Source organism: Enhydra lutris, unplaced genomic scaffold (genome assembly GCF_002288905.1).
Source record: "Enhydra lutris kenyoni isolate GAN:26980312 unplaced genomic scaffold, ASM228890v2 scaffoldscaffold16, whole genome shotgun sequence".
NCBI lineage: Eukaryota > Metazoa > Chordata > Mammalia > Carnivora > Mustelidae > Enhydra > Enhydra lutris.
This window is the reverse complement of record NW_019154100.1, coordinates 12144485-12209242: the sequence shown is the minus strand read 5'-3', so window position 1 is coordinate 12209242 and position 64758 is coordinate 12144485. Positions and strand designations below refer to the sequence as shown.

General features: G+C 36.2%; 1 pseudogene; it reads right to left on the bottom strand.

Moving 5' to 3' along the window:
* Positions 1-48981: 48981 nt before the first annotated feature.
* On the bottom strand, positions 48982-54438 carry LOC111147211 (annotated as a pseudogene).
* Positions 54439-64758: the final 10320 nt, after the last annotated feature.

The following is a 64758-nucleotide window of genomic DNA, read 5'->3' as shown; positions in this document are numbered from 1 at the left end:
CGACCCCAGAAAAATATACACTCACCAAATCAGAAGAGACCCAAAACCGGGGCGGGTGGTTGGGAAGAGAAGAAAGGGGAAGAAAAAAGAAAAAATACACATTAGACTGGTGAATAGAACAGAGCTACACACTTGATTTTGGGTGCATTTTGGTTGTTAGAAGAAACTACCTTCCAATATTTTGAAGAAAGAAATATATATATATATATACCAAAAAAAAATAAGGGTAAACGTGATGAAGGGATGGAGTAAGTCTGTAAAGATAAAAATTTTAAAAAGGAATTGATAAGGGAAGAATTTAGTTGAAAAAAGAAAAAAAATTAGAGGAAAGAATGTGATCAGGCTAGAGACTGGAACAAAGCTATATACTAGATTTAGGGTATATTTTGATCTATTAAAAAAAATTGTATCCCAAATTTTTAAGGAACGAAAAACCTGTATGTATACAAAAAATAAGGTTAAAGACAATGAAGGAGTATAATAGGACTATAACAATGAAAATTAAAAAAGATTTTTCAAAAGAATGTATAAGATAAAATAGTTTAAAAATGTTAAATATGAAAGAGGAAAAATTTTTAAAATAGAATAAGAAAAAAATAAAATTAAAAAAAATTAACTTTGAAAGACTAAGGAATCCTGGGAAGAAAGCCATGAATTCTATGTGCTGTATTCCCATAGTTCTGAAGTTTTGCAATTCTCATTGATCGGTAAACTTGCTCTTGGCCGGATGTTCTTGCTGATCTTCTGGGGAAGGCGCCTGTTGCAATGATTCTCAAATGTCTTTTGAGATATTTGCAGAAATGCAATGCCCTTGCCAGGGCCCAGCCTACGTAATCTGCTCAGTTTTGCTCTTGGGCACTTTTGTTCCTTGAATGCTCTCTGTACAGCTTTGGAGGAGGAGAATGAAGATGGCTGCCTCCCAATCTCCAACCCTGTAGGAGCCAAGAGCTCAGGCCTCACTTCTCTATGCACCCTCAGAGTAAAGCAGTCAATCTCTCCCGTCTCCTTGGTCACTGGCCACACTCCATGCTCATTCAGCCTGTTAATGTGCTTTTATATTTCAGATGCATGGCCCCATTTGGAGTCTCCAAAGCACCAGATTCCTTTAGTGTGCTCCCACACTCTTCCTCCCAGAGGAGGAAGGAGAGGTTCTCCCTGGATCTACCACTTTTCGGGTCCGTGCTCTGCCACTTTTGTGGTTCCTGCTTGAAGAGCAGTGGACCAATTGTTGCTTGGATCACGGTTTATGGTAACAGCAAACTGAGAGCCCAGTCCTCAGCTCTGTCTCTGCAGATGGCTTCCCTGCTCTGATACCTGGGAGCTCTGCCACTCTCAGATGTCCCTTGTCTTTTTGACACTACCCTGTGAGTCCTGAGACCACACTGTCTGCGCGAGGGCTCCACCCCCTGCTTAGCCTCTGGAGTGATGTCCCTCAGTGGAGCAGACTTCTGAAAGTTCCAATTTTGTGCTCTGCTGCTCTACCACTTGCCAGGAGCCAGCTCCCCCAACCCCCATGGTCTATCTTCCCATATGTTGTCTCAGATTCACTTCTCCTCATGTCTTATCTTCCAGAAATTGGTCAATTTTCTATTCCTAGAATTGCTGCTCTCCTTCTCTTTGATCTCCTGTTGAGTCTGTAGGTGTTCAGAATGATTTGAGAATTATTAGGCTAAACTCCTGGGACCCAGTGATATTTAGGTCTCCTACTCTTTCACCATCTTGCTCCTTTCCCAAGGTGGATATTTTTAATGATCACTGATTTTAAGCTTTTCCTCTTTGCTAATAATAAATATTAGAAACTACATTTCCATGTAAGCATTACTTTACTTGCATACCTTGAATTTACTTGCATACTTGTATATGTGGTGGTATTACTATTATTTAGTTTAAACTGTTTTTCATTCTGCTTGTGAGCACTTCTTTGACTTATGGATAACTTATAAGTATACTGTTAAATTAAAAAAAAATAGAGATTTCCCAAATATCACTTTGTTAATCATTTCTCATTTATTCCTACTGGAGAATATATTCTTTATGATTTCAAATTCCTTGAATTTTATTGAGACTTTTTTATGGTTTGACATCTAGTTTGTTTTGGCAAACATTTCCCTTATATTTGAAAAAATGTTTGTCTTGACAAAATTCCCTATGCTTTTGAAAATAATTCCATATGCACTTTAGGTCTTGATGATAATGTTCAATATCTATCCATTTGATTATATTGGCTGATAGTATTCAAATTTTATATATTCTTACTGATTTCAATTTTTAATCAATTATTATTGAGAGAATTATTGAAAGGAAAGTGTTTAAATTTTCTGCAATACTTGTGAATTTTTACTCCCTTAAAATCAATTGGTTTCTGTTTTATACATTTTGAAACACTGTCATTTATTGCATGCATATTTGTCTTCTTAATGAATTGACCTCTTAATTGCTATGAAATTGTCCCTCTTTATCTCTGGTAATATTCCTTGTGCCTTATCTTAAAATCTACTTTTTTACACAGCCACTCCAGCCTTATGTATGTGTATATTTATGTTCATTCTTTTATCTGTGTTTTCATATTTAAATATATTTCCTGAAAACATTATGCAATTAGAGGTAAACATCCTGCATTTTCTGTTGTATGAAGACTGCAAATAGTTGCTTCATGTATTTTGTCCAATTATTTATTTATTTATGATGGAAGGGCCATGAGTCAGTTACTGTGTCATGTCTAATATTGAAAGTCAAGCCAAAAACTTAAAAAAAAAAAAAATCAGCTTCTAATACCACAAAGTCTTGCAATGCAACATTTATTCTCTTGATTTTTTGATAAAACTTTTCAGATGATCTCAATTCATACAAGCAGAGTTGAAAGCTTTTGTGTTGCTCCAATACTTACTGTGTAGATATATCTTATTTAGCATAAGTTATGCATTTTTAGAAATGGGGGGCTGTACACGAATAATACAACATAGTCCTTAAGAAGATGTAGTTTCTAGTATTTTTTTGGTGGCCCTCGGTTCACTTCAAATCATTTTTTTAAAAGATTTTATTTATTTGAGAGAGAGAGAGCATGAGAAGAGGGAGGGTCAGAGGGAGAAGCAGACTCCCTGCTGATCAGGGAGCCTGGTGATGTGGGACTCGATCCCAGGACTCCAGGATCACAACCTGAGCTGAAGGCAGTCGCCCAACCAACTGAGCCACCTAGGATGCCACTTCAAATCTTCTAAAGTTATAATATGATTTTGCCTGAAATTTCATCCAGATATCATTTAAATGACTGTTGGTTGGGTTGTTATTCCACCCAGATTGCAATGATTTTCATTATATCCTTCAAAATGTCAAAGTACTTCAAACATTTCCTAATTTCTCATGTTCTACCTTTTACTTCTTGTACTCTTTCCTTAATCTGCTATAAAACTTCACACTAGTCTAATAATTCTTCTACTGTTTTCTTTGTGAGAGGTTCAGCACTATCCATTATACTCTTTGCCAATCATCATGGCAAAAATATTCAATTGAGCACAAAATAAATAACAGAAAGAATGCAAGTGAAGTAAACAACACAGGTTTCAGAATATCCAAAACTCAGAGTAGACTGCCCATTTATTGAAAGTGATCAATATGATACCCTTTCACTTGCTTCATTCAGAGTATGGTGAAAATATGTGTTAATAATATTCTGTAATTGCTGTAATATATGTAAATGCACAATGTGTATATATATATATATATATATATATATATATACATACACACACACACACACACACACATACATGTGTGATTCTTCACTTTTTAGGAAAATATTTCAGAGAAAAATAGTACTATAATGATTCATTGACATTAACCATAGCATTTAATTTTTTTTTAAGATTTTATTTATTTATTTGACAGATAGAGATCACAGGTAGGCAGAGAGGCAGGCAGAGAGAGAGAAGAGGAAGCAGGTTCCCTGCTGAGCAGAAAGCCTGATGTGGAGCTTGATCCCAGGACCCTGGGATCATGACCTGAGCTGAAGGCAGAGGCTTTAACCCACTGAACCACCCAGGCGCCCCAGCATTTAATTTTTTAAAAAGATTTTATTTATTTATTTGAGAGAGAGAGAGTGAGAGAATGAGAGGGGAGAAGGTCAGAGGGAGAAGCAGACTCCCCATAGAGCTGGGAGCCCAATGTGGGACTCAATCCTGAGACTCTGGGATCATGACCTGAGTCAAAGGCAGTTGCTTAACCAAGTGAGCCACCCAGGCGGCCCCCATTTATGTAATTTTTATAGGTATAATAGATTTGGGGGGCATTTTTCTGTCTTTATCCTTACCTAATATTCTTTATATGCTAAATAAAGCCCTCTGTGCTTTAGTCATGAGTTTTCCAACTGAGGAACAGTTTATTTGGGAAAATGGCATAATTCAGAGAATAGTGAAGCAGACCTTATCTGTAAAGCTTAAAGGTGTTTGAACTGTTACTTTGGCATCCTATTTGAAGTATCTGCTTGATTAAGTTATGGAATTTATCACCGGGCTTTTAGGTAAATATGGAAAGCTAACTTCTCTCTGACTGAAAATGAGAGGTGAAATATCAATAGGAGTGTTTTGGCCTTCAGTCTCTCTGACTAGTTGGGTTTGTTGGCTATAGCATGGTGCTAATGAGGGCAAGTGCAGGGGTTGGAGCCCATGTGTGGCTTAGTTAGCTCCATAGTGAGGAAAGCCTCTGGTCTAAAGCCTGAGATAGCTGCATCTTGCCAGCTGTATCACCAAAGCATGCAAGTTATAGGGGTCTCATCATTATCAGCAAAAATCCATCACTATTTATGAATAACCTGCCAATTGTGACTGGGTATCACTTGATCTTGAAATTGCTATTCTTCAGAAGACACATCTCTATAAAGAATGTTTTTCTGTAGTTAAAATGACAAAGATATATAGTACCTCAAAAAGACTTCACTGGAACTCTTCGTTAACTTCCAATGCCTGTGGAAGATTCCAATAAAAATATCCTGAATAGTCAACAGTACATTGGAAGAGAAATACTTAGGATGTGTTCTGCTCAGTCTTAAGATTATTTACCCATTGAAATTCTATCTTTCTTTAAGTTTTTATTTTTATTTATTTTTTTATTTTATTTATTTATTTTTTATTTATTATTTAGTTTTTAAATTTTTATTTATTTATTTAATAATAAATAAATAAATTTTATTTATTATTTATTTATTTATTTATTTTTATAAGCATGAAAATTTTTATGTGAAAGTTTTAACATATTTTACCCACATCTTTACCAATTAGTCATTAATATTTCCTGAATATCTTTGCTAAACATTGGAAATACTTTGGAAAATTTATTAATAAATGGACCCTTTCATTTAAGGAGGTTACAGCCAAGGTGGGAGAGAAGCTGATCCATAAGCAGTATACAATCAGATCAAAGAATTATGGACGGTGATAGATGATTGATCTAAACAACTGATACTGAGATGGAGCATAGGAAGGCAGCATGCATTGAGTGGGTTAGATGAGAACCTAAGTAAAGAGAACCTACTTTAGATAGAGATGAGAGGGAAGATCTTTCTGAGAAAGAGAAATTTCAACTGAGATATGTATGACCAGTGAGAAGGAACTTGCCATGCAGAGAAAAAAAGGAACATTCTTGGCAGAAGAAATGGTGTGTGCAAATATGTCCAAAAGGGGGAAATGCACTTCACAAGGGTAAGGAAGACATCAATAAGGTTGCAGGGTTCTGTAATTACAGATAAGGTAGGGCCATGATAATTTTTTGTAATCCCCCCCACAAATGCAGTAGAAAAACTTTGAGGGTTTTTAGTTACATGCATGCACTATTCAAATAACATTTGAAAGAATCTCACTTGCCACTGTGTGGAAACAGACTTCAGAAGCGTGAGAACAAAAGCAGGAACTGTATTTTGAAGCTGTTCTTAAAACTATGGGGATGCAGATTACGGTTTAATGTCTATTTCAGACAACTGATAACATGTGCTGGTGGATTATAGGAAGGTAGAGGGAATCCAGGTGGATCCTAATTGTGAAAAACTGGATGTATTGTGATTAAATTTAGGGAATTAGAGGATACTGGAGACAGGGAAGATTGGAAGAACAGTGTAGAAAAGCAGGGGTTCTGTTCTGTGTCAATGTTTTTTGAATCAAAATCTTTATTCCATATGAAAATTGAGCATTTTTTGATATACCAAAGTTAATGATTATTGAATAAGATTGTTATTTTTAAGATTACTTAATAAGTGTGGTAATATTTTAATGTTTTTATTGACTTTAAAATGACTTTGAAAAAAATAAAGTGATTTTGAGTAACCTTAAATTAACCTTACATTGAGAACTCTTGCTTTCTTTTAAAAAAAAAAGCACCAACTCTGCTAGTAACAAAAATTTCTTTTATAAATGTAAACTTATTCTGCAGACTAATGATATGCATTTTTGAGGTAAATAATTTTTCATAATGAGTAACATGGGGACATGAGAGTGGAAAGTTGCCAGACCACTGCAGTTAGAGGTAAGGATGAATTATTCAAATAAGAACACAAACTTTATTGAGTATCTGAATGTCTTAAGTTATTCTCCTGAGTAAATCTCATATAATCAAATTAAGAAATCAGCATCATTTTCATACACAGAGTATTTTAACTTAAAATATATTGCAGATCACACTTTTAAAAGAGAAGTTTAATATTCTCACACACTGTATTATATTAACAAAATTTTTTACATGTCATACCGTATTTAGCTTAGATCCGTTATGGGAGAAAAATTAATGGTAAAATGTCAATAACTAAATTAGTAATCATTTTAATTGGTGATGAGTCAAACGTGGTCTATTTATTTCATTTTTTATTAAAACCATTTGTAATAGGTTTTCTCAACATTTTCTAAAACAGAGGGAGGAGCAAGATGGCAGAGGAGTAGGAGACCTAAATTTCATCCGGTCCCAGGAATTCAGCTTGATAATTATTAGACCATTCTGAACACCTAAAAACTCAACAGGAAATAGAAGAAAAGAATTGCAATAATTCTATAAACAGAAAAGCAGCCAGTTCCTGGAAGGTAGGAGGTGTGGAAATGTGAATCTGAGGTGATATACAGGAAGATAGACTGTGCGGGGAGGGATAGCCAGCTCCCAGCAAGTGATTGAGCTGAGGAGCACAAAACCAGAACTTTTAGAAGTCTACTCTGCTGATGGATGTTGCTCCAGTGGCTAAGTGGGGGGGGTGGGGTGGGGGGGTGGAGCCCTTGTTGGGACAGTGGGGTCTCAGGACCCTCAAGGTCACAAGAAGACCTGGGGTATCTGAGAGTGGCAGAGGTCCCAGGTATTGGAGTGGGGAAGCTGGGTGCAAAGACAGAGATGAGAAGTGGGGCTCTCAGCTCATGGTTGCCATAACCTATGATCTGTGCACATTCAGGCCACTGCTGCTTGAGCAGGACCCCACAAGTGGCAGATCCAGGGAGACCCCCCCCCTTCCTCTACAGTGAAGTGCAGCACAGGAGTGTACTACAGGAATCTGCTGGGTTTGGAAACTCTGAATGGGGTTGTGTGCCAGAGATAGAAGCATTCAGTCACAGGCTGGGAGAGCACGGAGCTAGAGACCAGGGAGACAGAAGTTATTGACTGCTTTTCCCTGAGGGCACAATGAAAAGGGGGGCCCCAAGCTCTTGGGTCCTCTGGGTCCAGAGATTAGGAGTTCACCATTTTCCTTCTTGTCCTCCAAAGCTGTACAGAAATCATTTAAGGAACAAAAGCTGGGGCCTCTGCCCCACTAGATCAGCAAGAACATCCAGCCAATACCCTGAAACAAATAATTCATTATATCTTAATTAAAAAAAAAAAAAAAAGAAATAAAGAAAAAGGAACATCCAGCCAAGACCAAGTTTGTGGATCAATGAGAACTGTAAAACTCCAGTGCTTGGGTAATACAGCACATAGAATTTATGGCTTTTTCCCCATAATTCTTTAGTTTTTCAAAAATAATTTTCTTTATTTTTTCTTTTTCTATTTTTTTTTGAATTTTTCTTCTTTTCTATTTTAACCAAAATTTTGACAATTCCTTTTTAAAATTCTTTTTAATTTTCATTTATACAGTTATAGTCTATCCATTCATTGAATTTAACCTTATTTTTTTTATATATGTAAGTTTCACTTTCTTTAAAATTTTGGGATTCAGTTTCTTCTAACTAACCAAAATATACCCTACTAGTAGTGCATCTTTGAACACCTGATCACATTCTCCCCCTTTTTTCCCTTCTTTTCTCAGCCAACTTCTTATCAATTCCTTTTTAAAAATCTGTTAAAATTTTCTTCTTGTGAATATATATTTTATCATATTATATCCCTTCATCATATTTACCCTTATTTTTTATATACATATGTTATTCTTTCTTTAAAAGTTTGTGAGGCAGGTTCCTCTAGGAGATCAAAATACACTCAAAATCTAAAGTGTGGCTCTGTCCTATTCACCATCTTGATCATATTCTTATTCATTTTCTTCTCTTTTTTTCCTTTCTTTTCCCCCAGTTTTGGGTCTCTTCTGATTTGGTGAGTGTATATTTTTCTGGGGTCGTTGCTACCCTCTTAGTACCCTTTTTTAGTATTGTATTCTCTCATTCATCTATTTTTATATGAATAAAATGACAAGGTGGAAAAACTCACCACAAAAACAAAAAACAAAACCCAAAAAAAACAAAAACCAAGAGGCAGTACTGACTGCCAGAGACCTAATTAATATAGACATTATTAAGATGCTGGAACTAGAGTACAGAATGACAATTATAAAAATACTAGCTGGGCTTGAAAAAAAGTATAGACGATACTAGAAAATCCCTTTCTGGTGAAATAAAAGAGCTAAAATCTAAAGAAGTCGAAATCAAAAAGGCTGCAATAAAAATGAGGTGCAATAAAAAATGGAGGTTCTTACTGCTAGGATAAATGAGGCAGGAGAGCATTAGTGATATAGAAGACCAAATGATGGAGAAAAAAAGAAACTGAGAAAATGAGAGATAAAGAACTACTGAACAGCAAGGGGAGAATTTGAGAGATAAGTGATACAGTAAGATGAAAAAATATTAGAATAAAATTTATTGAAAATACAAGGAGAAATAAAAAGCTTCCAGGACAAACAAAAACTAGAAGAATTTGCAAACACCAAGCCAGCCCAACAGGAGATATTGAAAGGGGTCCTCTAAGCAAAGAGAGAGCCTAAAAGTAACATAGACCGGAAAGGAACAGAGACAATATGCAGTAACACTCACCTTACAGGCAATGCGATGGCACTAAATTCATATCTTTCAATAGTTACCCTGAATGTAAACGGGCTAAATGTTCCAATAAAAAAACACAGGGTTTCAGAATGGATAAAAAAATAAGACCCATCGATATGCTGTCTCCAAGAGACTCATTTAAGACCCAAAGACACCTCCAGATTTAAAGTGAGGGGGTAGGAAACAATTTACCATGCTAATGGACATCTAAAGAAAGCCGGGGTGCCAATCTTCATGTCAGATAGATTAGATTTTAAGCCAAAGACTATCAGAGATGAGGAAGGACACTATATCATACTCAAAGAGTCTGTCCAACAAGAAGATCTAACAATTTTAAATATCTATGCCCCTATATCTATATAGGAGCAGCCAATTATATAAACCAATTAATAACAAAATCAAAGAAGCACATCAACAATAATACAGTAAGAGTAGGGGACTTTAACACTCCCCTCGCTGAAATGGACAGATCATCCAAACAAAAGATCAACAAGGAAATAAAGGCTTTAAATGCACACTGGACCAGATGGACATCACAGATATATTCAGAACATTCCATCCCAAAGCAAGAGAATACACATTCTTCTCTAGTGCACGTGGGACATTCTCCAGATTAGACCACATCCAGAACAGGTCAGAAATCAGGTCTCAACCGGTACCAAAAGATTGGGATCATTCCCTGCATATTTTCAGACCACAAGGCTCTGAAGCTAGAACTCAATCACAAGAGGAAAGTTGGAAAGAATGCAAATACATGGAGGTTAAAGAGCATCCTACTCAAGAATGAATGGGTCGACCAGGAAAGTAAAGAAGAATTAAAAAAAATTCATGGAAACAAATGAAAATGAAAACGAAAACACAACTGTTCAAAATCTTTGGGACACAGCAAAGGGGGTCCGGAGAGGAAAGTATATAGCCATACAAGCCTTTCTCAAGAAACAAGAAAGGTCTCAAATACACAACCTATCCCTACACCTAAAGGAGCTGGAGAAAGAACAGCAAAGAAAGCCTAAACCCAGCCGGAGAAGAGAAATCATTAAGATCAGAGCAGAAATCAATGAAATAGAAAAACAAACAAACAAACAAACAGTAGAACAAATCAACAAAACTAGGAGCTGGTTCTTTGAAAGAATTAGTAAGATTGATAACCCCCTGGCCAGACTTCTCACAAAGAAAAGAGAAAGGACCTAAATTAATAAAATCATGAAAGAAAGAGGGGAGATCACAACCGACACCAAAGAAAGACAAACAATTATAAGAACATACTATGAGCAACTCTATGCCAACAAATTTGACAATCTGGAAGAAATAGATGCATTCCTAGAGACATATAAACTACCAAACCTGAACCAGGAAGAAATAGAAAACCTGAACAGACCCATAACCGGTAAGGACATTGAAGCACTCATCAGAAATCTCCCAACAAACAAGAGCCCAGGGCCAGATGGCTTCCCAGGGAAATTCCACCAAACATTTGAAGAAGAATTAATACCTCCTGAAAGTGTTCCAAAAAATAGAAATGGAAGGAAAACTTCCAAACTCATTTTATGAGGTAAGCATTACCTTGATCCCCAAACCAGACAAAGACACCATCAAAAAGGAGAATTACAGATCAATATCCTTGATGAACACGGATGCAAAAATTCTCACCAAAATACTAGCCAATAGAATCCACCAGTACATTAAGAGGATTATTCACCACGACCAAGTGGGATTTATTCTTGGGCTACAAGTTTGGTTCAACATCTGCAGATCAATCAATGTGATACAATACATTATTAAAAGAAAGAACACAAGAACCATATGATACTCTCGATGGATGCTAAAATGGCATTTGACAAAGTCCAGCACCCTTTCTTGACCAAAACTCTTCACAGTGTAGGCATAGAGGGTATACACCTCAATACCATAAAAGCCATCTACGGAAACCCACAGTGACTACCATTTCTGAATGAGGACATACTGAGAGCTTTTCCCCTAAGGTCAGGAACACAGCAGGGATGTCTACTCTCACCACCGCTATTCAACATAGTACTAGAAGTCCTAGCCTCAGCAATCAGACAACAAAAAGAAATAAAAGGCATCCAAATCGGCAAAGAAGAAGTCAACTCTCACTCTTTGCAGACGATATGATACTTTATGTGGAAAACGCAAAAGACTGCATCCAAAACTGCCAGAACTCATACAGGAATTCATAAGGTGTCAGGATATAAAATCAATGCACAGAAACCAATTGCATTTCTATACACCAACAGCAAGACAAAGGAAAGAAAAATTAAGGAGTCGATCCCATTTACAATTGCACCCAAAACCATAAGATACCCAAGAATAAACCTAACCCAAGAGGCAAAGAATCTTTACTCAGAAAACTATAGAATAGTTTTTGAAATTGAAAGAAATTGAGGAAGACACAAGGAAATGGAAAAATGTTCCATGCTCATAGATTGGAAGAACAAATATTGTGAAAATGTCTATGCTACTTAAAGCAACCTACACATTTAACACAATCCCTAACAGAATATAATCAATATTTTTCAAAGAAATGGAACAAGTAGTCCTAAAATCTGTATGGAACCAGAAAAGACCCTTAATAGCCAGAGGAATTCTGAAAAAGGAAACCAAAGTTGGTGTCATCACAATTCCGGACTTCAAGCTCTACTACAAAGCTGTGTTCATCAAGGTAGTATTGGACTGGCACAAAAAGAGACACATAGATCTGTGGAACAGAATAGAGAGCCCAGAAATGGACCCTCAACTCTATATTCAACTAATCTTTGACAAAGCTGGAAGGAATGTCCAAAGGAAAAACGACAGTCTCTTCAAAAAATGGTGTTGGGAACATTGGACAGCCATATGCAGAAGAATGAAAGTGGACCATTTTCTTATACCACACACAAAAAGAGACTCAAAATGGATGAAAGACCTCAATGGGAGACAGGAATCCATCAAAATTCTTAAGGAGAACATGGGCAGCAACCCCTTTGGCCTCAGCCACAGCAACTTCTTCCTAGAAACATCGCCAAAGGCAAGGGAAGCAAGGGCAAAAATGAACTATTGAGACTCCATCAAGATCAAAAGCTTTTGCACAGCAAAGGAAACAGTCAACAAAACCAAAAGACAACTGACAGAATGGCAGAGGATATCGTCAAATGACATATCAGATAAAGGGCTTGTGTCCAAATTATATAAAGAATTTACCAAACTCAACACCCAAAGAACAAATAATCCAATCAGGAAATGGGCAGAAGACATTAAGAGACATTTCTGCAAAGAAGACATCCAGATGGCCATAGACGCATGAAAAAGTGCTCAACATCACTCAGCATTAGGGAAATACAAATCAAAACTACAGTGAGATATCACCTCACACCAGTCAGAATGGCTAAAACTAACCAGTCAGGAATTGACAGGTGTTGGTGAGGATGCAGAGAAAGGGGAACCCTCCTACACTGTTGGTGGGAAGGCAAGCTGGTGCAGCCACTCTGGAAAACAGTACAGAGGTTCCTCAAAAAGTTGAAAGTAGAGCTACCCTATGACCCAGTAATCGCACTACTGGGTATTTACCCTAAGGATACAAATGTAGTGATCTGAAGTGGCACGTACTTCCGAATGTTTGTAGCAGCAATGTCCACAATAGCCAAACTGTGGAAAGAGCCTAGATGTCCATCAGCTGATGCATGGATAAAGAAGACAGCATAATGGGTAAAGAAGATTGTATACATACATACATACACACACACACACACACACACACACACACACACCCGCACACATAACCCACAGGAATATTATGCAGCCATCAAAAACCCCCATGAAATCTTGCCATTTGCAACAATATGGATGGAACTGGAGGGTATTCTGCTAAGCTAAATAAGTCAATCAGCAAAAGACAATTATCATAGGATCTCAGTGTTATGAGGAACTTGAGAAACAAGACAGAGGTTCATAGAGGAAGGGAGGGAAAAATGAAACAAGATGAAACCAGATGGAGAGACAAACTATAAGAGGCTCTTAATCATAGGAAACAAAATGAGGGCTGCTCTAGGGACAGGGGTGGGTGAGATGCAATGCCTGACTTATGGACTTGAGGCAGGTATGTGCTATGGTGAGTGCTGTGAATATTATAAGACTATTGAATCTCAGACCTGTACCCCTGAAACAAATAATACATTATATGTTAATAAAAAGAGTAAAAAATCAACACTTCAGAGACTAGAATTATTACAATAAAAAGTTTTTGAAATTCAAAAACCAAAACAAAAGAAAACAACAAAACAATTTAACATTTTTAATAACGATTCTTTTCTTATTGCTTTGATTTTCAGGTCAATACTTAGCTCCCTAAATTCTACCCAAACTTAAACACTCTCACTAGAAATCTAGATAACAAGATGTAGCCATTGTAAATACTCTACTGGCCAGCATTTATTTTAAGGTAAATGACAAACTAAACACTTCACATGAATAAATGAATCATGTATGTGGTGTCAATTTTTAAAATATTATCAGTTTCTTTTTTACGTTACCTTATAATAATTCAAATGCAGAACAGTCAGAATTACTAATACAATTTTGCTTGGTTATTTGGATCGCACTTTATCCTCATGTAACTAGCTAAACAGCACAACTTTAGTAACTTTTCAAAACTAGACATTTTTATATTTTGAAATCAGTCTTTCTTTCCCAAGGCCTCTATTGTACTGTGTGTGCTGCATTGCAGACCAACACCAGACTGAAAGTTGAGGAACTGTCTTCTAGTGCTGACCTGTGGTAATGGAACATTTGACATTGGGTGAGTCACAGAACTTCTTTAGGCCTCACTTAACTCATTTGCAATAAAAGGAAAGATGTCTGAGGATGCATTAAGCTCCAAAATTATACAGAATCATAATATTATATGCTATGCATTGTTACATTGCACCAAACATCAAATTATTAGAGACTAGATGTCTTTACAAACATGCAAGAGAATCTTTAAATGACTGAAGAGTGAATCAGTATGTGAAAAGAGGTATTGGGTGAAGTGACTTTTACCATTTAATATCAAAGTATAATGGCTGATTATGCAATATAATATGACTTACAAAAACATGCGAAATATTTATAACATAAAAGAAAAAATATCTATGGTAATTTCCATTAGATTTCTTATTTATTTATTTATATTAGGAATGTATTAAAATAAGCTTCTAATTAACAGTCCAAGTTTATATAGTATTTCTTTTTTGTTATGTGAGAAACCCATAAAATAATTAATGCCTTATTCTGCAGCTTTTGTGTCTGCCATTATTAACAGGTGATAATTGAACATTAAAGGTAAGGTAGCCCTCCGACGCACAGCCATTTTTTCTCACTTGAATCTTTTGAATGCCTTAGATTAATAAGCTAAGTAAGAAAATATGTTAATTTAACTGCAAGGGTATAGGTTTGTTAAAAAGGAGGGAAAGGAGGTAGGAAAGTAGGCTGATGTCTTTTTATAGTGACTTGAAAGGCTAGCCCAAAAGAAAAATGAAAGTTGTTCAATTTACATAATCATTTTAAGTTGATTAGCTTGGCAGCACTGCCCTGTATGTTTTCCAGGGGAAGAGTTTATTCACTCTATAAATAATTATTTGCTAGACACAATCTAAGATCTGACTTGAGTAAGCTCTTAGAATAAAATGTATAAATCCATGCTCATCTTTATTTAATACAGCAGATTTATTTCAGCACTCTCTTAAGAAGTCAAGGCTTCTAGCATACTCTGAGAAACAAGGGGGCAGTGATGGTCTGCATAAGTGGACTTGACAGTACAGATCAGCTCTTGTCATAGCTCCAAGGAAAGAATGTGCAATCACTCTGAGTGTCACTCCCTGGTCTAGTTTTGCCTCCTGGCAAGAGCCCACAGGGCTCTTGTCAGTTACAGTGATAGCTCCACTCCAGACGCTGAGAAAAGTAGGGCGGAATACCTCTCTGGCTTCTAGCTAGCAGCCTCACACACATTTAATAATGGCCACAAGCTTTGATTTGGTATGAAAAAAAGCTTGAGAGGGTGGTGAAGATTTCAGATCTATTTTGACCTTTTACTTTAGGTTGAGTGCTGCTTACTATTTAAGGTGTTGTGAGTATGTAAACAGAAAAAAAGAAAAAAGAAAAAAAGCTCCCATTCTCCTTCTCTCTCTCTCGATTTACCTCTTCTTGTGGTCCAACTATGTGACATAAGAACTCACCCATTTGCCATGAAATAGACAAGTAAGGTGCATCAGTGTCTGTTAAACACTAATTCTCAAAATCTAACCACAATAACATACAATAGAGGTGGGTGTCGTCACACTGCTGTAATCTCTATGGTTTGCAGATGGCAACTGACTTTGAGAAAAATGCCTGCTTTCTGATTTAATCTAATTCCTAGAACCAGGCCAGATCTCATTCTTGTCCATTATACTTCTGTGTTGAAAATGAAATAAAAAATAAGAGTCAGAAATTATATGAAGTGTCTTAACATATTCAATGTTTTTATAAGTTTTGTTTTGTGAAGGGTATCTTTTCATCACTTAAATGGAATATTTCGGGAGTATTTAGAGGGAGAACACATGTGTGGTCCTCATACTTACTGAAAGCTTGGGCCAGTTGAGAATTACTCCTGAAAACTAAGCTCTGATTTATCAAGTTTTGTCATAACAATAAGTGTATGTGTGTTTTTGTGTGTTGATTTGCATCAGTTATTAGGATCTGGTAGGCAGGCAGGCCTGTTGCCAGTGTCTCCAGAACAGTTAGGTGAACTCTGTGGGAAGGGCAGGACATGTAGCCTTGTCCCCATGAAGGCAGTCACAATGAGCTTTTCGTGTCTGGGGGAATCCTGTCTCTGTGCAAGTGGATATGGAAGAATAGTGCTTCTTCCAGAGAAACTTTGGTGCCTTAGGAAGCATGTACTGCTACTCTAAGAGCATGTTGTCCTATCTCCTGCCTTGAATATTGACCTTCAAACTAATACATATCCTTATTCTTTGCCAAGGTGGATTCAGGTTTTATGGGCCTGAAGCTTACATAATATTGGAACTCTTTTTAAGACAAAGGATGTAAACTGATGGATATAAAAATGTCTAACTAGATAGAGATGTTACAATAAATAACAAATTTTAAAAGCTGATGAATGATACAAACATCACAAATCTCAGAAAAATAATACCTTTATACTACTTTTCCCCCTACAGCTTTGGTCTCTGATCATCTCTATATGGCGATGATTTTATAGTAGTTTCTCTAGAGACAAGAGAAGGTTAACTTAATCTTTCCTATAGCATGGTTGATAAACTTTTTTTTTATTATTGATAGTTTTAAGAGGTTTATTTTGGATTCATGACTTGTTATTGGTGAGGTTATGAACATATTTTAATATTTTGTCAAATTTGGGAAAACCTCTATCATGATTCTTTCACGTATACATTGTAAGTTTTAGAATTTCCTGCAGATACTTTTCCAGCTCTGTCATTTCAAAGTTTGATTCTTTTCCACTGGTTTCTGTTTCTATTTTCCTCAAATCTTGTTTCTCTCCAACTTCCCACATATTCCAGCTCTAGGTACCAGAGCATCATATCATGATGTGAACCCCTGCCCCACATTTTTGTATTACTTTGATGAGTGAGTCAGTATAGTGAGTAGAAGGAAGATTCTTGAAAATGAATTCTGTACCAGAATTGTCTGAATCAATTAAACTGTACCTGGAAGTGACTGTAAGCCATACACATACATATTTCACTACATAAAAAAATTCTTTCCCCAAATCAACTGCCTCTTAACTAGATTCCTATGGCCATTCCAATGCCATCTTATATGAGAGAAATTAGGAAAGGAAGCTAGAATCTATGCTGGTCTTAGACCTGAGCAACAGGGGCCTTTGTTGTGGACCTGTATATTAGAAGGTATCTCTTTGACCCTTCCCAATACTTGCCCCTCCCCACAAGGCAGAGTCTGGTGGGCCATGAATGCGTCATCCTATAAACTGTGCTTAACTTGACTTTTACATCCTGCAATCCCATCACCATGATCCAGATACCTAGAACTCTGGGACTCCTTACCCTGCATAGCATCAAGTCTATTTCTAAAGGCATGACTGGAAAACTTTCCCAGGTATATCCTTTCTTTCTGCATTCCAGTTGTACAAAAAGCTAGGCTTTAGAGGGAGCAATTTTTGTAGGAGTGGAGATAGGGACAGTATAGATGAATCTCAGATGTGTGGGCTGGGAGGACATATGTGCTGAAGACCCTTATGTTGTGGGAACAAGCCTAGAGTAGAAGGCAGGGTTTGGGTGCAAGTTGGGACCTCCATTTGTATTCTTGCCCAGACCCCCAAAATTTTGGGCGTGAGTCTTGTTAGAGTAACAAGTAACAAATTTCCTTTTGTATTTTATATAAAAACATGACCATGTGAATGCACTGCCAGTATTTCCTAGGGTTGGGGGGGAGGGTGCTGAACAAGCACAGTGTCCAGTGGTAGACAAAAGGATAAAGAAGATGTGATACACACACACACACACACACACACACACACACACACAGGAATATTATGCAGCTATTAAAAGGATGAGATCTTGTTATTTTCAACAATGTGGATGGACCTAGAGGGTATTATGCTAAGTGAAGTAGGTCAGAAAGAGAAAAATGCCATATAATTTCACTTATACTTGTGATTTCACTTATACTGGAATAAAAAAAAAATGAATAAACAAAAAGCAGAATCAGACTTCTATAAATATAGAGAACAAACTGATGGTTCCTAGAGGGTAGGGGCATGGAGTGTTGGGCAAAATGGATGAAGGGGGTAGGAGATATAGCCTTCTAGTTATGGAATGAATAAGTCACAGAAATAAAAGGCACAGCATAAGGAATATAGTCAATGATATCATAGTAGTGTTGTATGGTGACAGATGGTAGCTACACTTGTGTTGAGCCTAGCATAAAATATAAAGAAGTTGAATCAGTACACCTGAAGCTAATGTAACACTGTGTGTCAACTATACTCAAATAAAAAAAATTGATGGGGCACCTGGGTGGCTCAGTTGGTTAAGCCTCTGCCTCCAGCTCAGGTCATGATCTCAGGGTCCTGGGATGGAGCCCCACATTGGGCTCTCTGCTCAGTAGTGAGCCTGCTTCCCCATGCCCCACCTGCCTCTCTGCCTACTTGGGATCTCTGTCTGTCAAATAAATAAAATCTTTTAAGAAATTGAGAAAAAAATTTTACATAATGATACAATTCATGAAAAAATGTAATCAATGTGAACTAAAATATAATTATGCTATTATAAAAATCATCTACAGTTGCCTTTAAAATTGCTTTATAGCCAAAAAAACTCAATCCGTAGAAAAATTACTAAATAAAATTTAACAACTATTTGTGACAAAACTCTTATCAAAATATAACTGAAGAGATTTACTTAACTTTGTAAGAGTTCTCTATCAGAAACTTAGAGAACGAAATATACTTAATGAGAAGATTTTAGAAATAATTTTTTCAAACTCAAGCAATTTTAAGTGCCTACTAGTATTACTTTTGTTCAAGATTGTTTTTAAAGTTCACAGTAAGAAAAGTAAAATAAATAAAATGTGTAAGAATTAGAAAGGAAGGAACAAAAACTCACCTTATTATTTGAAGAAAATATAATCACTTACCTTGAAAATTCAATAAAATTTACATTTTAACTATTAGAACTAATAAGGGAGAACAAATTCCTATAAATCAAATTAATATACAAATGTATTTGCATCCAATATAACAGCTTAAAACAATTAGGAAGCACTATATAGAAAAGATAACTTAAAGGGAAGGGAAAATTTTTTGAGCCACCAAGACTGTAAAGGAGAAAGTTAAACATTTGACTGCGTTAAAGCAACAACAACATTAAGAACAATAACTCTTTTGAATTACAGACATCAAAAGAAAGGGAAATGACAAATCAGAGACTTGGTGATGTTATTTGATACATATAATTTACAAATGATTGGAAAACTGAATATATACAAGTTTGGCAGATCTTATAGCAAAAGAAAGAACTCAATGCAAAATATTGAAAATTCACAGAGAGGAAGCTCAAATAGTCAAAAATCATGTAAAAGTATTCAATATCATTGGTAACCAAGATAATATAAAATTAGGCCCTCTGCTGGGCAAAATAATGGCCCCCAAAGATGTCCCCAGAAACTGCAATTATGTTCACTGACAATGCAAAGGAGCAATTAAGTTTGTTGATCAACTGACCTTGAGATGGGGAGATTATCCTGGATTATTGGAGTGGGTTTTAGGTAATCATAAGGATCCTTATAAGTGTCAGGGAACAAGCAAAAAAGTCAGAGGAGAGGAATCTGCTGCTGGCTCTGAAGATGGAGGAAGGGACCACAAGGCAAGGAACAGGGCAATCTATAGAAGTTAGAAAAAGCAAGAAAACAAATTCACCTGTAGAACCCCTCAAAGGAATGCAGCCCTGCTGACCCCTTGATTTGAGACCCATTTTGAACTTCTGTCTTTTAGAACTGGAAAATAATATACTTGTGTTGTCATTAAGCTATTACATTTGTGGTAATTTATTATGGTAGGAATAGAAAACTATTATAAGCCCCAGCAAAGCACCCCAGTGTTCTTACCAGAATGGCAAATGCATAAAATTCTGTCATATGTTAAGAATGTGGAAAATGGGAGGTGTCATGCTATGCTGGTGATCAGTGGTTAATTAGTACATCTTCTTTGGAGGGTAGTTTTACAATATCTAATATGCTTATACTTTCAGGACCAGCAATTTTATTGCTAGGTATATTTGAGAGAAATTATGACACATAGGGACAAAGAGACACATACAAGATGTGCTTCAGAGACCTGCTATCTTCAGAGAATTTGTCTTATTTTCAGTATGTCTTCAAGGAAAATTTGGAGTCAACATGAATTTCTATCAGTTGGAGAATGAATAAATAATGTATAGTGATCTGATGGAATAGTATGCAGCAGGTGAATGGACTAGAGCCACTATTATTAACAGGACTAAAATGCAAAAATATAAATTTGAGGGGAAAAAAGCAAGTTTTAGAAGGGGTGTGTGCATGTGTGTGGATGCGTGTGTGTGAATTGTAACATTATATAAATTTTTAAAACATGTAAACAGTTATTTCTATTGTTTTTGAGTACATAATTATGTGGTGCAGCTATTAAAATCATCTATGGGGGGGGGCGCCTGGGTGGCTCAGTAGGTTGGAGCCTCTGCCTTCAGCTCGGGTCAGGTCTCAGGGTTCTGGGATCGAGCCCCGCGTCGGGCTCTCTGCTCAGTGGGGAGCCTGCTTCCCCCTCACCCCCGCCTGCCTCCCTGCCTACTTGTGATCTCTGTCTGTCAATTAAATAAATAAAATCTTAAAAAAAATCATCTATGGGAATCTAAAACCAAAATCAGGATTTTGATCACATGATAGTGTTTGGGAATTAGAGGGTTTCAACTCTATAATGAATATATGGATAATGAATATCTTATTCTCCGTGCTTTTTAATATGCATAAGATATTTAATAATTAAAAAGCAATAAAGAAAAAAGATAAGGTAAATGTCTAATTATTTAAATTACTTCTGGTGAATACCTCAATCCAAATAATACCAGAACACTAATACCATAACAGTATATGATAGATATATATAATAATAATTTTAGTTTGGGGAAAACCAACAGGTATGCATAAGATGCCAACCTTAGCTCTGATTAACAAGAATAATTATCATGGTTGAGTTCACATGTATTCTCTTAATGTAACTTAAGGGTTAGAAAAAGAGATAATTCTTACAAAAGTAGTGTTCAATTTCAAATGGGGTAGACTATAAATAAATAAATTCAAACTGATATGAGATATTATTTTATTGGTATAATATAATTTTTTATCCTACCTTGTGGATATATGAATTACTCTATTTGAATTTTTTAAAAAATCAAATGTTATCTGCTCAAGACCCACACCAATTGGAAAGAAATTTAATTTCTGTTTATTTTGAACATCTTTCTTTTAAGACATTTGAGATGGGCCCTCTGTTTTCCCCCCACATTAATCCCTTCTGGGGGCTCATTGCCCAAGCCCAGTGGTTTGGCTTTACCAGTTCCAAATCAAGTATGGATGTGAAGAGCTTGGTCCAGGCTACTTGCTGAGGACCTGTTGTCTGGCTTTCTGCATTTAGCATGTTTTCTTTGCAAGCTATAAATTTCCAGGAGCATGTCATGAGAACATGTTATGCTCCCCATCCTTTGAAGGACCCATCAAAATATTACCCCTCGATCTTGGAGAATCGTGGTTTTCTCTGGGACATTTGCTTTTACCTCAATCTGCTTCTCTAAAGAGTTCCCTCCAACCTCCATCCTGCTTCAGTGAATCTCTAAAACCAGATCTCATACTTGCATTTTGAGAGAACATAGTATGCTAACATCTGCCAGGTTCATAATTTTTTTTTTTTAACCACAAAGAGAAAAATAATACATAATTTATTTGGCAAGATTTTTCTTTTTTTGATTTATTTTTCAAAAAAAATTGTGGTGAATTGTACTTTTCAGAAGTTCCATCTTTCTGAATGTTGCCTGTATTATACATAGATTTACCTAAGCAATTTTAAGATTATACATGCTTCTAACTGTACCAAACTTAATGACAGAGGGCTTCACTAGTCCCATCAAGGGCACACTCTAAAGGGACTGAGGTATGAGAAGACAGCGGTCTTGCTCTGGATTGATGTCAAGGGCAAGGGAGGACTGAGCCTGCTAATCCTGCAGGAAATCATTTCATTGTCTGCAGACTCTTCTAGAGAATGCAGGCTCCAGAGAATTACAAGGATGATCTAAATCACATCAGAATAGTCGAATGACAGCTGGCATTGTTAAACTTTCTCTAGTCCCCTGAATCTTCTATGTGCCTGTAGCTTTATGACTGGAGTGGAGTTGAATGAACCTACATGCCTGCCTAAGTTGTACCTTTGCAAAGTCTACTGGATGCTTGGGTTGAATTCAGACTTTGCCTTGAATTGTTAAAACAGCCCAAGAACACTCATTAGATGGTTATATATCCTTAGTAGATTTGTATCCTAGCGACTCCATCATTCTGATCAGAAAAATGCACTAGGACTCCAATAGCTAATTAATAAGTGCCTTAAAATTAGACAAATGGCCATTTCATATAATAGCAATAGGCATGTTATTTGAAGAAATTAAACACAAAGAATGGTAGCAGATGTACTCCACTCCCACTGTTGACAGATCAGGATATGGAAGCCTTAAACTCCACCAGGAAGGATTTAGGTCAGTGTGAGGAAATCAGTGTGCATTTAAAAACTCTTTTTGTAGGTTTAGAATATGTTGTCATGTTCTAAGAAGCAGCTCTTCCTTTGGAAATGCTGCTCGAGGGCTTCTGTGGAGAGCTGCAGCTGCCTGGGCGCATTCAATGGAGATGATTCAGCTAAGAGGAACGCCATCACAGAGGAAGAAGAGTTTAGAGGTGGGTGGGTATAGAGTTAAGGAGACATTTTTAGAACCAAGATTTGTATTCTAGAACAGTAGTTCTCAAAATGGGGGTGCCTTTCCTTAGGGTTGGACAACAACTTCCATTGGTATCCAGGAAAAAGATTAAAACTGCCACATACTGCTTGTTTTTAAATTTGTGTTTCATATTACATTATTATTGCATTGATATTATGATGTTATATTCTGTTTTATGTTATACATAATAGATTAGTTTATTTAGAACACTGATATAACTTATAAAAAAGTATATGTATCTAAAGTGCTGGCAAATTTTTATTTATGATTTTACTGATTAGAGTGTAACTTGGAAATAATTTGGAAATTCCTATAAATCTATTAAGCCAGATCTGACATGGGAGCAGAAAGGCCATTGCCACCTTAATGATGACAAATAGCTTCCAAGGCCAAGGCTGTGTCTAGCTCAGACAAGGCCCTGATAAGTGTTTGAAAAAGAGGTACACTTATAAATGGACATAGTCCTGAGGGATCCCTTTCTCAGCAACCAGTGTATGGGCTGAATGTCAGCTCATTCCTGCACATCCTCACATGGGCAACCTAAGGGAGACACAGGACACTGGGAAGGGAGAAGTTGAGAGTCCGTTGTAGTTTTTCTGCTTCCCTATCCCAGATGAAATTCAGTAGTTGAAAAAAAAAAATAAGGCTAAATTCAAGGTATGAAGAGGTGGTTAGCTTTGATACAGACTTTCTCAAATGTGACACTTTTTATTGCCTCTTCAGATCCATTCTATTTTTCTTCCTGAATATTTTTAACAAGGCATAGACATATGATTTGATTTTAGTCAGTGAACAGTAGGTTTAGGAGTAAATTCAAGCAAGTCCTTAAAAAGAGAGCCTGAGCCTTTCTTCATTCCTTTCCTTTTTCATCCTGCTACCTGGAATGCAGATGTGGTGGCTGGAACTCTGGCTGCAATATTTATTCTCAAAGAAACTATACCTAAGGATAGCAAATTGGTGGTAATGGAAGCAGCCCATTTCAGTGAACAATTCATGCAGCATCTACACCAATGATAGGCTTTCTTCTTTTTTCTTTACTAGAAAGAAATAGATCTCTACCTTGTTTAAGCCACTATTAATATGAGATTTTCTCTTATTTTCAGCTGGACTTAGTCTTACCTGGATATATGAAATTTCTTCCTGCTTTCTTGATTCTAAGCATACTTGACTTTATTCATTCCTGTGAACCTAAATATGATAAGGAAGCAAATAATCAAGAAATCTGGTAATTTGGGGCACCTGGGTGGCTCAGATGGTTAGGCATCTGCCTTTGGCTCAGGTCATGATCCCATGGTCCTGGGATCGAGTCCCTCATCTGGCTCCCTGCTCGGGCGGGGAGTCTGCTTCTCCCTCTCTCTCCCCATTGTCCCCCCTGCTAGTGCTCTCTTGCTCTGTCAGATAAATAAATAAAATCTTTTTTTAAAAAAGAAATCTGGTAATTTCTAGCCTTTGTATCATCACTGCAAACTATTTAGCAGAATTATATAAAAGAGTTTTCAGTAGGGACGCCTGGGTGGCTCAGTTGGTTAAGCGGCTGCCTTCGGCTCAGGTCATGATCCCAGCGTCCTGGGATCGAGTCCCACATCGGGCTCCTTGCTCGTGGGGGAGCCTGCTTCTCCCTCTGCCTCTGCCTGCCATTCTGTCTGCCTGTGCTTGCTCTCTCTCCCTCTCTCTCTCTGACAAATAAATAAAATCTTTAAAAAAAAAAAAAAAGAGTTTTCAGTAGCTTTGGGTCACAGAGACCAAGAATCAAATCTAAACTCTGCTGCCTACTAGATCAGCAGACCCACGTAAGACAGGATCTCTCATAAGTATCCTTTCCTCCATGTCCTATAAAACCAGTTCATAGAATTTTAGTGTTTATTAAATGAGATGATATAGGTAAAGTGCCTGCTACTCAAAGGTGCTCTATACATATTAGATACCCTCCAAAATTCATTTTCTAGCAGTGTGTAAATTTTAAAATTTTGTATCATTACTGCTAGCACATTGCCTTGTACAGAGTACATACTAAATAAACAGTTCTTTAATAAAATAAGATAAAGATTATAAAGGGCCTTACAAGTCATATATCTTGGTATCTTCTTTTTTTTTTTTAAGATATTTTTATTCATTTACTTGACAGAGAGAGATCACAAGTAGGCAGAGAGACAGGCAGAGAGAGAGGGGGAAGCAGGCTCCCTGCTGAGCAGAGAGCCCATTGTGGGGCTTGATCCCAGGACCCTGAGACCATTACCTGAGCCGAAGGCAGAGGCTTAACCCACTGAGCCATCCAGGCACCCGTTGGTATCTTCTTATTTGAATTCATTCCCAAACTATATGAAATGTTATTCTAATGTTCAGAAAGAGTCTTGGGCCAATTAAGGCGCCAACTTAAAAGTGGAGAGTTAATTTGGAGGTGGGTAGAACCTGGCTCTTTTTTTCCCTAGTATATAAAAACATACAGAGTTACCTGATGCACAAAATTCTATGCACTGAGATTAAAATGATTAAGTAAGTATTCTCATTGTTTAGAGTACATTTAGCATCATTTGTCTTAATGGCATGTCTAATTTCAAGCTAACATATAATGAAAAAAATTATTTCTGTATAACGTTTTCAATAACTTTAACCCAAAAACATACTGCAACGGACAATTTAAAAAATTAGGCAATTTTATTCTCCCTAAATACACACTGCTATCTATGTGTTTGCATTTTTCTCTCTCTCAGAAAGAGAATCATGGAGCTGGGAAGAATTAATAGAGATCCTGTCGCCCATCCATCTGTGTTGATGCAGGAGTTTGCCCAAACCAACCTGGAGATGTGGCAAGGGGGAATTTTCCCTGTTTAATGACCTGCACGATGTGTCGTAATTCTTTCATGTACAAGTGGTTTTATTAATTGTGTTTTTTCTGTTCTTTTCTCAAGAGCGTCTAGCAAAAAGATCTGGTCTCATCAAAAATGTTCTGTGCTCTTTTCTTCATGTTCTATGGCTCAGAGATCATGTTTCAGATGTTAGAGGGGAAGTGTTAAAAATAATAAAAGGACGGCAAAAGAGGTTAAAGGGAAATGGAGAACTTTCTTCTTTACCGCCATAAGCTGTCTCTGAGAAATACCAGATCTCTTTACCCTGTAGATGGAAAGTGTTTGAGTTTTGACTGCTTTAATCTGTCTTGAGTCAAAGGAAAGGTAAACTTACTGAAATGGTGATGTAATATTGGAGACTGTGAGAATTCATTACTACCAAAATGACAAATCTCTTGCTCATTTCCAGTATCCACTAATATACACTGCAAAGAAGGAAACTCCAATTTCCTATGCTATGCGATGTATTTTGATGTCATTAAAATATGTGGAGAGCCGTGAGAAGTAAGAAATAGAATATGAAGAAAATTAGGGGAAAATAAGTGTTAAGGCTTAGGGATTAATAAAGGGGCAGCACTTTTCATCATACAAGTGCCAACTTTTCAGTTGAGCATCTTATGTGGGTAGGATCTAGTGAAACGCTCGTGGAAGAGTCCCACCGGCTTTTTGATAGATTCCGTGCTGACACACACATCAAACAGGATTTGAATGAAATCCAGATATTGTTTCCATTTTAAGTGAAATTAATTGAGCTTTCCACAACTCTGTGATATTTCAGACAGATATTTGTCAAGACTTTATCAACACATAGTGCCATCAGGGAGGATTTGAGGAGCCGGCTGTCATGGGGAGGGAGGGTGAGAGGCCTAGGCAGCAGGCCCCAGGTAAAACACTCCTGTGAGGATGCCTGGCTGTGACTGTGCACGCAGTCAGGACCTGCTCTGCTGAGCCTGGCCTCTTCTCGCTGTCGATGGAGAAGAATTCCATGATATCAAAGGGCCTGAGTGAGAGGACAAAAGCCGACCCTGAGAACAGGTTTTGTGGGTAATTTGTTCAAACTGACAGATTTATTTATTTTGTCTGCACTTGTGCTATCAAGGTCCTGGGAGAAATTCCTTCCAAAATATACTCTGACATGTACTAGTGTCCTTGTATTGGGAAATGATGCTACTTTTTGGAGTGATTGAGACTGTAAGTGCAAATATGTACTTTATCTAAATTACCTCCTGGGTGAAGCATTTATCCTCATAAATACTTTTACCCTCCTGACTCACTTTAAACTCAGATTTTAATGCTGAGATACTAGAAGCAAGCTGTATAATGATCGGTGGTTGTGTATATAAAGCTGTTTCTTTTTTTTTTTTTTTTAAACAGGTCACTTAATTAAGATGAACAGGTGTCACATCTTTATGTTTTTTAATTTATTTATTTGATAGACAGAGATCACAAGTAGGCAGAGAGGCAGGCAGAGAGAGAGAGGGAGAGAAGCAGGCTTCCCACTGAGCACAGAGCCCGATGTGGGACTCGATCCCAGGACCCTGGGATCATGACCCGAGCCGAAGGCAGCGGCTTAACCCACTGAGCCACCCAGGCGCCCCTAAAGCTGTTTCTTTGAAACTCTTCTATTGCCTCCATTTTTTTCTCTCCGGGCAGTGTGAAACTGCTTGAATATCCATTTCTTTTTCCTCTAATATTTAATTTTTTTTTTTAAAGTTTGAGTTAGGAACTTTGAAGCCTCCTTTTTCTCTGCTGGACTCTTGTGTTCAAGGAACTGTACAGTACAGCAGGCAGTATGTAAATTTAAAGTCAACCAAAGACAAAGGTATCTTGCTTTCAACAGTTAACATTTTATCATTTGTCAGATTCTTTCCATTAAAATTATAGGAGCTTATTTTTAAAAGATTATAAAATTAGCAAAAATTTAATCAGTTTTGACATTTGTATTTTTATTTTATTTTTTATTTATTTAAAAATTTTTATTTATTTATTTGTCAGAGAGAGAGAGCAGAAGCATGAAGAGCTGCAGGCAGAGCAGGCAGAGCAGGCAGAGGGAGAAGGAGGCTCCCAGCCAAGCAAGGAGCCTGATGTGGGACTCGATCCCAGTACCCTGGGATCATGACCTGAGCCGGAGGCAGATACTTAACCAACTATGCCACCCAGGTGTCCTGACATTTTTAATTTTAAATGCTCAAGGAATGTAGTTTTCATCTCAAAGCATTTTACATTTGTGTTTAGTTATGAATGTTTCCCCTCTCTTAGTTGGGTTAGCATGTAATGAATGATTTTGACCCTGTAAGGCAATTACCAAAAAGTATTTCTAATAGGACCAAATTATTTAATAATTTATTTTGAAACCATTAAAATATACATATATATTGAAGTGGTCTCTGTGATACACAGTAGCAGTTTATTTGGATTTTTTTTAAAGATTTATTTTATTTTATTTATTTGACAGACAAAGATCACAAGTAGGCAGAGAGGCAGGCAGAGAGAGAGGAGGAAGCAGGTTCCCCGCTGAGCAGGGAGCCCGATGTGGGGCTCAATCCCAGGACCCTGGGATCATGACCTGAACCGAAGGCAGAGGCTTTAACCCACTGAGCTACCCAGGTGCCCCACAGTAGCAGTTTTTTTTTTTTTTTTCAAAGATTTTATTCATTAATTTGACAGAGAGAGATCACAAGCAGACGGAGAGGCAGGCAGAGAGAGAGAGAGAGAGAGGAGGAAGCAGGCTTCTCGCCGAGCAGAGAGCCCGATGTGGGACTCGATCCCAGGACCCTGAGATCATGACCCGAGCCAAAGGCAGCGGCTTAACCCACTGAGCCACCCAGGCGCCCCCAGTAGCAGTTTAAAATGGATTTCTAAACATTTCTGGATTCAAAAGCTTAAAAGTTTACATTTCTCCATGTTTTTGATGTACTAGTACTAGAAGTTTTTTGGACACAACTTTTGAAAGTTGTTGGAAAAGTTAAAAGCCATTAGGACTTCATAATTACTATTTAGTGTGCATGTGTGTGCGTGTTTCCGTGTACCTTTCCTCCCATAGATTATAAGCTTTTTTTTTTTTTTTAGATTATAATCTTCTTGATGGAGGGACAATATCTTTGATCCCTGTGGACTCATCTTGTTCCATTTTATCCTTTTGTACTAGTACCTTCCCTGCCACACTGGAGGTGCTCAGTAAACAGTTGTTAAAGAATAAATGAATAAGCAAACAAATCAATAAGTAAAAAATTAAAATGCAACTCTGAGAGAGAAGAAACAAACATCAGCATGAAAGGTGATCGCTGATTTTACTGTGTAATTTTATAAACATTTCTATAGAAATAAATAATTTCTTAGCATCAAAGGTATATTATAATAGATTGTGTCACAGAGGCTATAAACTAAAAAAATTGTGTATTTCAAAAGGCAAGGGAAAGACTTTAATTGGAACTCATGCCAGTAGTTTTAAATGATTAGAATAACATTCTGAAGACTTGGAGTTAGTTATATCTTAAGGATCACTCATGGTGGTTAAATATTTCTCTTTACATAATACTACTTTAACATAGATGTCATCTCAAACATGAAAAATTGGTAAAAATATTGGAACTATTTCTCTATGTGGATACTCAGGTGAGTATCATCCATTTCCCAAATCACTCCACATTCTACCACATCAGAAACCTCTACTGGCTCTAGCTCCAGTATTTTGGCTCTGATTGCTCCTCACCGTCTCTACCTAAAAATGGTGGTTCTTACCCACCATTAGTTCTGTAGTCTCACTAGGCTCCCTGATCCCCTTCTGTCCTCTCCTTCTCCCCTTACCAGCCACAGTGATTATTTATAAGCTTAAATCACATCATATCCATTTCCTGGTTCAAACACTCCAATGACTCCGTTGCAGGTCGAATACTGTTCACCCTCTCGGACTCCTCTTCCTCCTCCCTTGCTGACTGCAGGACCTGTGCTTCCTCATTCTATGATCTCGTCTTCTCTGCACTACAACCTCTCTCCACGGGGCCACAGCCACAATGACTGCATTCTAAGCCTCCTCCCTTCGGGGAGTCTTTGCATTTGCTCTTTACTCTGCTTGGGAGGCTCCTACTCACCTTTTTGAAAGCCTGCTCATCAACATTTTGGGCATTGACTTTCATTGCCTGTGTTTCCATTTCTAACCACCTTAACTAAGTGAGCCTCATGTCGAATCACATTTTCCTGTTTATTTTCTTCATGCCGTTTCTTACTTTGAGGAGGTAAATAATTGGTTTACCATGTGCTTACTTTGTTGGTTAGAATGTAGGCTTATTAAGGACCTAGACATTCTTGGACTTGGGTTTTTTGGGGTCTTTGCTATAGTTCCAGTGCCTAAAACTGTGCCCCTACAAGCTTCTCCATGAAGATCTACATTTAAGATCTTGACCTCTTGAGCATTCCTTCCTTTTCTCTCTCTCTCTCTCTCTCTCTCTCTCTCTCTCCTTCAAGATTTATTTATTTATTTATTTGAAAGAGAGAGAGAGAAAGAGAGAGAGAGAACACACACATGGGGGAAGGGGAAGAGGGAATGGGGAGAGAGAGAATCTCCAGCAGAAACCCCACTGAGCACAGAGCCTGATGCAGGCTTGGATCCCAGGACACTGAGATCAAGGCCCGAGCTGAAATCGAGAGTCAGATGCTTAACTGACTGAGCTACAAGGGTGCCCCAAGTGTTATTTTCTAAAGTCAATCTGACATACTGTGCTATTTGGTCATCAATGGACAGACAGGATTATTCAAAGACCTGGGCTCCAATCCATATTTATTCATCACTTTTTCACAGACAGATGGATTACTCTCTTTGACCTTAGTTTTTTGTGTAAGATGACCATACACTTCAGAGAAGTATCTAGGGAATGCAGGCAGAGCTAAGGATCAAGGGGTCAAGTTACTTGTCTGAGGTCTCAAGGCTAAGAGTAAATCCATCTTAGAAGCTATCCTGTGCAAGCTGTGTTCCACGAGTTCCATTATTCTTTTTCCCTCTCGACACTACAGCTGGTAGCAGAGGGAAATTCTAGAATCTCTAGGAGTAAGTCTTAGCTCTGATTACAGCAAGGGCATTATAGGGAATAGAACTGATCATTTAGAGAAAAGAAAAACAATGTTTTTCTGAGGTCCTGGTAATGGATAGTTCGGGACATAAGGTTTACTTGGTATGGGAACCCCTTCAGATCAGCTGCTCCAACAGCATTACTCAGGAAAATGACTGTGTATGTGCATAAGCAGTGGTGCCCAGGGGTGGGCTGAAAGGTAGATAGTTTGAGATACTGGGGGAAGAAGAGAGATTTCCTCATCCCGGAAACTGGGAAATTATGCCAAACAAATAGGAACAATGTTTAATGAGGGTCATTAGGTATATCTAATAGAAATGTACTGTTGTTCCTTTTTCTTCTAGATCCGTGAATCCAAGTTATGGGAAAATGTTACTGTGTTCTGGTTACTGGTCCAATGTATATATTCCATGCAGGATAGAAATCCATCCTTAAAAGGTGTTATCTTTCAGGTCCTCAGTGGGCCATTTCATCATATATAAAGCTGATTACTATAGGGTGGTGGCTTCTGTAGTAAAACCAGTAATCCCATAGGCTTCAACCTGTCACCTTATTTCCTTTGCATTGAAGTGAGTTCCTTGGGAAGAGGCTGTATTGAGTGTGAGAAGTCTATCTGTTATGAGCTGAATATTTGTTCTTCCCCTAAATTCATATGTTGCTAACTCCCAAGTGATGGTATTTGAAGATGGAACCTTTGGGAGGGATTAAGTTGATATTAAGTCACAAAGGTAGGACTCTTATGATGGGATGAGTGCCCCATAAGCAGCCGAAGACAGATCTCTCTCTTTCTACGCATACAAAAAGAGGAGATTTTATGAACACACAGTGTAATGATTGTTGTCTACAGGCCAGGATGTGGGCCATCACCAATACCTGAATCTGCCAGCACCTTGATCTTAGATTTCCAGCCTCTAGAATGATAAGAAATAAATGTCTGTGGTTGAAGTCCCCAGTCTGTGCCACTTTATTATAGTCAGCCGAACTAAGACACTATCCATATCTCCTTTCCCACAAATCTTTAACAGTGGTGTTCTAATATTGTTCCTTTAATGTCCTTGGCCAACTAGTTATATAATTAGCCCCTGAAACCTTAAAAATCCCAACTTTTGGTTTTATCTTTTTATGGACAAAATAGACCCCAAGATATTCTGCTTGACATTCTACCTTTTAGGGAGATTATTTTTTTCACTTAGTGCCACTTCTGAGAACTGTGATGGCCCCAATAGTTCAGTTCCTGCCAACATATTAGGTGCAATCACTTATAAGCTTACTTCAGGTTCTTTTATGCTCACTTAGCTCTTTACAGTAAACTATGAATCCACAGGGGCTGGCCAAAGGTGGAGCAGCAGAGTGGCCGGGCCAGGGATTCCGAGTGCACCCATGGAACCCAGAAACTTCACTGTGATTCCCCTCTTAGTACTTGTTAGAGGCAACATAAAGCATCCTGAGCTGTCACTCACCCTCAGATCCCCACTGGATCTGTGGAGCTGTGAGGGTTAAGTGCCCTACATTTGCTTCCCAGCCCAGATCAGCTGGAAATGCTTTTCATTCTCTGGTACCCACTCAAGACCTTTAGGACAGAACAGGAGCTCCAAATATAGTACATGCCATCACACATAATGTTCACTTGTTAGAAAAACAATGTGCGATATGGTATCTTATAATCAATCACTCCCTTTATAGGGAATGTTCTTGAAGGCTACCAATTTTAGCAGTGTATACCTTGATGTTGTATATCAACATTTTCCTGGGTGGTTTTATAGGAAAATTTAAAACTTTTTATTTAAATTTAAATTTAAAACTTTTATTCCGTTATTTGTTTTTCTTCTATTTATTGTGTTTTTTATATAAAGAAATGCCATTTATACAGTTGATATCTTTAGCATCTATCATCTTTCCAATCATATTTATTTCGTTCCAAAGTACATTATTGTCATGTATTTTGGTTTGTGAGATATTTTATTTATTTATTTAAAGATTTGATTTTTAAGTAATCTCTACACCCACTGTGGGGTTTGAACTTAAAACCCTGAGATCAAGAGTTTTATGCTCTACTGACTCAGCCAGCCAGGTATCCCTGTGTGATATTTTTAAAAAATCTCCTTTTCTTCTTCTTAACTGAGTTTTTATTTGTGATTATTCTTTACATTGTTTTTGATGATATGATAGATTTTTCTGTATCATTTATTTCCCTGTATACTCATAGTCATCAATGAGATTAAAAGGAAGATTTAGATTTTTTAAGAAAGTGACAAGAATAATGATCCTGATAATTTCTAAACATGAAGTTACTATTGAGACTTATGTGGAATAGTGGAATATTATGGTTTAAAAGGAACTTAAACATCATTGAGTCTAGTATCCCTCTTGATACTGAATGAAGAGAAAACAGTCCTTGAGAAGTTAAGAGACGTGAACAAGGTTGCTCAGCTTTTAAGTGTTTAAGTCGCTGTTAAGAGCTGGGTCTGTCATGATTTTTTCACACCATTAGCTACTTTAGCTGTCTGCACAATGTTAATCTCAGAAACTCTCTTCTACTTCTTTCTGCAGCCCTCAGCCACAGTGAGACAACTCACAGGGTCCAGTGATTTAGGAATCCTTCCAGTTGCTACTGATTTTATGAATGAAGGCAGAGTGATTTCATCAAAACTCTCTGTAATTAAAATTGAATAGTATTTAGATAAGCATATTTTTCAGCAAGAGAAGAGCATGTTTCATATTTGATGCTTTAAGAAAGGTTGTGGTACCTAACTAACAAAGCACCAACCTAGCACATATAGTATTTGCTTTAAAATATTTTTTGGATAAATAATTGTATAACTTTAAAGGCCGCGTTGTTATGGTGGTTGATCATTTTGCAGGTGAGATTCCCTAAGTTTCAGCAAATGTATCATGTTTATTTTAGTTCAGAGATAGAAATAGATCCAAAGGGAAGTTTGACACTTAGTGTCTTTTTCAGTGCTCTTCTTATAAATGGTTCCATTCTGGCATCTTTTCACTTTCGTGATACCCTGCTACAATGTTTATTCTATTATTTACATATGAAGGGTCTTTTCTTGTGGCAATAAAACAAGCCACTCTTGTTTAGAAATAAAATTAGTTTTGGTATTTCTAATTTGTTTATATCATTATATCTGTTTCCACAGCTAAGTTGTTAGTTTGATAACAATTTCCTACAATGAAACAGTTATTGTCATCTTTGCATAGGTTAATAAGATCGGCTTTGTAACAACCATGATTGAATATCAAGGGACTGTTATAGAAATATTCTGTGACCCACTATACCACTTTGTACCTGCCTGCTTTTTGATACTAGCTAATAACAAGCAAGGTTTCACTCTTTAAAAATCCTAGTCATTTTTGGAGCAGTTTTTTATAAGTTAAATCATATGCCAACTGTACCATAAGGTACATCCTAACTATGTTAGTAAAGTGTAATTAGACTTCAAGTGATAAAAATTATATTCATAAATATTGATAAGTGCAAATGGCAGTAGTAGAATGCCTAATAATGTATACAGAATCTCTAGCAGCTGGGGACGTGATCTTATGTATGGTAGTCTATGACCAACAGGTGGCAGCAGTTCCCAGGAGGTTCTCACTGGAGAGCACTTAAAAATTATACAACTTATAACTCTTATACTTTATTCTTTACTAGGGCTGTGTAAAATACAATATATTTAAACTGATTGATAGACAACTCTGTTGCTTTAGAAACAAAATTACTTTATTCAATTACATTTAGAATTATATGTATAATGTACATTTATTTATTATATTGTGTTGAAATATCTATAGTACACCAATAACTAATTTCCTTTTTGTTGAAGGAGTACATTAACTCTTCTAACTCTTTATCCCTGGGGATATTTTAAATAAATGACTCTACTGATTTCTTAAAGATTCCATTTGGCTATAACATAGGACTGGATTTTAGTTGTTATTTAGAAATAAGGCATACCACAACTACAGAAGTTTGTAAAATTCAGTCAGATGTTCTAACAATACCATGTTTTATAGTTCTGCCCATATGTTCTCCTTTATTAAAGAAAGTGTCTTGTTGTGTACTTTGTTGTGCCCTTGTAAATGTGTGACCATATATTCATTGATTAGTTGATTTTGTTCTAATGTATCTTTCATTACAAGAACACATTAAAACAATAAAAACAAATACATTGATATATTTAAGAGAAAAATTATAAAACAGATCAGAGTCATTTGCAGGTGTATTGGAACTAATTACTCATCTAACAACATCACACACCTCCAACTCCACCCAAAGTCATGCATCCAATCACTGTTAAGAACAGTCTTTTTTTTTTTTTAAGATTTTATTTATTTATTTGAGAGAGCGAGAAAGAGAGAGTGAGCACAAGCAGGGGTTGGGGCAGAGGGAGAGGGAGAAGCAGGCTCCTTGCTGAGCAGGGAGCCCAGTTCAGGACTCAATCCTAGGACCCTGAGATCAGGACCTGAGTCAAAGGCAGATGCTTAACTGACTGGGCCACCCAGGCACCCCAAGAACAGTCCTCTGATAGCAGCTTCAATGCACAATTCAACAGACATTTTAGGTAATGTCTAGAGACATTTTTCATTGTCATAATTGGAAAAGGGGTTGGCATCTAGGGAATAGAGGGCAGCTATGCTGCTAAACAGTGTAGACTGCACAGCATTGTCCCCACAAAAAGAATTATCCTTCCCCAAATGGCAATAATGGCAAAGTTGAAAAACTCCAGTCTTCATTAGATAATCAGTTAGAAAATTCAGTTACAACCACATTTTAGGAATACATGCATAGAAAGGCCAACAAATTAGAATCCAGGGACAGAAGCTAAACAGTGAAAGTATGGTTATAGTAGGTTTTTTAAGAAAAAAAAAAAAAATCTATCCACCCTTCAATGTATCAAAAGACCATATTGTGAAAATCTTTCTTTCCTGAGAATTATGAATGTGAGGTGCTATAGTGAGGAAATCCTAAGGGGTAAGTTTATGTTTATAACCTTGTACAAGAAATCCCTTTAGAGAGCCTCATTAACTACTCAGCAAAATTGAAAGACTCAGCATATCAAACCTATGTTTGCTAAACAAATTTTGTGCCGAATATACTGTTGAAATATTCCTATGTGTCTGGCCGCTTTTGGATTCTTGATTTGTACTCCAGAGAATAAGTATAAAACAATCATTTTTCCCTGTCTATCTTGTCTCCCAGACTTACAAAAAACTGCTTTCCACCTTGGGAGTTAAGGGATATAGGGAAATTTCATGGAGTTGTTTTTGCTCTTTCAGTCTGACTTGCCCTTAAATAACTGATGCGTGTGTGTGTGTGTGCGTGTACCATATGGAGACGTTTCAAATACTGGGATTTTTCTATGTTCTAGAAAACTTTAGTAAAAAGTGTTCTGTGAGGTTTATAACTGCATAGACAGAGAATGTTTAGAACAACAAAAGGTCTTTAGGTTTAATAAATAGAAAATAGCACAGCACATTTTGTAAGATTACAGTTAGGCACTTAAGTAACGTTCTTATAAAAAATGTACTGTTCAGGATCTTAAAATCTGGCTTATCTTGAAATTTCATATTATTGTATTAAAATGTAAATATTCAAATTTTCAGTTATTGCTTTGATTTGTAAGAAGTTCAAATGTGTCATCTAATAAGTACATTTCTGATTCATTTGAATGCTTCTTGTAAAAAGTAAAGAAGAAAAAAGGTAACAAGAAGTGGGAAGATTATGCTGGTACAATAAACAAGTTTCATATAATGATCTCAAGCTGAGTGTATCTGGGAGAATTGTCACTGGGCTCCTTAGATTTCTAGCAACTACATAAGCAGGAACTCAACCTCCCCATAATGTACAGGCTTGACTTCCTCTGTTTTATAATAAAAAGAAATGTGTCTCTGACTTTGTAAATCAAGTTCTGTGCTTTTGTTAAACTGATAAGCATTTTTCAATTTTCTGTACAGGGCTTATTTGCTTCATGATGGCTATGTTATATAAAGAGCAAAAATGAGATTGGAAATACAACTTTGGCCAAATGATATTTTCACATAAATTAGGATATTGTAAAAAAGAAAGAAAAATCAGACAATAACTATGATGCTTTTATATTTAAATGCATTGCACCAAGAAGAAAGTATGTGACATAAATTGTTAGCAGCAACTATTTGCATGTATTTGAAGAATACTTTGGGTAGAAAATACAATAATAATAATAATAATAATAATTCTAAAAAGGTGTTCATCCTTACAAGGTTTATTTTTTCTCCACATGTATTTTCTATAATTGAAAACAGTTCTTCATTCTGTTTCAAGTCTTTCATAATAAAGCTTGAATAAAGAAAATATATAGGGTATTTATAGAAGGCCATGATTTTCCTATTAGGTCAAATCAGAGACAATCTAATTTGTTTAATAATTTTTGTCACTAATATTAATAAGGCTGCATAATGTGAGTTGGTCATCACAGATTGCATGTTCATCTATTTAATGACTGTTTATTGAACATTTGTTATATGAGAGGTACTCTTCTGGGAGCTGGGAATTAAGCCTTCAATGCAATGGTCAATGTCCCTGCTTGCTCTCATTTCTAATGAGACCATAAGAATGACGGAATTTGTCGTGTGTTCTACCCTTTTTAGTTATATGGACCCCAGTTACAATGATGGAAAATCTTATGAACATTGGTGCTAATTAGAAATACTAAAGTAAAATATGCTATTTTAAGAATCTCTTTTAAGTCCTAATAATATTCTAACACCAGAATTAACAGTATATTGTAGTTTGTTAAGTATCTGACTCTTAATTTCAGCTCAAGTCAGGATCTCAGGGTCATGAGATGAATCTCTGCAGTGGGCTCCTCTCTGGGCATGGAGTCTACTTGAGATTCTCTCTCTCCTTTTCCTTCTGTCCCTACCCCCACTTTAAAAAACAAAACAAAGCAAAACAGTATAGTATAAATATTTACTTCTTGGCCATAAGATGTTTTTAAAATTTTGTATTTAATAATCCTATTTTAACATTACTATAGTTTCCTCATGAATGAATATTCTGAAGCCTTTTAGTAAAGCTACCATAATTATCATAAGGATTCTCAAAGTACTTCTCTTCTTATACATATATATTATATTCAATATATTCCTATATAATATGAATTGAGCACTAATCTGCTTGATGATTAGACATAAAAATTTAGAAACCCTATAAAATTCTAACACCTAAAATTTCCAAGAACAGACGAAAAGCCTAGATAACTCAAAGTATGATTTCATAAATGAAATTGCTCAAGTTTTTTCCAACGTTTTGTGTAGCATTGATTTGTAAATAACCTTAGAGAAGTGAGAGCTTAGATACTTGCATGTTTTTGCCATTCAGAGCATTAAGCAACTATCAACTTTAGAAATTAGTACAAACTCAAATAAGCTGAGCATGATCCAGATGGGGAGGGAAGGGAGAGAATTCAAGGTGTCAATAGAGTTCTTTTAAAGTAAAAGCTGTGGTATTAGTAATCTCTTGCTTAAGCACTATATGAAAGATTACCCCACGTCACCCATATGGCACATGGGAACGAGGAAATCTGCTTTACTTTAGAAACCAATACCAAGGTGGGGAGAGAAACTATAACCTCCACCTGCTGGAAAAACTAGAATAATTCTTACAATGCACATAAAAAAATAAAACTAAAGAACAAATCGTTAATAGGTTATCTCAGTAAGGCATGCCACTTCTTTTTATTACTAGGTTATCTCAGTAAGGCATGCCACTTCTTTTTCTCCTGTAATCTTAATGGTGAATGTCCTGCAATAAAATATTTTATTGCATGTGTTAATTATAAGCCCAAAGTCCCAAATCTGGTTTCCTAGGGTTTACCACCCTTGAGAATCTACTGTTGAGTCTTCTTGCCTCCACTGGGATGATCTCCCACTAGTGGCTAGGCCTAGCAGATTGATCCTGCATACTACTTGTAAAGACTTAGTTGCCTGTCTTCCTAAAAGTAAAGCAGAATTCTCCAAGTTTTAAGACAGAGGGTTTGGGGCACCTGGGTATCTCAGCGGATTAAAGCCTCTGCCTTCGGCTCAGGTCATGATCCCAGGATCCTGGGATCGAGCCCCACATCAGGCTCTCTGCTTACCAGGGAGCCTGCTTCCTCCTCTCTCTCTGCCTGCCTTTCTGCCTACTTGTGATCTCTGTCAAATAAATAAATAAAATCTTAAAAAAAAAAAAAGAGGGTTTTGTCTGGTCAGAAGTAGGGAGAGGGAAAGAAGTTTAGGACATGGGACTACAAGTCTATCTGCCTGTGGTCAAGTAAACCATATATCTCCATCTCATTGTCTAGAATAGATTTCTCTGCCTGGGTCATTTATTTTCCTTTTGAGGTTTTTTTTGGTAAACTTTTACCTATATGAAGTGTCTCAGTTGGGGGTGAGTTGGTTGTGGGGGCAGAGGATCCAAATCATGATATACTTCACCTTTTTTTTAACTCCCCAGGGACAAGATTTACCTTTTTCTCTTGATTAGGAAAGTAGGTCTAGGGATGCCTGGGTGGCTCAGTTGGTTAAGTGTCTGCCTTTGGCTTAGGTCATGATCTGATCTTGGGATCAAGTCCCACCTTGTGCTCCTTGCTCAATGGGGAGTCTGCTTCTCCTTCTGCCTGCCACTTTCCGTTTTTGTGCTTTCTCTCTCTCTTTGACAAATAAGTAAACAAAATCTTCAGAAAAAAAAAAAAGAAAGAAGTAGGTCTATGGATACAGATATGTAAAGAATATACAAAGGGTATTTAAAGTACTGGGTGTATGCTTCGTAGAGCCCAATATGGCCACTTTAAGTGACTTTAAAACAGAAGAACAAAATGCAGTCTTCCTGGAAGAGCACAGAAGGAAGATCTAATAGATGCATTTGTTGTTCTAGTGTCAAAAACCTTCCCCATGCCCTTTGTCATTACGAATTATTTACATTTTGAAAAAGGAACTAAACAGTTATAATCATGCTGAACATTCTACAATGTATGTTGTCTAACTCTAAAGTTTAATACTTAGACTCTGTGCTCCCATATGAAGGATTTCTTTTTTGTAAAGCCACCTTTTGGAATAATAGAGTGGGATTTAGAAAGTGTAGTTATGTGTACTAAAGATAAAAATGTTCAGAGATTACATCTGTTAGAAGTGAGTATAAAAAAAATTATACAGTGATTTTTTAAGAGATAAAGTATAACTATAAAAGAAAATCAACTGAAAATGCTAAAATCAGTAACATCTCAAGATTCCTCAAATTAGATAAATAAATTATAGTAAGACACTATACATTAAGATTTTATAAATAATATTCAATTGAAAATAAAATTAAATAGCTATTTGCTTAAGGCAGAAAATATGGATGATGTAAGAGGTGAAAATACATGGAAAATATTTCAGTATTGTGAAAACTAAAAATCTTGTTTTTTTGAGTAAGATGATTAATGAACATGTCCTCAAAAGATGTTAGATTAGCCACAATAAGGCATTCTAAAAATTATTTCCTTTTCGTGAAGAAATTATTTGGTATTTAATTATCCATCAATTTAAAAGACTATCATAAGCAAGGTTAGGAACATGATATTGTGCTTAAAGAAACTGTAATCAGGAAATTGGATCATTACATACATAGTCTAATTGTGAGATTACCCCTTTCAACTAAGATTTAAGTACCAAGGGTGCCTGGGTGGCTCAGTGGGTTAAGCCTCTGTCTTCGGCTCAGGTCATGATCTCAGGGTCTTGGGATCAAGCCCTGCATCAGGCTCTCTGCTCAGCAGGAACCCTGCTTCCCTCCCATCTCTGCCTACCTCTCTGTCTACTTGTGATCTCTGTCAAATAAATAAATAAAATGTTAAAAAAAAAGAGAGATTTAAGTACCAAGGTTAACGGGTACTAAAATTCCCCACATTGTTCTCACATAAAGGAGACCAAATTTTCTTAACAGTATAGTGAATACGAAGAGGAACAAAGGAAGCATCAGCAGTGTAATAACATACACAGGGTTAAACAGTTCTTTTTCAAAGAAATGTAGAACTAAAATATTCCTAAAGGTCACATGCCATCTCTTCAGCCCATTTAAGGCTTCTGAAATGCCACTCTGAAGTAAAATAACTACCTCTCCAGAAGAGTCATTCCATTAGAGAGCCAACTAACATCAGTACAGAGATAAATGGGAGAACAGAAAATTGATTTTACACTTGTGCTTTAAGTGTGGTCAAATGTTATAGGCCAGCACATCAAATAGGATTTCAAAGAACTGCTGTGCCTGGAAAATAACAACATAAGAGGATGTGGTTAAATACAGCTTAATAATGGGTCTGATGTGCTCAGTGTATAGTAAAATATTTATTTACTCTTTCTATTTGAAATATGACACATTCATATATCACTTTTCTTTTTGTTAATAAATTTATTATTTCAATGTTCCTATAACTAATACCTTTCCTCTCAACTCATGTTATCACATATACCTAGAGGCATGCAAGCATGGAGCAGTGATGATTTATACTTTGTTTGATTTAAAACTTATAGATTGTACCTAATAAAGGTATTTTAATTAAATTTTGTTTTATATGATACCAGGTCCATCTACAAATATTATCCAGATAAAGATATTAAAAAAACTATTTATCAAAACTATTGAAGTTAATTAGATCCACTGGAAGCACAAAATGGATGTTACCTTTCAACGTTCTGTGATTCCTTTGGCTTCTCTGGGATGTTTAAGTTGCTATAATACTCAGTCGGGACCCACCATTTCTTTTCAGGTGTTTTTGACCTCACTGTGGTTGAATAGCTTTAGGTATGATGAATGTGATACAGTGTATTCCTTCCTCACTGTGCTAAAGAGTCTCCAGGGGTAAGTAGAAAGCTGGGCAATGACATTTTTAAAAGCCTTGGTGTGCTCTTGGCAGCTTAACAAGAAAGTCATGACTAATATTTTTTTCCTCTTATAGACATTTAGGGCTGTTCAAGACCACGGTATCCTCTCTCCACATATTGCTAAGCAAATGATCAGTTCCAAGGTAGAGTGAAGAGTGAATGAATTTCCACCGAATTAAGGAAAGGTGATTTGGGAAATGTAGTTCCTTTTTTTTTTTGGTATCTTAAACATTAAATCACTGCATTCATTTCCAGGCATTTGATGCATTAGAAGCACTTATCTCCTTTTTTAAAAATTTTTTTTTATTAACATATAATGTATTATTAGCCCCAGGGGTAGAGGTCTGTGAATCGCCAGGTTTACACACTTCACAGCACTCACCATAGCACATACCTTCCCCAATGTCCATAACCCAACCACCCTCTCCGTACTCCCCCCACCCCTGCCCCCTGCAACTTCAGTTTGTTTTGTGAGATTAAGAGTCTCTTATGGTTTGTCCCCATCTCAATCCCATCTTGTTTTATTTTTTTCCTTCCCTACCCCCTAAATCCCCAACTTTGCCTCTCAACTTCCTCATATCAGGGAGATCATATGATAATTGTCTTTCTCTGACTGACTTAGGGAAATTTAGTTCTTTCTTAAAGCTGATTCTAACAGAGTAGGCTTTGAAATCTACTCTGTCTTTTCTCCATGCTTTCCTTCACACCTTATTCTCTTTGTATCTACAGACTTTGTAATCTCTATCACTGCTCACTACCCCAGTTTATTTCCTTTTGTTCTTCATTGGGAAAGAAGAGAGATTTTGAGCCATGCATATTATCCATACATTATCCTAAGGTATGTGCTGCTTCATGGAATTGGAGTTATTCTCAAGGAAAAAAAATCACTTTGTCCCAACTCCAAGTGTATTTTTGGGAGGGATGGAGTTAGATTTATATTCTGAACATTCTCTTACTGGAAATGTCACTTTATTTTTATTGTTTTTTTTTTTTTAATTGAGAGATAGTTGACATATAATGTTACATTAGTTTCAGGTGTATAACATAATGATTCAATATTTAGATAAATCGTGACATGATCACCACAAAAATCTAACATCCTTCTCTGTACATAGTTAAATTTGTGTGTGTGTGTGTGTGTGTGTGTGTGTGTGTGTGTGTAATGAGGATTTTTATGATCTATTTTCTTTGAAATCCCATTTTAAATCACCATTTCCATCTTGCTTCTTGAAATCAAGATGGAGTCCAATAATTTAAACCACAACTTTCTTGGCTGCTTAAGTATAATGATGTAAACAGTTAATATAAAAAAAAGAATGGCTTTGAATGTAGATGCATTTGATAGTGATTGTAGGATCGTGGAACTTAGAAAATACTTAAAGTCTTTCCCTTTTTTAATACTTGGGCTCCTGGTTAGATTAGGCACTTGAGGAATCAGGGGCTCTCAAGTTACATAAAGATGACTGATTTTGGGGTAGAGGGGGAGGCTGGTTGACTCAGTCAGTTGAGCTCCTGACTCTTGGTTTCAGCTCAGGTCATGAGCCCCACTGGGCTGTGCTCTTAGCATAGAGTCTGCATGTCCCTCTCCCTCCCCTTCTGCTCCTCCCCTTGCTCGTGGTCTCTCTCTCTTTCAAATAAATAAAATTAAAAAAAAAAAAAAAAAGATGGCTGATTCCTTGCTAAACCTGGTCTGTTTCTGTTAGTATTTCTATAATGTTATCTTCCTCTCTTTGTGGCTTTAACCTTCTTGGCATATAGTTTTTAAATTAGGTCTCTGTAATTTTTGATGTCCATTTTCTTTGAGGAAGGAATAAAATGCTATTTTCCAATAAAGAAATATCTAGATAGTAAACTGTATTTTTGTCATGTAACCATGTGTTGGGCCTTGTAGGCTCTGTTTGAATCTGAAGGAATATGAACAGTAATAATTTACTTCTGTTTTCTTTACTTGAACTCATGAATCGGACCTTCTATATTTGGGGACAGAGTGAAAGTTCTTTTTGTCTTTTCTTTCTTTTTTCTTTTCTCTTAAATCCATGCCTCCTTTTTTTTTTTTTTTTTTTTTAAGTTTTTTTCTTTTATTTTTATTTACTTTAAGAGTCTGTAGTAGAATCTTATAACTGAATCATCTAATCAAACATTAGGGAAGATGAAGTCAAGCTCACAGTTGGTAGGGGCCTGACTAAGGTCAGACAGCTGGTGCGTGACAGAGCTGGAACAGGAAGAATGCTTTTCTGAGTCCCAGTGGAGGGCTCTCTCCACTGCATAACATTACTTTTCAGAAATTACAGTCCTTTCACTTTTCTAGTGTACTCTTCCTGGGGACATAGTATGGTGTGTTTTCACTGCTGTCTTTACCTATATGTTGTTTCCAAGAAGACAGTGATGACTAGTCATTCGTTGTTCTTCCCATAGCATGTTATAATTGATGCAGTACTTTTGTATTTAGTATGTCACAAGAGAGGAAGCAGTTAAGCAGGGTGATTTCTTTTTGAAAGGTATACAGGGCACCTGGGTGGCTCAGTGGGTTAAGCCACTGCCTTCGGCTCAGGTCATGATCTCAGGGTCCTGGGATCAAGTCCCACATTGGGTTCTCTGCTCAGTGGGGAGCCTGCTTCCCCCTCTCTCTCTCTGCCTGCCTCTCTGCCTGCTTGTGATCTCTGTCAAATAAATAAATGAATAAAATCTTTTAAAAAAAAATAAAAGGTATACAGTACAATAACACTTTTTTTGTAGTGAAAGCAACACATAACCATGCACTTATGAATCATCTATTAATTTCAAGGCATTTAATTCCATTGTGTAGGCACAAACATGAGAAGTAGTCTTTACCTCTGTATTAAATAGGGTTCTCCAGAGAAAAAGAACCAATAAAATCAATCAATAGAGATTTATTCTTTATCTATGTTTCTCAGAGTCCACAGTCTCTCATGGCTTGTCTCCCCCTCTGATCTTTCCCAACTCACTTCTCTCCATCTTCCAATGTCCTTTCTGTTATTCCTTATGCTCCACAAATAAGTGAAACCATATGATAATTGACTCTCTCTGCTTGACTTATTTCACTTAGCATTATCTCCTCCAGTCCTGTCCATGTTGACACAAAAGTTGGGTATTCATCCTTTCTGATGGAGGCTTAATACTCCATTATATATGTGGATCATATCTTCTTTATCCATTCATCTGTTGAAGGGCATCTTGGTTCTTTCCACAGTTTGGCAACTGTGGCCATTGCTGCTATGAACATTGGGGTACACATGGCCCTTCTTTTCACTACATCTGTATCTTTGGGGTAAATACCCAGTAGTGCAATTGCAGGGTCATAGGGTAGCTCTATTTTTAATTTCTTCAGGAATCTCCACACTGTTTTCCAAAGTGGTTGCACCAACTTGCATTCCCACCAACAGTGTAAGAGGGTTCCCCTTTCTCCACATCCTCTCCAACACTTGTTGTTTACTATCATGCTGATTTTGGTCATTCTAACTGGTGTAAGGTGGTATTTCAGTGTGGTTTTATTTGAATCTCCCTGATGGCTAATGATGTTGAATATTTTTCATGTGTCTGTTAGCCATTTGTATGTCTTTTTTGGAGAAGTGTCTGTTCATGTCTTCTGCCCATTTATTGGCGTGAGTATCTGTTTTGTGTGTGTTGAGTTTGAGGAGTTCTTTATAGATCTTGGATATCAGCCCTTTGTCTGTAGTGTCATTTGTGAATATCTTCTCCTATTCTGTGGGTTGCCTCTTTGTTTTGTTGACTGTTTCCTTTGCTGTGCAGAAGCTTTTGATCTTGATGAAGTTCCAAAAGTTCATTTTCACTTTTGTTTCCTTTGCCTTTGGAAACATGTCTTTTTTTTTTTTTAATATTTTATTTATTTATTTGACATAGAGAGATCACAAGTAGGCAGAGCAGCAGGCAGAGAGAGAGAGAGGGGGAAGCAGGCTCCTTGCTGAGCAGAGAGCCCAATGTGGGGCTCGATCCCAGGACCCTGAAATCATGACCTGAGCCAAAGGCAGTGGCTTAACCCACTGAGCGACCCAGGTGCCCTGGAGACCTATCTTGAAAGAAGTTGCTGTAGCTGATGTCGAAGAGGTTACTGCCTATGTTCTCCTCTAGGATTTTGACAGATTCCTGCCTCACATTGAAATCTTTATCCATTTCGAGTTTATCTTTGTGTATGGTGTTAGAGAATGGTCGAGTTTCATTCTTCTACACATAGCTGTCCAATTTTCCCAGCACCCTTTATTGAAGAGACCTTTTTCTACTGTATGTTTTTTCCTGCTTTGTTGAAGATTATTTGACCATAGAGTTGAGGGTCCATATCTGAGCTCTCTACTCTGTTCCACTCATCTATGTGTTTGTTTTTGTGCCAGTACCATGATGTCTTGGTGATTGCAGCTTTGTAGTAAATCTGGAAATCAGGCAACGTGATGCCCCCAGTTTTCTTTTTCAACATTTCCTTAGAAATTCGGGGTCTCTTCTGGTTCCATATAAATTTTAGGATCGTTTGTTCCAGCTTTTTGAAAAGTGCCTGTGGAATTTTGATTGGGATGGCATTGAAAGTATAGATTTCGGGGCGCCTGGGTGGCTCAGTGGGTTAAAGCCTCTGCCTTCGGCTCAGGTCATGATCCCAGCATCCTGGGATCGAGCCCTGTGTCGGGCTCTCCACTCAGCGGGGAGCCTGCTTCTCCCCTCTCTCTCTCTGCCTGCCTCTCTGCCTACTTGTGATCTCTGTCTAATAAATAAATAAAATCTTTAAAAAAAAAAAAAGAAAGAAAGTATAGATTTCTCTGGGCAGTATAGACATTTTAACAATGTATATATCCTTTTACTTGGGGTCTACAAAAAGTCCAAGAGTTTTTGTACAAAAACTATTTGTACAAAATTTGTATTTGTACAAAAACTACAAATTTGGGACTATTACCAACCTTAAAATCAGAATATTGAAGTATAGATAAACATTTGAAAAGTAGTTACTTGCCTGATTAGCATATAGTATTTTTTCCAGTCTAGCTACTTTAAATTACTATATTTGTAACTGCAACATGTTCCAAATCCTGAGTAAGTGGGAACCACAACATACATTTAGACGTTCAGGCCTTGATTATATTACAAGACCATTTATTTTATTAGAAAGGAAAACCAGTGGTCCATAAGCAGGCTGTGGTCTAGAGTCACCTTTTATTTTGGTTTATACAATGTCAATTCTCAGAAATTAGCCCAGATACACAAAATTTGAAGATCATACAGAAATCTTTATAGTTTTTGTTTTAATCATCATGACAAGTACACTTCTTAATCTCCATCACTGGTTTCATCTATACCTTCACCACTCTCCCCTCTGGTAATCATCAGTTTGTTCCCTATAGTTAAGAGTCTGTTTCTTGGTTTCTCTCTCTCTTGCTCTCTTTTTCTCTTTGCTCATTTGTTTTGTTTCTTAAATTCCACATATACATGAAGTCATATGGCATTTGTCTTTCTCTGACAGACATATTCCACTTAGCAAAATACTCTCCAGCTCCATCCATGTTATTCTAAATGGCAGGACATTCTTTTTATGGATGAGTAATATTCTACTGTATGTGTATACCCCATCTTCCTTAGGCGATGGACTCTTGCATTGCTTCCATATCTTGGCTATTGTACATAATGCTACAACACACATAGAGGTACATGTATCCCTTTGAATTAATGGTTTGTAATCTTTGGGTAAATACCCAGTAGTGTGATTGCTAGATTGTAGGGTAGTTCTATCTTTTTTTAATTTTTTTTATTAACATATAATGTATTATTAGCCCCAGGGTACAGATCTGTGAATCACCAGGTTTACACATTTCACAGCAAGGGTAGTTCTATTTTTAACTTTTTGAGAAACCTCCACACTGTTCTCCATAGTGGCTGTACCAGTTTGCATGCCCACTAACAGTGCACAAGTGTTCCTTTTTCTCTACATTCTTGGCAAAACCTGTTAGTTCTTGTGCTGTTGATTTTAGCCATTCTGGCAGGAGTGAAGTGACATCTCATTATAGTTTTATTTGCATTTTCATGATGATCAGTGATGATGAACATCTTTTCATGTGTCTGTTGGCCATCTATATGTCTTCTTTGAAGAAATGTCTGTTCATATCTTCTGCCCATTTTAAAATGGGTTATTTGGTTTTTTTTTAGTTTTTGAATTATTTAAATTCTTTATATATTTTGGATACTAACCCTTTATCATATATGTCATTTGCAAATATCTTTTCCCATTCAGTAGGTTGTCTTTGAGTTTTGTTGATTGTTTCTGTCACTGTGCAGAAGCTGTTTAACTTGATGAAAGTAGTTTATTTTTGCTTTTGTTTCCTTTGCCTTAGGAGACATAACTAGAAAAAAGTTGCTATGGCTGATATCAGAGTAATTACTGCCTGTGTTCTCCTGTAGGATTTTGATGGTTTCATGTCTCACATTTAGGTCTTTAACCCATTTTGAATTTATTTTTCTGTACAGTGTAAGAAAGTAGCCCAGTCTCATCATTGTTTTGCATGTTGCTGTTCAGTTTTCCCAATACCATTTGTTGAAGAGACCATTATTTTCCATTGGATATTCTTTCCTGCTTTGTCTAGGATTAATTCACCACATAGTTGCAAGTTCATTTCTGGGTTTTCTATCTGTTCCATTGATCTATGTGTCTATTTTGGTGCCAGTAAGATACTGCTTATAATATACCTTGAAGTTTGGAATTTTAATGCCTCCATCTTTGTCTTTTTCTTCTTCAATACTGTTTTTGCTATTCAGGGTCTTTTGTGGCTCCATACAAATTTTAGAGTTGTTAGTTCTAATTCTATGAAAAATGCTGTTGATATTTTGATAGTGATTACATTAAGTGTGTAGATTGCTTTGGGTAGTATAGACATTCTAAAAATATTTTTTCTTCTGATCCATGAGCATGGAATGTCTTTCCATTTCTTTGTGTCATCTTCAATGTTCCTACTGTTTTATAGTTTTCAGAGTACAGGCCTTTCATCTCTTTGATTAGGTTTATTCCTAAATATCTTACTATTTTTGGTGCAATTATAAGTGGAATTATTTCCTTAATTTCTTCCTCTGATGCTTCATTATTGATGTATCATGCAAAAATCTTTATATGCAAGTTCTCTTGCACAGTTAGAATATCTCAAAACATAGGTCCTCCTTCCTGGTTGACAATAAGTACTTGGAGTTAAGATCGCAGCTTCAGTCCATTTACCACAGTTTCTCTTCAGTAGTAGCTTCTTTTATTTGACTCCCTGAAGGATTTCAAATTCATAACCTCAGAAAAAGATACTTGAAAAATTAACAAATCATTTCAGGTTTTAGTCCACCTAGTAGATACCACCACTGTACATAATATGCCTATAGCTCCATTTTAAAATTATCAAATTTAGGTGATATTGAGTCCTGATTGTGAGAGAAGAACTAAATTGCTTAAACCACTTCCATCTACCTTCATCCCACTTAAAAAATGTGTAATGCACTGGATGATGGTAGAGATGGGCCCACATTTACTCAACCCTGGCCTGCTCAGGCTTGCAGCTGATGAATTCTCAACTGCTGGATTATCTCCTTTAGTCTCTTTGCCACCTTGTGGTTTAAGGTCTTCTGGGTGTCTGTTTTGGTAATTGTTGCAGCACTACTAATGTTGAGGTGGCTGCTGACCTTGGGTCTCATCTCCTTGATTTTCCTCATCTTCTTCATTGCCATTCTCTCTAGGCTGTCTTTAGCAAGAAGGTCCTTGCAGAATCATGGTCTATAACCCTGATACATATTATGTCTTACTGGCCTACCTGTTCTCTTCCACCCTGGTTGTCTGCACCTTCCATCTCTTCTCTCTGCATAGGAGGGTCAGAATACAGGAGGTGAACACCCATAGGGTCTCCACATGTAGTAAGGTGAGAACTGCCACCTGTGGTAGGGCATGCACTATGGGGCCTGGCCTTTGGGAACACTCTCTGATCCTCTTTCTTTTCCTCACTCTCATTATTCTGGTAATTCTGCTGGTAATTGACTGGACGACCACTGTCCAGGCAGTGGACAGTATGGATAGTGTCTATAATGGTTTCCCATGCTTTCTCTCTAAGATAACTATTACACAGATAGGATAATAAGAATTAAACCTCAACATCTGCTAAGTTTTCATTTGTCCATATTGAATGCCCATTGTGATACAACTAGGAATAGAGAGGAACTTCCTCCATCTGATATACAATATCAATAAAAAACTTACAGACTATATCATTGATACTTAATAAAGGTCTGAATACTTTCTCCTTAGTATCTGGAACAAGGCAAATATATTAACTCATACCACTTCTATATAATATTGTATTATATTTCTTATTATGTGCACTGAGGCAAGAAAAAGAAATAAATGACATTCAGATTGGAAAGGAAGACTTAAAATATATTCCCAGATGTCATGATTGTCTATGTAGAAAAAACTAAATATACAAAAAAGCTTCTAGAGTTAAAGGAAAGTTTACCAAGGTTGTAGGATTCTATATTAATATGCAAAAATAAATTATATGCCTATACAGTACCAATGAACAATTGGAAACCAAAATTTTAAAAATACCATTTCTATAGCAAAAAATTTTATAAAATATTTAGAGTATAGTTTACTGAGAATTCCCCACATAGTAAACTAAAAACATTGCAGCATGACACGAAAGAGAACCTTAATAATTTGAGAAATATCATATGTTCATGAATCAGAAGACTTAATATTATTAAGATGTAGATTATCCTTAAATTTATCTGTGAGTCAAAATAACTCCAACCAAATTCCAGAAAGCTTTTTGTTTTTGATAGAATTTGAAAAGCTGATTCTAAAATCTATATGGAAATAAAAGGTCCTGAAATAACTAACACCATTCTACAAAAACAAACAAACAAACAAATAAATAAAAAGAACAAAATTGGAGGAATTATTCTGTCTGATTTCAAGACTTGCAAAGCTACAGTAATCAAGACAGTTTGCTTTTGGTGTAAAGAGAGATATATAGATAATGATAAATAGCCTTTACAAATAAGCCAATAAGTAAATGACAAATTGTTTTTTAACAAAAATTCCACCACCCTTAAAAATTGAATGATCTTTTCAATCAATGGCACTGGTATAATTGGATATCCATTCATACACACACACACACAAACACACACACACACACACACACACACACACACACACACTAACAGTTGCATAATACCATGTATAAAAATTAATTTGAATCATTAATCTAAAATGAGAACAAATAACCTAAAAATCTTCTAGAAGCAAATACAGGAGAAAATCTTTGTGATCCTGAGTTAGGCCAACATTTCTTTAATAGAACACTCATATAATAACAAAATCAATATAAAACTCATAAATTATATTTCACCAAATTAAAATATTTTCTTCTTTAAAAGACACCTAAGAAAGTGAAACGTCAGACCACAGAATGGGTGAAAATATTTGCAAAACCTACCTACAGAACACTTAAAGAACACTTACAATTCAATAATGAGAAGATAACACATAAAAGTTGGGCAAAATGTTTGAACAGACTTCTTACTATAGAAGATATATGGCTGGCAAATAAATGCCTTTGTCATTATGGAAATGCAAATTCAACTTACAATATGGTACCAAACCACACCCACTGGAATAGCTAAAATGAAAAAAAAATCTGACCATACCCAGTGTCAACAAGGATGTGCAGCTACTTGAACTTTTATGAATTGCTGCTGGGAATGCAAAATGCTACAGACACTTTGGACAACAAATGGATGGTTTCTTATGAAGTTAAACAATCAACAATCACTTAACATATTACTCAACAGCTCCAATACCAGATCTTTACCCAAGATAAATGAAGACTTGCATGTGCGAAGGGCAAGAGGCAACAATTTTGGTGTGATAGAAGTGTTCTATATCTTCATTGGATACATTTTTTGAAGCTTGTTTAATTATACACATAAAATTTATATATTTTATTGTGTATAAGTTGTACCTTAATAAAGTAGGCACCTCCCCCAAAGAATATGAATTTCAGTTCTGGCCCAGCTGAGCTTGAGGTATCTGTCAGACATCCATGTGAAGTTGTTAGTATGAAACTAGACATAGGAGAAACATCCAAGCTGAAGTTTCTGATCTGCAAATCATTAGTCTATAGTTAATGAAGCTGGCCATGGGTCATGTGGTAAAGCATATTTAAAATGAAAAGATAAAAGGCCAAGGATGGGACCTAGTATAACATTCATATTGAGGAATGGATCATCTCCTAATTTGACTGAACTGAATGGTTAGAGCTGATTACTACCAAGTCAGTCTAGTCAAATTAGCAATTTTAGAGAGGTTAATGATTATTTCCCTTTGTCAAAATGCTGAAATTGGTGGAATGTGTCTTTAGTTATGACTATAAATGCATTTAGGAATTTAAACTAAAGGACATAGATAACTTTCTTGAAAGTATAGCAGTGATCTTTAAGAATGAGGACAAAAGTTCCAGAGCAGATAAAATAATTATGGAAAAATATCAAACAGACAGTAGAGCTATTTTGCTTTCTAGGGCTTATTATAATGATCAAAGTTTGGCTACTCCTCATTTATAATTTTTTATAGTCTTTTGCCCTAAAGATGCAAGGCAAATACCAAAGATAAAACATACCAAATGTTGACTAAATTTTTTTCCAAATTTCATTTTCTTTGTTTATTTATTTACCTCTTTTATAGGGAAGCTAAGAAGTCAGCATTTTTTTGTATTCATTTTGTTTTAATGTTCTAAATCTATTAAAAACAAGAAATTGGACAGTCTACTTTTTTGTTTTTATCAGAATAATTCTTTTTTCCTCTAGTATCCTAATATAAATATGTATTACCAGATTGTACCAAGAAGTGTTAGCATTCTTACTAGAAAATCACACAGAGGGCCTCCTTTACTTCTGAAATATGCTACTTGTGCTTAGTATGCAAATTGGTGCATTTTATTGCACTACTGAATTTCTGGGCATCTCCTATATCTGAGCACATTTAGGAGGCTGAAGGAAGAGCTCACAAAGTCGCAAGAGATGCCACATACACGGCAACTCTTCAGGAAAGTGGCCCTAACACTTTCTTTCCTTCTCAGTTTGGCAGCCGGAGAAAAGCATACTGCAACTCTAACCACAGTTGCTTGAAAAACGACACTGTTGCACACTTGGGCAGAAATACCAATAAGTTAAGTGTGTGGATTATCTAGGACCTCAGCATAGACTGGCATCAAATCTGCTGATGGGGGGTGCTCCATGCTTCCATGCCTGGTAGCAGGCTACTGGTCCAAAACTAGGTATTTGCCAGTTGAAGGCAAGAAAACAGGTCACTGGGCTCAAGTTGTTGGTTCACCCAGTGAGTTACTTCTCCAGTTCTCTACAAAACCAGTTGCATAGCTTCATGATGGGAGAGCTAGGAGCTAGCGTGACTGATAGATAACTTCCTGTATGCATTCAGCATATTCTCCCAAGAAATCTTCATTACCCAGAGTAAATTGTGAAAGTCTCCTCCTTAAAGCCCTAAGGAAGCTGACACATGGAAAGAATGATTAACAACAAAATGCAGCTAAACAAATAACAAAACCTGAAAGTCAAAGTGGTATTACTTGTAACTAGGTCATTTGACACAGCAAAACTCTTAAAAAGGTATTTAAATGTCAACATTTTCAGGTGATATCTTCACATTTTTAGAACTTAGATTTTTCTTAAATAGCAATTAAGTACCTAACAAAAACAAAATAAAGGAAAAACAATTTTGGATTTTTCTCATGAAGTAAAGACCTCTGATTCAATCTAGTTCAGTATATGAGAATATAATAGAGAATTTACACAAATTTATCAAATTTAGCTAACATCTCTAATTTATATAATCTCTATACAAATTTTATATAGTGTATTAATCTTGGAAAATAATTACTCCAAAAATACTCCAATAAAACTAGATTAATTTCATTTCTTATTATTTTTTTAAGACCATAGACAATGTTTCTCTAAGAAGCTTAGCTAATTGGGTGAAATATTTCTTTCTTAGGGCTATAACCTTTCACAAAGCAAGAATTATTTGAGTTCTACATAATAGAATATGTCAAAATGAGTAATTCTAAAAAGAGATAGAATGATATAATCAGAGAATTATGAAAGTTATGACACTATGAGGTAATAGCAAGGTAATTTTTGTAGCATTTATTCTGATCTAAAATTCAAGAATAGTATTATTGGGCTTATAAAGTAAGGATTGGCAGGGGCAATTTTTTTTTTTTTTTTAAGAGAGAGCCTACCACCAGTGGTGGGGAAGCTGGTCAGAGGGAGAGGGAGAGAGCATCTTAGAATCTTAGGCAGGCTCCACACCCAGCACAGAGCCCGATGCAGTCCTCAATCTTACAACCCTGAGATCATGACCTGAGCCAAAATCAAGAGTTGGACACTTAACCAACTGAACCACCCAGGCACCCCTGGTTGGTTCACATTTTATATGAAACTCATTGTATCCTAAATATTTAACACTTATGATTGTTATAGACTGAATTATGTCTTTACAAAAATTCATATGTTGAAGTCCTAACACCTTATACTTCAGAATGTAATTGTATTTGAAAGAGAGGGTTTTTAAAGAGGTAATTAAGTTAAAACAATGTCATTATGGATTCCAATATGGATGGTATCCTAATAAGAAGAAGAAATTTGGACACAAACACAAAAGGAAGATGATATAAAGACATAGGAAGAAGGTAGCCAACTACAAGCCAAATAGAGAGGCCTGGAACATAAACCTTCTCTCATGGCCCTCAGGAGGACCAACACTGCCAACACCTTGAGCTTGGACGTCCATCTAGAACTGTGAAAAAATAAATGTCTGTTATTTAAGCTATCCAGTCTATGGTACTTTGTCATGGCAGCCGTAGCTAAGATAATGCTGTAGCATTACCTGCAGTATAAAACTTTGTGGAGAACTTTATACTAAAAAAGAGAAGTGTCCAGTTTGAATTGACTTTTATAAAAACTATGTTCCCAACCATAATACTTGGAAGATATATGCAAACAGTATTAACAATAAGAAAAGAGTTAATTGTGATGTGAAGAATATTCTTGGTATGGTTAAGTTTATGACAATTAAATTTTTTTTAATTTTTAAAATTTTAAAAGTCCATACAAGGTTCTTCTCAGTACCTTTGAATTATAAGAGATTCTAGTCAGATAAACTCCTTTCTTCAACGTTGCTAACTCACAACACTAAAAAAAAAAAGAATGGTCTTAAATGAGTAGTGTTGCCACTTAGTTTCAACAGGCATTTTAATATATATGTAAGAGTCATTGATTAAACTTTGAAGGATTTTGTAGTATATTGTCTTTATATAGGTAAAGGAAATAAAATTAATCCACTTCTTGTGGATTAATTTTATTTCCTTTAAGGTGTACAGAAATCAACTCTTATGGTAAATAGATTTAAAATCTAATTTTTATATTAATGAGGTATTATAGAGCAGAGTTTGATAAACTATTCCTATAAAGGGCCAGATAGTGAGTGCTTTATGCTTTGCAGACCCCATGGTCTCCATTGCAGGTAATAAACTATGAAACAGCTATTGATGTCATGTAAATTGTGGTATTGCTGTGTGCCAATAAAACTTTACAGAAATAGGTAGTGGCTGGATTTAACTTGCAGGATGTACTTTGCCAACTCTATAATAGAGGACAGAAGGTTTACAGAAAAAAAAAAGACAAAAGAAAACAGCTTTTTCTAGTCTCGGATTTGATTTGGGGAAAGTTTCTTTTTTCCTTTTTGTTTTTAAGTTGAGATTTTTCTTTTCCGTATAAAATGATCACAATTTCTCCCTCTAACCTCATTTAAAAATAGAACAAGAAAGTAGATTTCATTGGAATCTCTCTTTGGTGAAGTAAATTTATAACACTGTTTGTCTAAGACTCAGGAAAGTAGGAACCATCATTTTACAGTTTTTTAAAAAATTTGTGTGCAATCTCTCAGGGCATTATTTTTTTTTAATATGATTTTCCCTAACTAGATTATGTACTCGGAAAGAAAGTTATTTAACAAGACCAACTGCATGAGATGTCTGGGCAACACTTACTAGGCTTAGTTACTGGCTACTCAGGGCTGTGTGTCTTTTATGATATACCCACAGTGCATTTCTAAAAGTCAAAAGTGAAAGCACAATTTTTTCCTTAAATGCCAATAGTTTTCATATATAGAGTTTGAGGAGGTATACTATCACAGTTTTTATTAGCTGTCTCTGTTATCTTTATTGATGGTGAGAGCAGAAAAATACCAAATCATAAATCTTGTGCAATCCTCTTGCCCTGATTGAATTCAGGAAAGTGGAAGGTGGAAAAGAGTCACAAAGGCTACTTGCAGTACCTACCAGGAGTGTAGAAGGGAGATAGTTCATGTACCTAGTGGGTCAGGAAAAAAGGGTTAAAAAAGAGAGAGATGAAGTAGCAGTGGGAACTTGGGAAAAGAGGTCTTTAAAAAGGATATGTAGGAAGTCATCCTATATAATGTGATCCAATCCCCCTTCTGTGTCCCTAAGAAAAAAGAAATCTTGAAAACCTGGATGTTTGTAGAGGAGTTTGAATTCTCTTCTCATGTTACAAAAGATAACTTTTGAATTTGGCATTAGCTTAAGGATAGTATAACTCAGTTTTGTTATCTTTGGATTTTTTTAGTGGTGGTGATTTCATTAAAGGAAGTTTCTCTAAGTTCTGCTTCTCAAGGGTTTTAGAGAAGTGTCTGTGCAAATCATCTCTATATTGGGCAAAGTTACCAATGATCAAAGGTACTCTAAAAGGGATTACATTTCTTGTTTTTCCCTCTCACAGAAAGTTGTTAGCTGTACTCCACATATGCTGAAGTAGAAAAGCACCTGGAAAAGATTTTGTGTGCCCTTTTTTATAATGCAAAAGTAAAATAAAAAACCCTTTGTCCTAAGGGGGATAAAATGTAGGAGGACTTATTTTTCTGCTTAACAAGACTAACTCCTACTAAGGGGTTCCAGAGCTCTAATTCGTAACAAAGTTGGAGGTCTCCTGGAAGTGAAGGTGGGATGATCCCTCAGCCAGTCCTCCCACTACTTACAGTTTTGGGGAATAGATGGCCCCAGCCAAGGCTCAGGGACAAGGAAAGCAATAAGATCTTTCATCTAAAGTTAACAGTAGGCTAGCCTTGATCAAAAGGGACAAAGAGGGCAGATACTGTAACCTGCTCTCACCCTGCTCTTGTAGAATGTGGCAATGTTTTTAAGTGGAAAAGCTTGGTTTCTGGGAGTTAGGATATCTAGAACTCAGGTTTCCTGTGGAAAGCTCATCTGTTCTCAAGTTTCAGTGGCAGTCAGTGATGAAGATGAAGTCAGGGAACAAATTCACAGTTGAAATACAGAGATATCAGAAATGCAAATGCCTTTGGCACCCAGGTGGCTAGTAGGTTAAGCATCTGCCTTTGGCTCAAGTCATGATCCCAAAGTCCTGGGATCAAGCCCCATGTCCAGCTCTCTGCTGGGTGGGGAACCTGCTTCTCCCTCTCCCTGCCTGCCACTCCACTACTTGTGCTCTCTCTCTCTATCAAATAAATAAATAAATAAATAAATAAATAAATAAATAAAGTAAATGCCTTTAAGAAAAAGAGAAAGAAAACACTGAACTTTTTTTACATGTACCATTGATAACTATTTTTACAAAGATGGGGGTAAAGAATTTTCTTAGACTCTAGCTTAACTTCGAAGTAAATTTTTTAAAGATTTTATTTATTTGAGAGAGAGAGAAAGAGAGAGAGAGAGAACAAAAGTGATTGGAGGGGCAGAGGGAAAGGGAGAAGCAGACTCCCTGCTGAGCAGGGAGGGAGCCCTACAGGATCCCAGGACCCTGAGATCATGGCCTGAAGTGAGGGCCGCGGCTTAAATGACTGAGCCGCCCAAGTGTCCCTAAAGTAAATTTCAAGAGAAGTGCATGGTAATCCTGCATCCTCCTATTTCCAGAATTATTTTTACATAGCAGAGCACCTAAAAGGAATTTGATAAAGACATTTCTCTATGGATTTGTTCTATCAGATTAAACTACACTGCTATAGCTGTCAGTGAAGTCAACTCACCAAATGATTGCTTTAATCATCTATAAAGGTAAAAACTTCTTTTGAACCTGTTTTGGAAACAGCTTAATGGTTTTAATATCACATGAAATATTTTAAAATACATTCATCCTGTGTGTGCTTGTGTTGGTCCAGAGGACATGTAACTTTTAAAGAGTTGGGAAACATTTTGGTATAGGAGACACTTCTTACAAAACAATTTCTCATAGAACAAGACCATGTAGGTTTATGGTGCATGGCTGCCTGATGATTTCCAGGTTTCAATGGCTCTGGTAGATAAGGGGAAATTTGGCAAGGTCAGAAGAGAAAAGAACAGATTTATCCTTCAAGTAGGAAAGATAACTGCCCTGAGTGTACGGAAGAGGAAGAACCAAAGTTATTTCTGGTGACCTGCTTTCTTTCTTCTTTCTTTTTAAAGAATGGTAAGAAGAAACCATTAACCACTCAGGGACAGTTTTGGAACATTGATACATGGTATTCAGAAAAACAGGCTCAAAAGCCAACAGCTCTTATCTAGAAATGCTGAAGGGAACCTAATAAAAATGGTTGACCCTACAAAACACAAGAAGGGCATTAAGAATTCATTACAGTAAATAATATAAATGGCATATGTGCTATGAAATAAGGCTTCCCTAACCAAAGGTTGAAAATTCCTGTAATTCTCTGGCTGTTTGACAATTCTAAATGAGTTCTTGTACCTAGAAACACATTCTGTAAATAAGTTATGAAATCCCCTTGTAGTCATTTTGCTATGGTATTAGCATGACATTTGTCACTAATACGATGCAAATATATTGTTTATACACTTAGAATGCCAGTAAATTTGATATGACATTAAAATATGTGGCTGAATGCCTCTGGTGTCAGTTCTGGCTCATTTAGACACTGTCTTTGAATAAATAAATAGCTTAGTTGATGGCACCTTTTAAATTTTTTCTTCGACTTGATTTTAATAGATTATTACCTCTCTCAGTGTTATTTGAAATGTTTTCTTCATTCATTTACAACACAAATTAACATGTCATTTTTTTCATGAATTTTTGAAAGCAGATAGGATAGTGACAGTACTTGTACAGTGTGCATCTGTATACAGATTTCAATGCTTTAAATAAGTCATTTGAAGAAGAATAGGCCTATATGAGCATCTGTCATTGCTATGCAATTATGGTAGCTAAAATTGCAATGTCACCATTAGAAAATGAAACAATGCCAGAGCTGTGGTAAAATAAAAGTCAGTTCTGGAAATAGCAACTGCTGGCTGTTAGTTACTTTACATACTGTGAGGTTATTCTCTGACCTTGAGAGGAAATGTTTTTGTGATTATTGATCAATATGACTACCTTTCTTACATTTACAAAGCTCACTGACCCCTTTTGTTTTGGGCACTTAAACAAAACAAAGCCAATAAAATAACAAGTAAATATAGTTTTTCAACTGTTGGATGCAAATAAAACCTTTTATTTGTGAAGAATATGATGATTATACTCTGTATGTTAGTATTTCATTTCTTGACATTCATTGCAAAATTTTGAAAAATATATGCATTCATTTTTCTTTTAATATGTATGAATTTTATTATCCTATATTTTTATTGATTACTATTTTATTTGATTAAAGTATAGCTTCATTGCTTATATGTTCTTTTTATTCAATATCCTTTTATTATTATGAAGTACCCTTGATTCTCCCAGGATTCACACAGTAATCAATCTGCAATCAACCAAAATTTTTTGTGATTTAACTGGTATTTGTTCTGCTCCAGATACTTCAGTAACCACTATATCCTGGACAATAGTTCCTAATGATCCTTTATCCAGAAATGGACTTTATTGCCAGTTCTAGATAACAAGACTTATGCAACTCAACCAATCAGCTTAATCTAAATCAGCAGAGACATTTCTCTGAGCTGTTCTTTTCTCTAAGGCATTGCCATACAAGCTTTCTCTTTCTTAACTCCCCCATACTTTCAAGCAGGTTTCAATATATACAAATATAAATATATAATCTTTCTGGTTGTTCTTTGTAATATGGTTGGTCTGAAACAACCTAGTCTGCCACTTGCAAGCCATATTCTACCTTTAATCAGAAAAAAAATACTGTCTTTTACTAGTGCTGTAGTTCCCTTTTTAGAAAGTGTTTTCCTTATCTTAAAACTGTGTTGTTTATTCCCATATCTTTGCTTTTTTCTTGCATCTTTTTAATTTCTGTGACTTTTTCCTGAGTTGTATGAGAATTTCTAATTTTTCTTTTCTGCTTCACTAAGCTGATTTCTTGGAAGGCAGGTCTGTTTCTATTGTCAATAGTTGAGGATAGTGATTTATTATTATTTTTCAAATTTTAATTTTCTTTAGTCATTTATAACGTTGTTTTTTTCATTGTCTTTATATTTATAATAGTGTTTTTTGTTTATTTGTTTTTGCTTTTTAAATTTTATCTGTTCTCCTCTTTGGGTATTTTCCAAATAGCCATATCTTTAGGGCACCTGGGTGGCTCAGTTGGTAAAATGTCTTCCTTTGTCGTCTCAGTCATGATCCTAGGGTCCTGGATTGAGCCCCACATCTGGCTCTCTACTCAGTGGAAATCTGCTTCTCCCTCTCACTCTCCCTCTGTGCTTTCTTTCTCTTTATCTCTTTCAAATAAATAAATAAAATCTTAAAAATAAAACAAACAAAAAACCCCAAATAGCCATGTCTTCTTGTCAATTCTTATGATTACAAAAAATTTTCTAAATATTTATGTTTTTGCAATGTATATTTAGAGATGTTATTTCTCTGAATATTCACTAAAGAGGTCCATTTCCCTTTGATCTGAAATCTCATTTCATAAGCTTTGTATTTAACTTTCTCATTTTTCCTTCTTACACAAACTCTTGACCAATATATAATAAAAGGCTATAACCCTTGGTTGCCCACTTTAACAGGATACTCACCAAATGCATTCACAGTTGCATAGATTGAAGTCAATTTGGTGCCCACCACACACATTCTAATGCCCAGTTTCTGGCAGGAGATCTTCTTTGGCCCAGCAGATATTCATTTAGCCTCTGCTCTACTCTTGGAATAACATCAACTAACTAGAGAGTCTGGTTCTCTTTCATTTCATTTATTTATTTAAAATAATTATGTATTCATTTGAGAGAGAGACAGGGTGGGGTGGATGGGGCAGAGGGAGAGAATCCAAGCAGACTCCCTGCTGAGCACAGAGCCCAGCTCTTGGCTCCATCCCAGGACCCTGAGATCATGACCTAAGGTGAGGTCAAGAGTCAAATACTTAACCAACTGAGTCACTTAGTTGCCCGGTTCTCTTTCATTTTAATACAGAATAGTGTATGAAAAACTCAAATCCTATAATTTACTGTCTCCAGGGATTTCTTTTCACTTTTTCAAATACTGTGTTTTACTTGATTGTACTACGTTTTCTAAATAAAATGTTTATTTGAGGATGCTTTATTTCCCAATGAACCACCATCATATATTCCCATGCATATTCTACATTGGGAATTGCATTCTCTGAATGCAACTTTTATGTCTCCTTGTCTCTTTAACCAGCACTACTTTCTATCTCTATGTTCTTACTATCTTAGATTCTCATTTACATGTTTCTGTCATGAAACCCCAAGCTTATCTTACATTCTCTTAAATTATAACTTGATGACCATATGTCTGTCCTAGGTCTCAATTTGCTTGTAACGGACTTGTTTATCTATACCTGGGATTCCAGCAAAATAATTTTGCTGCCCCTTTCTCTTGATAGTGGCTAGATATAGATGACTTTTTTATCATTCTAATTTTTATCTGTATTTTAACTGAAGTCTTAAGAATGGCTTATGTGCACATTGTGGCATGGTTCTAGTCTAATATTCTTTACATTTTTATGTAAAGCCAAAAAAGAAGTGAGTGAAAATCAAATATTTTAAGTTTTTCTCTTAGTGTTCTTCTTTTCTTCTTATAAATATTTGAATGCTACAGGACAGAAACTTTATTTTAGTACAACCTGAAACAAACAAATCACAGAGAAAGCGAAAGAGGAGCTGAGTTTGTGAACCACTCAGTCAAATTTGCAGAAGAATTGGCATAGAAAAACTTCAGATAAAACTTCAAACCCTGTAAGAGTTATCTAAACAAAAAAATAGATATCTAAGTGGTGTCCATCGCTAAAGACAATGCAATATACTAAAATAAACAGGGAAATACCTTTTAACTATCATTATTATAGATAGTTTTTAGTCCTTAAAAAATGTTTATAACCATATTGGAAATGACATTCTTTTTTTGTTCCCCTGTATCTGTTAAACTCAGAATGGATTTGAAGCAATTAATAAGAAATAGATTTATGTCTTTGCAAACCAAAGTAATAGATATGTCCTTTTTTGTTGGATTAAGGAATGAATCAGTGTTTAACTATTTAATTTTTAAATAGCAAATGATGCAACAGTTGCTACCAAAACTTACATAAAAAAGAATTATTCTCTTATGGAGCTATAAAAGGCTTTGGATGTGTATTCCAAATAGATGTACAATTAAAGCTTACTGATAGAGTATATGTCAATTCAGCAGCAGCATTAAAAAATATGATTGATGAAATGGTAGTGTGTCTTATAAGAAAACTGCTAGCCTTTTTAGTATTTAGAGTGTATGTTTTAAAATGGGTTTTCTAACACATAGAAGAAGGCAGAGACTTAGACAAAATCCCAAGATGGAGGAATTTACCCCAAATGAAAGAACAAGATGAGGCCACTGCCAGAGATCTACGTGAAACAGCTACAAGTACCATGCCTGATGGAGAATTTAAAGCAACAATAATAAGGATACTCACTGGACTTGAGAAAATAATAGAGGACATCAGTGAGACCCTTACAAAGGAGACAAAAGAGTTAAAAAAGAATCAGAGATGAAGAATGCAGTAAACAAGATTGGAGATAGGCTAAATGCAATGAACAGCAGGATGGAAAAAGCAGAGGAGTGAATTAGTGATCTAGAATAGAAAATAGAGGAAAATAATGAAGCTGAACAAAAGAAAGAAAAGTTGTACAACATGAGAATAGACTTAGGGAATTCAGTGACTTATAATACAAATGTTATAACATTTGTATTATAAGAGTCCCAGAAGAAGAGGAGGGAGAAAAGGGGGCAGAAAATTTATTTCAAAAAAAATAGCAGAGCCCTTCCCTAATCTGAGGAAGGAATCAGATCCAAGAGCCACAGAGATCTCCCATCAAAATCAACAAAAGCAGGCCACACCAAGACATACTGTAATTAATTTGCAAAATATAGTGATAAAGGAAAAAAAAATTCTTAAAAGCAGCAAGACAAAAGGAGTCCTTAACTTACATGGGAAAACTCAAGACTACCTGGAGAGTTTTCTTTGATTTTCTTTTTAAGATTTTATTTATTTGACAGAGAGAGATCAAAATTAGGCAGAGATGCAGGCAGAGAGAGAGGGGGAAGCAGGCTCCCTGCCGAGCAGAGAGCCTGATGTGGGGGCTTGGTTCCAAGAACTGGAGATCATGACCTGAGCCGAAGGCAGAGGCTTAACCCACTGAGCCACCCAGCTTCCCCCTCTGGAGAGTTTTCAACTGAAACTTGGCAAGCCAGAAGAGAGTGGCATGATATAATCAAAATGCTGAATGGCAAAAATCTGCAAGGTTATCCTTCAGAATAGGAGAGATAAACAGTTTCCCAGAAAAACAAAAACTAAAGGAGTTCATTACCACTACACCAGCACTGCAAGAAATATTAAAGGGGACTCTGAAGTGAAAGAGAGATCAAAAGTGACAAAGACAAGAAAAGATCAGAGAAAATCTCCAGAAGCAGTGACAATACACATATAAAATGGCAATAAATACATATCTATCAATAATTACTTTAAGCATAAATAGACTAAATGCTCCAATCAAAAGACATAGGGTGTCAGAACGGATATGAAAGCAAAGCCCATCTCTATACTGCCTACAGGAGACTCATTTTAGACCTAAAGACACCTGCAGACAAAGTGAGGAGATGGAAAAACAGTTATCATGCAAATGGATGTCAAAAGATAGAGTAGCACTACTTATATTGGACAAACTGGACTTTTTTGCTCTTTTTATTTTGGTGTGAAGCCTAATTTTTATTTTATTTAAATTCAATTAACCAACATATCGTTAGTTTTGGATGTAATGTTCAATGATTCATTAGTTGTGTGTAACACCCAGTGTTCATCCCATCACATGCCCTCTTTAATGCCCCTCACCAAGTACCCTATCCCCTCATCCACCTCCCTTTCTGAAACCCTCAGTTTGTTACCTGAAGTCAAGACTTTCTCATGGTTTGTCTCCCTCTCTGATTTCTTCCCGTTGTTTTACCTTCCTGTCCCTCTGATCCTCTGTGCTACTCCTTGTGTTCACTTTTAAGTGAAACCATATGATTGTCTTTCTTTGATTGACTTATTGCACTTAGCATCACACCCTCCAATACCATCCATGTCATTGTAAATGATATGTATTCGTCCTTTCTGATGCTGAGTAATATTCTGTCGTATTTATGAACTGTATCTTCTTTATCCATTCATCTTTTGAAGAACATCTTGGCTCCTTCCACATAGACATTTCTGTTCCTGTAATGTTTTTATCCCGCTCTGGTATTGAGGTAGTGCTGGCCTTATGGAATGGTTTTGAATGTGTTCCCTCTATTCTCCATTATTTGTAGTATTTGATAATTGCCATTAATTATTTAATGTTTGATAGAATACACCAATGAAACTGTGTGGTTTTGGGCTTTTCTGTGCTACAAGATTTTTGATTTCTAATTCAATTTTCCATTCTTGTTATTGGTCTAAGAATATTTCCTATTTCTTGGATTCAAAATTCATGATCCAGTTGTGGTAACTTGTGTGCTTTTAGGAATTATATAGGTTTTTTTTTTTTTCAAGTTATCTGATTTGTTAGTATATAATTGTTTATACTAATCCATTATCACACTATGTGTTTTTGTGTTTATCTTTTGTATTGTTTCTCTTCCATTTCTCACTTTGGTTTTGAGTCCTCTCTCTCTTTCTCTTTTTTTTTTTTTTTTT